At 40.1% G+C, this 72,089-nt stretch overlaps 1 protein-coding gene across 2 annotated transcripts; it reads right to left on the reverse strand.

Moving 5' to 3' along the window:
* Positions 1–2,006: 2,006 nt before the first annotated feature.
* MORC4 (MORC family CW-type zinc finger 4) lies at positions 2,007–51,893 on the reverse strand. 2 transcript variants are annotated; one of them, XM_061178644.1, is made up of 17 exons: positions 51,573–51,892; positions 51,382–51,454; positions 45,208–45,340; positions 39,433–39,650; positions 38,539–38,686; positions 36,135–36,267; positions 35,672–35,800; positions 32,834–32,953; positions 31,326–31,426; positions 22,446–22,544; positions 19,066–19,194; positions 17,293–17,361; positions 16,845–16,896; positions 15,287–15,462; positions 3,750–4,443; positions 3,161–3,444; positions 2,007–2,833 (listed from the first exon to the last, which is right to left on the reverse strand). In XM_061178644.1, exons 1-17 carry the CDS (start codon positions 51,672–51,674, stop codon positions 2,680–2,682), a joined length of 2,814 nt encoding a protein of 937 aa, XP_061034627.1. In that variant the 5' UTR covers positions 51,675–51,892; the 3' UTR covers positions 2,007–2,679. The 2 variants fall into 2 exon arrangements, with proteins under 2 accessions (XP_061034627.1, XP_061034628.1); XM_061178645.1 differs by having other exon boundaries at positions 2,667–2,833; positions 3,199–3,444; positions 51,573–51,893.
* Positions 51,894–72,089: the final 20,196 nt, after the last annotated feature.

Raw genomic sequence — 72,089 nt, forward strand, 5'->3', positions numbered from 1 at the left:
TTCAAAGAAAACGTCGTACCTGGCTAGGTTAATCGGAGGAATTTTCAGGAAAAAAAGGTGATTTTAGAGCCAAAGGAAGGATAATGAAGGAAAATATTCCAGGCAAAGGGGATGGAACACGGCAAAGATGGAAAAGGAGAAAATCTCAAGGCAGGTTCAGAAACCGAAAACTAGTTGAGTTCGGATGGAACACGGTTCGCATTTGGAATGTTGGAAGAGTCTAGAGAGCAGGGTTGAAGCCAGATGGGAATTGGTACCGCACTCGGCGGGCAACTGAAAGCGCTCGCAAGTCGTTGAGCAGAGGCCTGACTTGATGAGGTCATTAAAAGCAATTTAGTGACAGCGAGTAGAGCAGACTGAATGAACGAGATTTGGAGACAAGGGAGGCCAGCTAAGAATCTGTCAATTAGGAAGGCATGAGGTAGTAAGGACCTAAATGTTGACTGTGGAAATGAAAAACTGAAGGAGAATTATGATTATGTTAACCTAACAGGATAGCCGGGACGAGGCGCCCACTTTTTTTTTCTTTTGCCTCCATGCTAGGTCATAACCTCTGCTAAGGCTGGGTGACACTTTTCAATCGCTCCACTGCTGCATTTAACTTTGCTTAAAGGGACCTCACGCTGGTAAGGTTTCACTGTAAACAGGTAACAGAGAGGTAGCTCTGGTACTGCCGGGAATGAACTCGCACAGGTAACTCTCGCTGGAAGGAGCATTTTGAGGTTGAGGCCACAGACTAGGAAATGGGCTGAGAGTAAGCACAAGTGGAGTTGAGTTAAACTGTTTCCCCTTTGTTCATTTTAAAGCCCAACTGCCTGACCTCCTTCCTACTCTGCTCCACCGCTGACCCGGCGCCCGCCCCGCCCACATCATCTCTCTCAGGCTGACTCTCCAATGCTCTGAATTTCCCCCTGCACCACCCTCCCCTCCACGTTGTCCCTATCTGTGCAAAGTCCCACCGTTTCAAAGCCCTCATGTGGAGAACAAGTATCCCTGAGAGAATGGCTGAATGTGCTACCCGCCTTCTCAGTAAACTTATATTTAGACAACCAGGGCCTTCCATATCATGGTCCGTCTGACATGAGAGTTCAACACATGGCAGGCAAGAGCCAGCAGTGAGGTGAGGGAAGGGGGCGGGGCTATCTCTCAGCACTCATTCTACTGGTGAAGCGTGGCTCTAAGCCTCCCCCTACTCCCTTGCAGTCCCACTGGAATATCTATGATGGGCCTCCTTTTTAAAAAGTTCAAGTAAGTTTGGGAGAGTCTTCTGAAGTAACTCTGCAGAGGAGAAATAAAACGACCACCCAAAACATCCCTCCGGACTAGCTAATCCTTTTGCGACTGCTTGATCCCACCTCCCTTTTCTCCATTACTTCCTATTTTTCACTGACGGTATATTTTTATGTGTTCATTGGTCAAAGTCTTTCGAAGAATACCTTGAACTCTCCAGAGAGTATGCACTATATAAATATAATAAAGAAATGAATAAATAAAATGTCTACTTTTAAAAGAGTGTAAGTTTTACTATTTCTGATAATGTGAGATCTACCCCTCACTCAGCACTAGCCTGAAGAGTAGGTAGGAGGTGTATTCTGAGGGATATCAAATAGATCTCGCTGCTCTAAAATACCTCCCCCCCCCACTACCTTAAATCCCACAGTTGTGCTGATACACATTTTAAAAATTTGAGCCTTGAAGATTTCTTTTTCAAGAATTCCTTATTAAAATGCAAATACCACAGAGGGGGGTGGGTAGGTGGGTCATGATTTAACCTTAGTTCCCTTTACATTAACCCATCACTCCTACCAGACACATTTTTTACATTCCAGCTTTTTCCATGCTTTCTTTCATGTTATTCTTCCAGAGGTAATGCTAAATACAACATAAATTATAAATATAAAAATTACCTTATATTTTCACACAGTCTTTCATTTGATATCTAAATCCAAGCCTACTCATTTTTTTAAAAAATGATTTATTTTTCCAAAGTAAGAAGAATAACAGGTTTATTATAGAAAATTTGGAAAGGCAGGAAGATAGGAAGAAGAAAAAAATATCAACCATAGTCCTACCGTGTAAAGAACAACCGTTAACTGTGTTGTTATGCCCATTCTTTAAACAAACCTTAGTTTAGCTCCCATTACTGGTGTGGTGCCTTCCTTGACCTTCCTCCCCCAGAACTTCTCTATCATGTTTGTACCACTCACTGTACAAGTCAGTTAACCTGGTGTGTGTCTTTTGTTTCCAGCTAGATTGTTAGATCCTTGATGGCTGAAACCATGAGTTATACTTCTTCACTTGTCCCCAAACACCTGGTACATTGGACCCAATATTTGCTGACTGATTTAACCTAAATGAATACAAATCATTTCAGAAAGGATATGAAATAGGCCAAGTATCTGAGTCATGAAAGTTAAAGCTTTCTGGTCACCTGGTTTGGTGACTACTGCTTTTCCATTCCTGGAACTCTTGAAAGCCTATTTAACTAGCCTCTTTCTCCACACCAAGACTGAATAAGAAGCAGACTGATTAAGAGCCAGGATTTACTCAAAGATTCTCCACGTAAGGCAAAAGGGTGAGAGAGAGACTGAGAGAGAGAGAGAGAGAGAGAGAGAGAGAGGTGTTCAGAGGGAGGGAGGAAAGAAGAGGGTAGAGAAGGGGATATAGAGTATCTGGTGCTCAATCCAGTATGTGATTTGCCTCCAGCACCGTATACAGGATCCCATCCACTTGTTCTGAGTCAAACCCGATCTCACGAAGCTCCAAGTGAGGGAGGACAGAGGTAAGGAGATAGCTGACGTGGATACGCAGCCGCGTAAGCTTTGCCAAAGCCCTGTATGATGGAGTGAGGGACAGGAGAAGAGATGACATGAAGTCGTTAGCCAACAGAACAAAATGAAGCTCCTTCAAAACGGGCCTACATTTCTCAACAATTACGTTTCCATTAGCTAGAAAGAAAGAAGAAAGCACAATGCCACCAAGCACCGGGAGGTTGGCTGCAGCTCTCTAAGAAGCAATTGCTCAATCCTTGGTGGCCTAGGAATTAATTAAGGCTTCTTCCCTTCTCTATGACCAGTAATGGGGGCGGGGGGGGGGAGGGGTCCTAAGGGAGGCTTCCCATTAGCACTCACAAGCTGATTACTAAACCCTAGTAATTAACCTTTCTAGGTCATCTCCCTCTGGGGTCCGGTAGGAGACCTGAGCCTTCTGCAGCACTTCCAGGTGTGTCTCTGTCTCCTTCAGTTTCTCTTTTAGTTCCTGCTTTTCCTCTTTGGTTCTTTCCAGCTCAGCTTTCAGAATCTGGAACTCAGCTTGGCGATAGCCCATGTGTTTCTTGCTCCAGTACAAGCCTTCCGTCTCCTGGGTACTATAGGTCACCAATTCATGTTGGACTTTCTTGAATTCAGAATGCCAGTGATTCCTCTCCTGTTCCAGCTCCTCCACCTGCAGTCCAAGAAACAGAATTTCAATGACCCCACATACTGCTGAAAGCTAAAGAGAGTGCCCCAAATTTTCCTGAATATATTCACCCTGTGATTTCTCTAAACATATTCTACTTATGGACCTTTTCAAACCCCAAATATAGGAGGGAAGCCCATTAGGGTTCACTCAATCTGAGATACACCACAAGATCATTCAATGGCTTATTCTGTTTAAAGGCCACAGAACATGAGATCATTGGAGTTCCATCTCTCTGGTTCCTTGGTTACAATGGCCTCTCATTCCTAGTGGTAAGGTGTTACTCTAACCTTTTGCTGGAACATGTTCCTTTCTGCCAAAACACGTTCCAACTTTTCCGTGGTTCTCTTCAGTTCTTCTAGCTCTCTTTGGTTCTTCATCTTTGGTGTATGACGACCTCCACTCTCCTCAGAGCCTCTTCCTTTCTCCACAACAGCTGCAGCAGGAGTTGCAGCAGAGGCCACAGAAGAGTAAGGCACCGGGTTCCAGGATTCAACTGCTTTCCTCCTCTCAGCAAGCTCCTCTCTGTTAAAAGGGATCAGCTGAATGGGAGCTCCTGAATCTCTAACACCTTTTGCAACACCGACAACAGCTACAAAAGGTCCCTTGCTTACTTCCTCCTTGTTTAGGTGTGTGCTGCCTCTGTTAGATTCTTCTGCCACCAATCTTGGCATCTGATCTTCTAATTCTTCAGGGAGCAGGGAGCCCTGGTGTTGGTCTTGGGCCCCTGCATACAGAACTGAGACCTCCCTACTCTGACTGGTATTCTTGATTGCTTCTGGGTATTCTGGGGAAAGGTATGGTGGTGTGCTTCTCTCAGAACTCGATTTATCATGGCTGTTCTCCCCTTCTGGGTAGGCAACTGCTGCCTCTACCCTCCTGTAAGGGCCAGGCATGGAATAATCTAGAGGAGGTGTTGTCATCTCATTCTGGAGCCTTCTTCGTTTCTCCACAGGTTCCTCACCTAGGATCCATTTGTACTTACTGCAAGAAGAGAAAATTAAATTTTAAGCTGTCACAATACAAGCTAAGTATATTCTTATCCTATGGAGCCCCTCTTCAAATTTCCCATATTAAAACTGACTCTAGCTGTTATTCACAGATCATTTCAGATTAGGAATACATCTTTACCCCCAAACCCCAAACCCTTCACTTAGGCAATTTGCTGAGACAGCAATGTGTCTTAAGAGAGAGAGTAAATCGGAAGGTATGAAGAGTCAGCATCTGGATATAACAGCACCAGGCTGACCTTGGTAAGATTTCTGAAAATAGGATTGAAGCTAGCCTGACTTAGAAGCTTCCGAAAGGCAAGTAAAGGAAGAAAAACAAAAAAATACACATTCAAAATCCCCTAACACGAGAATGGAAAAAAAGGTCATAAAAAGCCTAATGGAGTAAGCGGAGGAGACCGAGCCAGCTCGTTAACTTTAAAGTGTCACAAAAATCTTCCAGTATCAATGACTTATGCACATTTTTTATACTGCTGTGGAACAACACACAATGCCTTTGCCAGCCAACTGGATTGTGGCTATTGCCCATTATCCACTTGTAAAAGTTAATTAAAACACAGGGCCCTAGTCAGAAACAAACTGAATCGGCCAATTCAAGTCATTCCCCACTTAGGGCAAAAGAATTCCCCTTTGTCAGGGCAAACAGGCACTCCCTCAGTTCTTCAGGAAAGCCCAGGACAGTGACCTCAAATCACCTTCCATTTGTGGCTGCTATATATACTAACGGTTGAAGGAACTAACAAGAAAACTGATGCCAACGAAATCCATATGCAAGTTTATATCATGCAGCACCATGGGACCCCCATTTTTATCCTTATAACTCTTGTGCTCTCTCTCCAGAAAACCAAGAAATTTCAAGGTGAAAATTAACTTTCAAATTCTCAGTGAGAGGGCTTCCCTGGTGGTGCAGTGGTTAAGAATCCGCCTGCCAATGCAGGGGACACGGGTTCGAGCCCTGGTCCGGGAAGATCCCACATGCCACGGAGCAACTAAGCCCATGCGCCACAGCTACTGAGCCTGCGCTCTAGAGCCTGCGTGCCACAACTACTGAGCCCACGCGCCTAGAGCCCGTGCTCCGCAACAAGAGAAGCCACCGCAATGAGAAGCCCGCGCACCACAATGAAGAGTAGCCTCCGCTCGCCACAACTAGAGAAAGCCCGCGCGCAGCAACGAAGACCCAACGCAGCCAAAAATAAATAAATTAATTAATTAAAAAAAAAATTTTTCCAATGAGAAAGAGCCAGGCATGTTACTGGCCACCATATCTCAAGGCTGCTTGTATTTCTCTGCAATTTCTGAGAACATCTGTTAAGACATCTCAAACCTTAGCTTCTTAGAATGCCCTGAATGTTCTTCAAAACTAGTGTTCACCCAGAAATAAAACTGGTCTGTCATCTTAATAGATCTTGTTGTGTCGGCCTTAGGGGGAAAGCAAAAGGACTTAGGGGCTATGTAAGAACGAATGTATCCATCTTTAAACATGCGTAGGGCCACTCTAGGCAGTCCATTTAGCGGTGGTAATGAGGATGATAGTAAAACAAGCAGTTTGCAGGTATAAGGGAAGGGTACATGATACTAGATAGCAACAACAAAGTTTTATGAAAGGCAATTAAAGTCAAATTATCTGCCTTCTCTTCATTTTCCCACCTCTAAGGATTCTGTCTTTAATTATCCTCTCTTCTCTCCCTGCATTTCTTTTCTTTTTATTTATTTAATTATTTAACTATTTAATTATTTAATCATTCATTCATTTGGCTGTGCCGGGTCTTCGTTGTGGCATGCGAACTCTTAGTTGCGGCATGCATGTGGGATCTAGTTCCCTGACCAGGGATCGAACCCGGGCCCCCTGCATTGGGAGCGTGGAGTCTTAACCGCTGGACCACCAGGGAAGTCCTCCTACATTTCTTTTCTTTGGTAATCTCATACAATCTTTTGGCTCTAACTTCTGGAAGATATCTTCCAAGTCATTTTCCCAGCCTTGATCTCCAGTACTGAATTTCAAACTGCCTGTTACACATTTCTTTCTGGAGGTCTCACTGGTATCTCACTCGGTATGTATAAAACTGACCTTTCACCTTCACCTTCAAACCTGCTCCCTCTCCCACATTTCCTATGGTGTTATGACACCACCAAACTCTCAGTAATTTTATATAGTTCTGCCACTATCAATACCCAAGTTCAAGTTCTCATTACCTCTCCTGGACTCTTGCAATGGCCTCCTCCAGTCTCCCCTTGTCACACCTCCAGATCACCCACTGCCAAGTTAATCTTCCTAAGGCGTTGCTCTGATTATGTCACCTCCCTATTTGCAATCTTTAGTTATTGTTCCCTACAACATAAAGGTTCAGATGTCTTAGCTTGGTATTCAAGCTTTTCCCTTCCAAAACACAGGAACCATTTACTGAGCACTTACTCTGTGCCAGACAGCTCTTAATGTGTATGGTCTCACCCAATTCTCCCAATAACCCTGAGGGAGGAGGTATTTTAATCTTCATTTTAAAAAGAGGATGCTCAGGCCTAGAGAGATTAAATAACTTTCCGAAGGTCATGTAGCTAGTGAGTGGCAGAGCTGGGATATAATTTGGCCCTAGCTTTATTTCTCACTACTTTCCTTCAAAGATACCAGCCAAACAGAATGCCCCACAAATTCTCAGGCTGCTTCTTTTGATCGGAATACACTTCTCCTCCTCAACACTGCAGGTCTTAAGTCCAGTTCAAATGCCACTTCTGAATTCCTATAGCACTTTAGCACTCTCTATATAATATATATTACTTTCTACTGTGTGTGTGTGTGTGTGTATTGCAGGTTTCCCACTAAAGTATAAACTCCTTAACAGAAGGTAGTTTAACTAACTTGCTACATGGAGATGAGGGAACAAAATTTTGCAAATAAGAGGCAATCAAAAAAGGAACTATTATGTTAATGAAAGACAATGTGTGGATTTTACTTACTGGTTCTGTAAATACTCCTGGTTCTTCCCTCTAGGAATCAAATCTTATTCCAGACCTGTATTCACTGATTCAGTAGAGATTAATTTAGGGTTTACATAGCAGGAATTATTTTCCAACTACATAGTTTCTTCTCATTTTCTTTTTTCTTTCAGTCATATTCCTCCATTGGCTGTCTGCAGAGAAGTCAGCTGATATTTTGATAGGGATTGCATTGAGTACTCAATTTGGGGAGTACTGCCATCTTAACAACATTAAATCTGCTGATACACAAACATGAAATGTCTTTCCATTTGTTTAGGTCTTCTTTAATCTCGTTTAACAATATTTTGTAGTTTTCAGTATACAAGTCTAGCTTTAATTTCTGTTAAATTTGTTCCCAAAGATTCTATTTTTGAACCTACTATAAATAGAATTATTTTATTAATTGTTTTAATTTTTGTTGTTCCTTTCAAAGAGCCAACTTTTGGTTTCACTGATTTTCCCTATTGTTTTTCTATTCTCTATTTCATTTCCATTCTGATCTTTATTTCCTTCTTTCTCCTTGATTTGGGTTTAGCTTGCTCTCATTTTTGTAGTTTCTTAAGGTGGAAGTTTGTTACCAATTTGAGATATTTCTTCAATTTTAATATAAGCATTTGCAAATATAATTTTCCCTCTGAATACCTCATTAGCTTCAATCCATAATTTTTTGTATATTTTATTTTCATTTTCATCTTAAGATATTTTCTAATTTCCCTTGTGACTTCTTCTTTTACTCATTTGTTATTTTGGAGTGTTATTTAATTTCTACGCATTTGTGAATTTCCCAAATTTCCTTCTGTTGTTGATTTCTAATTTAATTCCACTGTGGTTGGAGAACATCCTTTGTATGATGTCAATCCTTTTAAATTTGTTGTCTTGTTTTATGGTCTAACATATGGTCTATCTTGGAGAATATTCCATATGCACTTGAGAAGAATATGTTATCATGCTGTTTGGGGGTGAAGTGTTCTGCACATAACTGTCAGGTCCAGTTGGTTTATAGCATTCTTCAACTGTTTTACTTCCTTGTTGATCTTCTACCCATTACTGAAAGTGAGATTTTTTTTTTACATCTTTATTGGAGTATAATTGCTTTACAATGGCGTGTTAGTTTCTGCTGTACAACAAAGTGAATCAGCTATACATATACATATATCCCCATATCTCCTCCCTCTTGTGTCTCCCTCCCACCCTCCCTATCCCACCCCTCTAAGGTGGTCACAAAGCACCGAGCTGATCTCCCTGTGCTATGCAGCTGCTTCCCACTAGCTATCTATTTTACATTTGGTAGTGTATATATGTCAATGCTACTCTCACTTCGTCCCAGCTTCCCCTTCCCCTTTCCCCGTGTCCTCAAGTCCATTCTCTACGTCTGCGTCTTTATTCCTGTCCCACCCCTCAGTTCATCAGAACCTTTTTTTTTTTTTTAAGATTCCATACATATGTGTTAGCATATGGTATTTGTTTTTCTCTTTCTGACTTACTTCACTCTGTATGACAGACTCTAGGTCCATCCACCTCACTACAAATAGCTCAATTTCATTTCTTTTTATGGCTGAGTAATATTCCATTGTATATATGTGCCACATCTTCTTTATCCATTCATCTGTCGATGGACACTTAGGTTGCTTCCATGTCCTGGCTATTGTAAATAGTGCTGCAATGAACATTGTGGTACATGTCTCTTTTCGAATTATGGTGAAAGTGGGATATTAAAGTTTCCAACTCTTATTGTTAAATTATCTGTTTCTCCCTTCAATTCTGTCTGCTTTTGCTTCATGCATTTTGGGGGTTCTGTTGTTAGGTCCATATATGGGTATAATTTTTATATCTTCCTAATGGACTTTATCAATATGAAATGTCCCTCTTTATATCTAGTAACATTTTCTGTTTAAAGTCTATTATTCTTTCTGATATTAGTATAGCCACTCTAGCTCTCTTATGTTGCTATTTATATGGTACGTCTTTTTTCATCTTTTTATTTTCAACCTATTTGTATCTCTGAATATAAAGTGTATAGATATTATATTTGTATATGTTAAAAAAATCCAATTGGATAATCTCCATCTTTTGATTGGATTGTTTAATCTGGTCACATTTAATGTTATTACTGTTATGTCAGAATTGACGTCCACTATTTAGCTTTCTGTTTTCTGTATGTGTCATGCCTTCTTTGTTTCTTTCTTCCTCTACTTTTCCTCTTTTCATGTTATGTGGATATTTTCTAGTTTAACATTTATGAATCTAACAATACTACAATTATTACTTTATGTAATGTTATGCCTTTTGAGGAAGCTAAGAGAAGAAAGTGGAGCAAGGACATATTTATAATGTCTATAGAGTTTGTTAAATCAACCTTCTTTTTCCATTTTTAATTTTCTTCACTTCTTACTGTGGATCTGAGTTGCCATCTGGTGTTATTTCCTTACTCTAATACAGCTTTGCTCCCACCCACTTCTTTTATGCTGTTATTGGCAAATATTTTACATCTATAGACAAGCCCAACAATAAAATTATATTCATATATAAAATTTATACAAATATATACACATATATATGTATAATTAAATATATATATATAATTGTTTATGCAATTATTCTTTAAATCAGTTAAGAATAGAAAGAGGAAGAAATATGCCACTGTATTGTCTTTTATAATTAATTACAGTTACCACTGCCAGTACTCTGTTTTTTCATGCAAATTTGAATTACTATTTGGTGTCACTTGCTTTCAAGGTGAAGAACTCTTTTTAGTATTTCTTGTATGCAGCTTTGCTAGAAACACATTCCATCAGCTTTTGTTTACATAAGAATGTACTTATTTCACCTTCATTTTCTAAAAATAGTTTTACTGGATTTATGATTCCTGGTTAAAAGTCTTTCTTTAAGTACTATGAATATGTTATCCCACTGCCTCCTGGTTTCCATTGTTTCTGATGAGAAGCCAGATGTTAATCTTACTGGGGTTCTCTTTTACATGATGAATATTTTTCTCTTCCTGCTTTCAAGATATTCTCTTTGCCTTTGGCTTTCAATATTTTCACTGCATAGCTGTAAATCTCTTCGCATTTATCCTATTTTGAGTTACTTGAGCTTCTTGGATGTGTAAATTAATGTTTTTCATCAAATTTGGAAAGTTTTCAGCCATTATTTCTTTGAATATTTTTTATACCTCTTTTCCTCCCTCTCCTCTTCTTCTTGTACTCCTAATTTGCATATGTTGGTGTACTTAATGATGTCCTACATTTTTCTGAGGCTCTTTTCATTTTTCTTCATTCTTTTTTCTCCCTATTCTTCAGACAGCATAATCTATAATTGCTGTATCTTCAAGTTTGCTGATTCTCCTGACAACCCTAATGTGCTGCTGAGTCCCTTTAGTGAAATGTTCCTATTAGTTATTGCACGTTTCACCTCAAGAATTTCCATTTGGTTCTTTCAAAAAATAAATTCTGTCCCTTTATTAATATTCTGCACTTGATGAAACATGGTCTCCTTTAGTTCTCTGAACATATTTATAATGGCTGCTTTGAAGTCTTTGTTGGCTAAATCCAACATCTGGGTCTCTTTAGGAGTAGTTTCTATTACCTGCTTTCCCCCTACCCCTATGTACAGGTCACACTTTCCTGTTTCTTTGCATGTCTCATAATTTTTTGTTGACAATTGATATTTTAGATAATAACAGTATAGCAACTCCCACTTCCCTGAGTGGTTGTTGCCATTGTTTGCTGGGTTGTTTTTTTAGTGACTTGGCTGAAGTGACTCTATGAAATTTGTTTCCCCTGTAGTATGCTGAGTATTCTGCTCAGATTTATTCTTGATTTTTATCTTTTACCTGGCAATCTAGGAGTTACCCTGAGTCAGCATAGGCCAAAGCTTATAATTAAGCCCTCTTAGCCAGTTAGATTTTTACCCTTTACCACTGGATATATGTGTGGCTTGGAGGCTGCTATCACAGTTCAAGGAGTTCATGTTTCTACCCCACATTCAGCCAGGTAGCAGTAGCTTGGATTTTCGCTCTCCAGTCACCTCTGACCCCTGGGTCAGAGTAGCTTACTGTTCATCCAGTGGTTGATTAGAGGCTGTGCTTAAGTCCCTAGTACCAGTGAGGCTCCTGCTCTCTGTTGTTTGATCTGTGTGAGGCTTGGGGACTGCATTCAAGTCCACCTTGTGTCCTGAATGAGTGCGGTCTTGTGCTTATGCACAGCCTTCCTAAACGCCAGGGTTGACTATGGTCCCAGGAGTGCTCTTCTTGGCTATCTTTTTGCTTGGTTCTCTCTGTTACCAAACTTATGATTATGCAGCCATTTTGCTTGTTGTAACTTGCATCAAGGAGCTATGAGTGCCCTCTTAATTGTTCGCCACTAAGATTTCCATTGTTTGTGACAATGCCCTTAGGAATGGAATTCTTCATGATCTGTTCCACACAAAGTCAGTTCTCCCTAAGCAGAACCTCTGTGCCACTGTGAAAGAGCCAATGGCAGGGACATTGAGTGGTCCACTCTCTAAGAGGGAAACCTTTTCTTTACAAATGGGTGCTGGGATGGTTTTTGGCTTGCTCCTTCTGGCATGAACCTCTGCCCTATAAGTAAGCTAGGGCTGGAGCAATAGGAGTGCAGGATTGTCAGCATGCTGTCCCTAGGTGAGTGCTTCCACCCTTTGAGTGGGGGCTGGGTAGGGGAAGAGAGACCCAGTCCTCCTGAGTCTGCTTGGAATAGAGCTCCCGCAAGACAGACCTGGGGGATATGAGAAATGTCAGAGGCCTAACCTCCCAGGTGAAACCATAGCTCTAGACTAGGAGCTAGGAAGAGAGGGAGCCCCCAACTTCTTGACCACACCTACCTGGATTACAGCTTCTTGAGTAGTTACATAGCTTGGAGGGGGATGAGAGCAGGCGAATGCCAAAGACTCTTGCTGTTCTTTCTGAGATTTAATAGATTTTCTTGAATGAATGTTTCTGTACTTGCTGTATGCCCCTAGGACAATTTCTAGGAACTAGGAATGATTGCTTTGTTTTGTTTAATAATTTTTTCCAGTTAAATGGGTACTTGTTGGTGAAAGAGTTCATCACACTACTCATTTTGCCATTCTGGAAGTCCTTCTCAAAGATCATATTTTAAAATGTTAATACTGGCTCTTGAATCAATCTTATTCATTTGCAAAACTGTTTTTCTATTTCTACCTCATGTTTGTTGTTTCAAATATTCCTTTAACTATATTAGAATGTCTTCCTCCTCTCCTTCCACCATTACGATGTAATTTGGATTTTTTTTGGTTATCCTTTTAAAACATGAAATAATTAGCCTTTGACATATAGCTTACTCAAAGGTTCTCTAAATATCTAAATAAATTACAGCCACTAATTCTCACCTTTGTCTGTATGCTTATGGCTACTTTAGACCTTAGTTTATATCACTCATATGAAACCTAGCATGTACCAGGGATGCTTACATATATAACTCTGAGTACCATAAGCTCCTTCATCTTTGATTCCATCACTGCCTTAGAACACTGCTTTCATATAGTAAGCACTCAAATGTATGAAGAATAAATAAACAGAAAGGGGACTGTTTCCTTTAACAGATATAACCTGTCTTCCCCTCAAAGGTTATGCTTGCTTACATACTAGCTAAACTTACTCTTCATTGCAGGTCTTCCCCTCCCCTTGCTAGATTCGTGAGACTCACAGAGCTGTTTCCAATGACACCTCTGGAACACCTTCTAGGTCTTATAACCTACTCCACTAGAAATTTTTAAAACACACTTGGATAGTGTAGGCTTTATTTTATCTAGAGTTAAAGAGCTGTACTACATGACCCAAGGACCCTTATCAGCTTCAGGTTTTGATAATGAAGGAGACTTTTGCAACCCTTGACTAAACTTATTATTTCCTTAACATGGTTTTAACAGAAAACCTTGTACATTGTATTAAACTCTTGGGCACCTTAATTTTCCTCTATAAAATTTGAACCCCCCTATATGTGTAGCTTGAAATGACATATCATTTACTGACCTTACATAAAACATATGACATTAGCATGATCGATTATCACATATCTCTTGAAAGAACACTATTCTTGAATTAAAATTACACGTAAATAGTCAAAGTACTTTGCCTGTCCTCCAGAGCCAAAACCCAACTCTGGATACAGCAGTTCTATAAAGACCCATATAGAAATCCTAATTAAGACTGATGAAGTATGCCACCCAATGGATGTACTGCCATACTGCACTCATAAAATACACACATACATAGGTTAGCATTTGTTATCTCCTCCAGGTTACCAAAATTCACTAGACAGTGCCAAAAGAAACACTGAAGAGAAAGGAAAAGTGGTCACAGAAGGGAAAGGACAGCCTTCAAGAGCAATGACACCCTGATACTCCAGTGGCAATTCTGATACATGACCATCTCAAGGAGATCGAGGTAGAGAGGTAACAATGTGCTTCGAAAAAACACAGCACTTTACTGTACACCCCTCCCAACTGAAAAGGGGAGTTGGAAAACTGTGGATGGAAACAGTAGAATTAGACTCAAATCCCTGAGACCGACTAGGCTATATTTCTTACTCCCTTGCTGCATAGTTCTATCTCAGAAATAGCTCCTTCAATATGACTCGATTCAACCATTAGTTACTGAGTACCTACTCTCTTCCAAGGCACTATTCTTGATGCTTTCATACAGATTCTCACTTAATTCCTTTAGAGTTCTACTAGTTTTTCTCCTAACAGTTTACTTCTTCTTGAGACTTTTTGTTCATGCTCGGGGTGACATGGGGTTCTTTCAGTATCTACAGGGCTTAATTGTGGAAGAATCACTGAAGAGGGGACGTGCACACATAAAGAGATGTTTGTCTAGGTAAGAAGCTGAAAAGACCCACCTAAGAAGCAAGAAAGAAGGAAAGGAATCAGTAACATTGGCAGGGGTGGGGGCAGGAATCATTTTTACCCTATTATATATTCCATTGCTTTTTTCCTACAGTATGTTAAGAAAATATCCAAACTGAAAAGGGTTAATGAAAACTTCACAACCTACTATTTAACAGTCATATTATTGAGGACTATAGAAGTTTCTACTGTTAGAGAACAACTCTGTACCTTCCCTATGGCTTGGCCCTGCCCGAAGTGAGAAGCACAGTGACGAGGAGAAAGCAAGTCATAAATAGCAGTCCTGAGTTCCAGTCTCATGGCAGCATAGGGGCAGTCATACCTTTTAGTGCTTCAAATATTCCCGATATTTAAGAAAATTTCTGTTGTAAAGACTAACAAAATAATATTGATAAGGTGCTAGAAGATGAACAAGTAAATCCCAAGACTAAACTTATACTAAAAATTTACCCTAGGAAACAATGAACTAGAAGGCTTACCTAATGGCAGAAACTTCTAATACTTATTTTTATATGTGGCCAACATGTGCTAGGCCTATGGGGCTGCACAGGATTTCAATATTCCTAAACTTAAGGAAAGAAACAATGCTTATCTATGTAATGTTACCTTACATTTGTATAGTACATTATGCTTTTCGAAGAGTTTTCATGTCTGTTATTTCACTTACACAATTCCCAACATAATGTGAACATATAATCCATAAAAAAGCATTTGTCAGATGATCACCTCAAAAAAGTAAAAAAAAAAAAAGATCGACAGACTTGACATGGCAGTTATAATGCTGAAAAATGGGGGATACATGCAACATACAATTCTATCAACCCAAAATGGTGTTTCTCCTTCTGAATTCCATGCCAGGCCTTAGGAAAAACAAAAACATTATAACCATACTAATTTATTTTACAGGAAAACAAACCCTGAGGCTTATTACTGAAGAGAGTCTATGTTTTCTTACCCACCTGGAAAACTGAAAAACACTGGAATCCAGAGGCTTAAGTTGAAGAGAAGGTGTTCTGCTTTCTTCTCCAACAGATGAAAGCCGGCTAGGGCTATCAATTCCCTCATATTCAATCGTCTTATTATTCAAGTCATCCATATCTTGAATAGAAGGGATCTTGAGTGGATTAGTGAATACCTAGCAAAGAAAGAAATAACTCATAAAAAATCCCAACTTCAAACTAAATACCAAAGGATGAGTCAATCCTTCTGATGCTAGGAAAGAACACTTGGCCAAATAAAAACGAACTGTTTCCTACACAAAACAAACAGCGCGCAGTAATGTACACTAGAACACTGACCCTGGGCACGTTCAGTTATAACCTTATCAACTGGACACCAACAGACCTCCCCAACTCACTTATTGGCTCCTAGAGTCATCCCACCTGCAACACAAACCCAGGCCCCCTAGTCACTGTCTAATTCTCTCTTGTGACCCAGTTTAAGGCTGGGTTTTCACTCCTCTGAGCTCTGTGATGAGGGAAGGGATGGAGGGAATAAGCACTGCAGCAAGGGTCTGTGCTGGTCTTGGAGAAATGCATGCGAGAGACTAATATATATTCGTATTGCACACACACAGAGACATGCATCTGGGATCTTGTGGGAGAGCCAGCTTATGAAGATAGTATGAATGATGAAGGTGAAGGAGTATAAAGGGGAGGTAAACTGAATGAGGACAGGGCGGTCCCAGGAAATCTCCCAATCTCTAGATCAGACTATTAAGCCAAGACATGAGGGTATGCAACCTGTTTATCAATACACCTGGGTCTTGGTAGGATATCAGAGGAAGAATTAGTATTTAATTGCCTCTATCCTCACCAGTCTGACCTACCCTGACTGAGTGGGTGGAAGGTGAATCTAACATGCTACTAGCAGATATCTCTGGGAAAGAGGGTCAAGAGGAAAATCATGCAGAAAGGCAAGGTTGGGTGGGGAAGATATATGGGTGCTATGGTGGCTGTCAGGAAAGGAGTGTCCCTGAAAGGACGGCCAACCTTATTGCACCCTTCAGCGTCCGGAGCTGGGCAACCATGTCCGAGAGACAGTGCTCCTGAAAATTCAAAACAGCAGAGTCTTTATAAAGCCAGCCAGCCTGAAAGCAGGGATGGGGAGGGGCACAAAGAACCACCCCTTCTTCCCAAGAGGAAGGAGAAAGGAATCACCCCTGAATCCTGGAAGAAAGGAGACTGAGGAAAACCAGACACTCAACAGGAGCAGCCTGTATGAGGATGGAACATAACCCTGAATATTCTGTGACACCGAATGTGACATTCACACTGTCCAGAATCAGTACTGAATCCAAATCTGGGCAATAAATGATTTGGCTTTTCTATTTTTGGTGATCTGAACATCAGTAACAGCAGATCAAAGCAAAATCAAAAGATCCAGTGAAAAAAAGACCACCAGAACAACTGGCTTGTTATTTCTATGCAGCTTTCAAGAGTGCTGCTTCCTTCAACCTATGTCCTCTGTTGGGGAAAATTTTGTGTAAGAAAAGCAAGAGGGTGGACTGTCTCTCACCTGGTGGCTCTCACTTTCCACTGGTACCTTCTTCTTCTCAACAGTTTGATCTCTAGGAGAAGATAAAAGGGCTATTTAGTTCACTCATGAAATTTCTCAGTCTGAAATGGATTACCAATTATAGACTTAGGTTATAATGTTCCTTCTAAACTAGAAATAGTGTGAGCCTTGTTGAGTCACTAAGTGTTCCTTCCTGAACTCTGCTACTGAAGAGAGATTTCAAATGCCCTATCAAAAGGTGGGGGGAAGAGGGAGAGAGGTTAAAGTCAATCACTAGTTGAGACATTCAGGAGATGATTAGAAAGAATAAAGAACTGGAAGACCAGAGAGGTGAATAGGGAAATCATTTTAAAAAAATCATCTCTCTTCTCAAAATTCCCCTGTCCTATTAGGAAGGGTCAGGCTCCTCTACCGTATGATATAGAGCACCACCTCGGGTATACTCAACTGTTTCTTAGCTTTGCTCAAGTACAGGTCTTCATCAATGAGTTCTTGTTCCTCTGGAACAGAGCACCTCCTGCAGTACAGAGAAGAAATCATCTTTCAGAAACAAAACGTGCCCTTCACTGTTACCCTTTACTTTCCTCACGACTATGACAAGGCAGGTTAACCACCCTCTAACATTACAGAGTTCAGATTCCACCCACATTACAAAACCTGTGTGCAGGATAACATGTAGCGATTCTCTTTTCAAGGCATATCATATCATTATTTTTGGTGTATATATCACCATTCTCCCAAGACACTCAAAGTACTAAAGCATAATTCTCTAGTTTTACACAGTGAAGTTCAAGCACAAGAGAGACTTGCTTGAGGTTCCATACAAAGAGAATATTGCTGAGACTAGAACCGAGGTCTTTTGCCTCATGTACTAAGAAAGTAATTCCCAAGGTGCCGTCTAGAAGCAGGAGCATCCCTAGACTATGTGATGACGCCTGAAGAGGAAAATCAGAGGCTATGATAGAGAGCAGCAAGAAGAGATTAGGAGCTGACATTGTAAAAGGAACAGAACAGAGACTAGCAAAGAGGAGAAAAAGAATTCTATAAATGAAAAGACTAGATGTAAAGCACGAGGAAGAGAATTTTAGGAGTAAAAGCTGAAAGGAGTACTAGAAAATGTATTCAATGGACAAAAGCAATCCTAGAAATAGACAAAAATTAATAATAATTGGAAACCCTACGTTACACCCATTTTATTAGGGCACAAAGTGTCCTGGAAGGCTATGTCTCCTGGACTAAGTATAAACTGATAGCATATACAGGATTCAAAAATGAGACTTCTAAGCACTCAGTCCTACATTTTAATCACACAACCCTAAGAGATACTTAGGCACATCTGGAGACTACGGGGAAACGCTTGCTCATTACAGATCTGGACTTCATTTATTTAATTTCCTCCATTTTAAACATTTTTTTCTAAAAAGCATACTCTGTTTTAGTACCTTTTTTCAATCAGCATTTATTCTGCAGAAAAAAGTTAAGAAAGTCACAGCTGAATTGAAGCAAACTGAGTTATTATTATCAACCTATGTGACTAAGTCATATAAAAAATATCTGTTAAATTGAAATGAATACCCATGGATATGACAGGCACTATCTAGATGTTAGCTGCTTCAAGAAACACATGGTATATTAGAAAGACAAACGTGTAAACAACCTGCATTGAATGTACAATAGGTACTACAACAGATGCAAGTATAGGAAGCATATGAAGAAAACTGTCAACTCAACCTGAAATGTAAATCCCTTGTTCTCAAATAATTTATAATCTCTTGAAGAGCTCAAGTATATATATATGAAAAACATCCAAAAAATTCAAACAGTACGTGACCAAATGTGAAGAATTAAATACCACAGGAAGCCAGAGTAAAATAACTGTAAACTACTGTCAACTGGAGAAGTATCACACAAAATACTTAAGCTTACCAGACGGATATGATTTAGATAGGCAGATGGAATACAGAAAGTCACTGTAAGCAAGTGGAATGACAGTATCAAGTCATGGAGAAGGGAATACGTATGGCATGTGTGGGGAAGAGTGAAGCCACAGGCCTGCTAAAGCAGGTTTGTGTTAAGATACAATGAATAGGTAGGGTGGGACCAGTTAGCATAGGGGCTTGAATGCCAGGGTGAAGAGTGTGGACTTGAGATGAAAAGTGTTTTAGGACACAGAGACAATCAGGAGTGCTCTCTGACATAGTATACTGAGTCTTAACCTTACCTGTACTTTGGATGGGAATTATAGTAACAAAACCATCTTGCAGGTAATGTAGATGGATCAATCTTGCCAGGAAGCTTCCTCCATTTAAGACACTCATCACACTGTACCCATGTCTGGTCAGGAATCTTCCTGAATGAAGGAAAACAGAAGTATGACTGTGTATATCCTAGCTCTGTACTCTGTCTTACATTAGAAAGGCATACCCTAAAAGTGAAAGAGCATGATTTTATATATGAAATGTGTTAGAAATGTTATCGTCCAGGTGTCTAAAATGTATATATCTTAAACTTCACAGATAAAATAATGATAGGACTAGACCAGATATGGATATGAAAAATAGTAGCAAGTTTTAACATGGTGAGCTACCATATTACAGAGGTCAATAGTACTTACCTTGGAATCTTATCCTTAAGCAAACAAAAGGATAACTTTAAAATTTATTAATCAGCAAAAAGTTTAATATATATTACAATATTACTAAAAAATAAGACCGATAGAATCATTTTATTTGCTTCTATCCAATCCTGTGATAGACTTGAAATGCATTTGTGAGAGTCATTGAAGCACCGTCATTAAAATGACTCCCCCATTTCCCTGCAGGCTCCCTAGTCCTCCCTTTTTTTTTCCTTTCAAGAAGTCTTTGTTCATACTTAAATCAAAATCAATATTAGGTTGATATTCCCAAAGTTAACCTTAAAAAGTAACATAAATTTGATTAAATTTCATAACTAGAAATGGTGGCTCCAGTTCAACAACTGGGTTAAGTTATGAAGAGAAAATTCTTCCAGAGTTCTACTCTTAAAACACATGCCCATTCTCATCTCCTCTAGGAAGTGTAACCCAGTCACCTACACCTTAGAGTAAATTTGTTTCTCTGTAAGAGGAGATGATCATTATATAATAGAAGTAGTCAGCATCTAATATGTGAAAGTCAGACCAGAGTGGGAAGGGGGAAGGCTGGAGAAAAGACAGAAAGAGGGTAGAGACACCTAGGGCCAATTTGAAAAACATGTAATTTACGCTAAAAGATTTTGTGTATGTTACATTTACACTGCTCTTATACTAGACATTTCAATAGAGTGGTATGATTCTTTTATGTCTTAGTTCAATGTTTTTCTTATCTTTTTAAATGGTGCCTTTTTTCTAGTTATAAAAGCAATATAAGCTCATATAGAAAATACAGAAAGATATAAAAAAGAAAGTAAAAGGTGCCCATAAGTCTACCACTCAAATACAATGCCCTCTTCTTGTTCAAAACTCTGTTTTAACAAAGAGAATTCATACACATTCTTGGATATATAGCTTCCTATCTCCTAGCTACAGGCTGCTCCAGCCTTTCAACCTCTAAACTCTAAGCTCAGGCCTGACCTCTGGTGTCTAAATATTTCTGTACAGTCACTGTTTTATTTAGAGCCAGAGAAAGGAGTTTCAGCCGTAGTGGAAGGGGAGAGGAAAGGTCATATTAGCTTTGGTTTTACATGCACACACACAGAAGAGTCTCATGCAGAAGCGTGCCAATATTACTCTCTTGGGGACAAGCATTAGAGACAGTAACTCCCTGCCTCAGGTTACATGCAGACCATAGTAGATCCTCCCATCCAGGCAGATAGGAGAGACTTTTAGCTTGTGCTTGCAATAAGTAGGTAGTTGAAGGGGCTATGCCATATTCTCATTGCATCCTTCCAGAAGAGTGTCGTGGTTGAGAACCTGGGTTTGGGGGCCTGACTGCCTATATTTGAACATAAGTGGATCTACCACTTTCTACTTATCCAATCTTGAACAAGTTACTTAAGCTCTCAGTGTATCAGTGCCTACATTTGTAAAGAAGTAATAATATCATCTGTCTATCTCATAGGGTTGTTGTGATGATTAAATAAATACATGTAAAGAACTTAGACCAGTGTCCGGCATGTAAGTACTCAATAGATAATCATCATTCTGCCTCCAGAAAAGGTTGTATAACATACATAAACACACTCCAGCAATATATGAACATCTGTTTCATTGCATTAATCACTGCTTATTTAAAAGGCAAAAAAAGGCATCTCAATTTTCATTTCTCTGAAAACCATGGATGTTGGACAGGAGTAGAGATCTTTAGAATAAGATATAGTGATATTCATACAGCAATCATGTTGCATTTAAAACAAAATTTTATATCAAACATTTGTCTGATGATTTCCATTTTTAAAAAAACATGGGTGCCTACCCCAAAATGAACCTCTAATCTTTGTCTTGATGGTATAATTGACTGTATACATGTTGTTACACATCCTGTCCTCTATATTATGCTCCTTTCCTGGCCTACTAAGGCATTTCATCCTGATCCACCATTCTGTGTGTAATTTCCTGTCTTAGATTCAATAAATTCTACATTTTTTTCTGACATGCTGGGTTCTCTACTTCTAGTCTCAAATTTCTTGGTACAGTTCCAACAATGTTCGCTAGTAATAAAGAGAACGGAAGTTGGCTAATATTTCTGAATGCCTAAATGCCTACTATATGCCAGGTACCGTGCAAAAAAGGTTATGTCATCTAACTTAATATACTCAGAAAGGTGAAGTGACTTACTTAACCTAAGCTCAACCAACTATTAAGAAGAAGATCTAATAGACTTGTGGTTGCCAAGGGGGAGTGGGTAGGGGAGGGAAAGAATGGGAGTTTGGGATTATCAGAGGCAAACTACTATATATAGGATGGATAAACAACAAGGTCCTACTGAATCACAGGGAACTATATTCAATGTCTTGTGACAAACCATAATGGAAAAGAATATGAAAAAGAATATACATACGTATAACTCAGTCACTTTGCTGTACAGAAGAGATTAACACAACATTTTAAATCAACTATACTTCAATAAAATCTAAAAACAAACAAAGACTAATAGACATTTATCCATGATTTAATTTCATGATTTTTGCCTAATTATTTGAAAGTAGAGAATACACTAGTGATTTATTTAGGTTTTTAAGTAATATTCATAATTTTTATAGAACTTATGACCTGAAAGCAATTGTAATACATTAGATAGTATATTGATACAATAAAAGTTTCAAGTTGTTTATTAAAAAAAAAAGAAGAAGCAGATCTAGATTTTCAACCCAGGAGTGGCTGATTTAAATGGTCATCATCTTCTACTATATCATGCTGCCTACAGGATAAACTGACAGTACTAAACTCTTCATATTTATGATCCAAATCACAGAAGTGTTAAACCAGAATGAAGAGGTCTAGAGAATGATGAAATTAGTACCTGTGATTTCTTATTTTTAGTTAATCAAACTTCCTTATGTGAAAAGCACCATCTTATCCCATTCCTTCCATTTGCTCCATAGACATTACCCCTAATACTTTTATATTCTAAATTTACTACTCACGGTATTGGCCTGACTATGGCTGAGGTCTCAAAATTCTCTTGGGAGGTCTTTTCCTTCCAATAAGCATTGAGCTTCTGGGCAAGGGCATTTATTGTCAACCTGAAAGAAAAAGAAAGAAACATGTCAATGTTGAGAATTTGTTGAATAATTTTGCAATCTTTAAGATGCTCCCATTTAACAGAAACCAGCAATTTAGAATATTCAGCATAGGTCTGAACATCTACACTTTCAGAAACTAGGATGGGAATGTACTGCCTTTGTAACTTACATGTCAAAATGACAAAGTCAGTTGAAAAGGTAAGATGGTCACAAGTCCTAAAAAGTACTGTGTTCTCCAAATTTTAGAATCACGGCGAGGGGAGCTGACATTAGAGACAATGATAGAAGACTAAATTGCAGATAAGTTGTTGGGGAGTTATTCAATTGTCAGATGACTACAGGTAAACAATTGAGGACCAAGTTGAAAGGCAGAGGATCAAATACTGCACCCTATCTATTACAAATCAAACACTAACTTAAAAATGTCTATATAGTTCTTCTTTACCTAAATGCTGATCACAGCAGTTATAGCAGCAACAGGCAACAAAGTCCCCTTCAACCTTCTACTATATAGCTGTTAATGGAGGCTATGCCCCAATTATGGCTCTTGCCCTTTCTCCTTTATCTCTCTTCCCAAATGAACAACAGCAGACCCAGGGTTAAACAATATAATGTGTAGAAAACCTGAATTTTACTTTTAAAAACTGCCAATTTCTAGTGACTAATTCCTATTTAATTCTACAACCCAGGATTACAACTTAATGTAGAGCTGTATACACCTGAAACACTACAAATTTAGTTTTTAGATCTCTTGACTCCCCGGATAATTCCCCAAAGGTTTTGTAGACCTCTTCTCTCCTTAAGAGGAATTCTTCCTTAACTCCACCTTACTAATATTAAATTAGATTCTGACTACACAGAGAAGATTAAATCATATATGAGTTCCCCTATAAACTCTTATTCCCCTCCAACCTACCAATGTTCCTACCTCTATGTTTATATCCTTCCCTAAAGTCACAGATGAAGAACTATTTCTTGTTTTCTCTTAAAATTTTACTTCAAATCTACTTTTTAAAAAAGATTACATGGGATTCTGGAAAGGTGGTGGAGTAGGAAGCACCAGGAATCTGCCTCCCATCTAGACAACAATTACACTGGCAGAATCTGTCTAATGTAACTATTTGGAACTCTGGAGTCTACTGAAGACTTGTAATTTCCAGGGGAATGCTTGGATGATAGATTGGCAAATTTCAGCTCTTAGCTACCCATCTCCTACCCCAGCCCTGTGACAGGCAGCTGTGCACACATTTCAAGACCAGCTTGCAGGAGCCAGGGTAGGCAAAAAAGACCTTGTCCTCCAAATATTGGGGATCTGTGCTCTGATCTCTGTTTGCTGCTCCTGATCACAGGATAATGTAATCCCATGGTAACCACAAGGGAAAGAGCTATAAAATATACACAAAAGGAAATGAGAAGAATTTAAATGTTTCACTACAAAAAATCAGCTAAACATAAAAGACCACAGTAATACAGGAAATGAAGGACAAAATATCTATAAGGCATATAGAAAACAAATAGCAAAATGACAGTAGTCCTTTTTATCAGTAATTGCTTTAAATGTAAATGGATTAAACTCTCCAATCAAAAGACACAGAAAGATGGGTAAAATTAAAAAATGACCTAAATATATGCTGTCTACAGGAGACTAACTTTAGATACAAAGACACAAATAGGGTGAAAGTGAAAGGATGGAAAAGGATATTCCATGTAAACAGTAACCAAAAGAGAGCAAGGGTAGCTATACAAATATCAGACAAACTAGACTATAAATCACAGGAGCTAAAATGGTGAAGCAATCCAAGTGTTCACTGATAAATGAATGGATAAGCAAACTGTAGTATATACATACAATAGAATATTATTCAGCCTTAAAAAAGGAAGGATATTCTGACATATGTACATCATAGATGAAACTTGAGGACATTACATTAAGTGAAATAAGCCAGTCACAAAAAGACAAATACTGTATAATTTCACTTATATGAGGTACTTAGAGTAGTCAAATTCATATAGACAGAAAGTAGAATGGTGGTTCCCAGGGGCTAGGAGGAGGTGGGAATGAGGAGTTATTGTTTAATAGGTATAGAATTTCAGTTTTGCTAGATGAAAAGAGTTCTGGAGTTGGATGGTGGTGATGGTTGCGTAACAATATGAATGTACTTAGTATCACCAAACTGTACACTTAAAAATGGTTAAGATGGTAAATTTTATGTTATGTGTATTTTACCACAAAAAAAAAAATTGAAAAATAAAGGAAGCAGATTATGTGGTTACCAGGGGTTGGAGAGGAGGGGAAATGGGGAGTGACTTCTAAGGACAAGGTGTTTCTTTTTGAGGTGAAGAAAATGTTTTGGAATTAGATAGTGGTGATGGTTGTACAACTTTGTGAATATACTAAAATCACTAAAGTATTATACATTTTTAAATGGTGACATTTATGGCATGTGAATTATATCTCAATTTAAAAAATAAAAATAAACCTCTGTTCTCATGTACTCGGGCAACAAATATTGAGGTGAAATTTACATACAGTAAAATTTATCTTTTTAACATGTAGTTCTATCGGTTTTAACAAATGCATACAGTCATGTAACCACCACCTCTATCAAGACACCGTTCTCATGTATTTTGAAACCCCATTCCTTCTTGCAAAAACCTGGCTTGACTCCACTGTTCTAGTAATCTCTTTCCTTTTACTTCCCCAATCCTGGTATGTGGTCTATACCCACTATCTCCTCTTCATTCTCCTGTCTTAATCTCGTGCAATCTAGTTTCCACCATTGCCACTACACAAAACTGTTCCTTTCCCCAACCTCATTATTCTATCAACGATCCTGTCAATATGTCAGTCTACTAAATTTGAGGATTTGAAGTGATCTTTGATTCTTTCCTCTCCTTTATTTCCCTTATCCCATTATTAATTTAACACCAAATTTTTTAATCTTTTTTTCAGTATCTGTCACATACTTCCTTTCTCACAGCTACTCTTATTTCACACCTTCACCCCACACCTAGATTACTCAAATAGCATATAATCCTTCTTTCAATCTATCCTGCACCCTGTTTCCAGATTTATCAACTGGTATAATTCATATAGAGCACTTTATAAGCCATAAAGCAGTATATAAGTGTAATGTACTATATTCTTAAGATAGAATTGTTTCAAGTCACCCCTCTACTCAAGAATACACAACGAATTCTCATTGCCTAAAGCATCAATTACTCTATCCAATGTCCCTCTAAGACAGAAGTTCTCAAACTATCTCGGTTCATGGTACCTTTAGTGTCCCAAGTTTTTCATGGCACCCTTAGGTCTAAAGAAATATGTACTGGTTCCAGTTACTATTAAACGGTTATGTCCAAACAACTTAATAAGTATTTATGTACTAAAATTTAGTGTCCATTTGAAAAATATATATATATATATTTTAAAAATATTTGTTTCAATCTTAAATAGCCACAATTACTTATAATGGAATGGGTATGCCTGTTGGGTATTGTACAACTACTCAAACCTTGGAGTCAAACTGGACACAACTTCCCTCATTTCTTATTCAACATTGATTTTTGGTATTACTTGCTTTTTATCACAGCAATCACAAAAAACCCAGATTCACAAAGATATGATATAATCAAGAGGAATGTAAACATTTTTGTACCTGAAAGTGGGGTGCTACCATAACAAATATCTAAAAATGTGGAAGTGGCTTTAGAATTGGACAGTGGGCAGAGGGTGGAAGAATTGGAGGAGCATTACAGAAATTGCCTGGATTGCCTTGAATAGACTGTTAGCACAAATATGGATGTTAAACACCCCACTGGTGAGGGCTCAGAAGGGCAGAGCATGGTCGAGAAAACACAAATTTCCTCAGAGTATATCTAAATCATTGTGAATGGACTGTTAGTAGAATTATGGATGTTAAAATTGTTGCTGGTGAAGGCTCAGAAGGAAATGAGGAACATGTTATTGGAAAACTTGAGGGAAGGTGATCCCCGTCACATAGTGACAGAAAGCTTAGCAGAATTATGTCCCCCAGTTATGTGGAAAGCAGAACTTGTAAATGATAAAATTGGATGTTTAGCTGAGGAGACTTCCAAGCAGGCTGTTGAAAGTGTGGCCTGGTGGCTGCTTGCTGCTTATATAAAATGTGAGAGGAAAGAAATAAATTGAGGGAAGAACTGTTGAACAAAAAGGAACCAGGACTTAATGATTTTGGAAATTCTCAGTTTATCCAGACTGCAAAAGATGCTAAAATTTAGAAAGATGCTCTAGAGAAAAAGCCAAGGCAGTGGCTGGACAACCTTTTGCTAATATCTCAGGAAGATCAAAAGGTCAAAGTATTCAGTCACACAAAAAGCTCTCCGAAAAGATTAAACACGTGAATCAGATCTCCACCACCATCTCAGCAGAAGTCAAGAATAGAAATAGGATTATCTAGGAAAGACCTGTCAAGAGTCTCTTGTCTGACGGAGTGAATATCCATGATATATACTTGAGACCCACAAGGTTCTCGAGAATGGTATACAAGGACAAAACTGCTAGATTGGACTGAAAGGGACAGAGGGAGTATAAATGAAAGAAGGCAGTTAGACCCCCAAAACTCTACAGTTAAGAAACAGGCTGATGAAACTACTCAGCTACAAATACATGCTACCCTTCAAGAAAAAGGAAAAATGAGTCTGTGGGTGGAGCCATGAGGACAGAGAACAGAGCCTTAAATCCAGAGGGTGGAGCTGAAAGCCCCAGAAGAGTATTCCCAGGCCTTGAAATTTAGTGGAGTTAGCTTGGAAATTGCTTGGAATCTGTGATTCCTTTTTCCTTCATTTTTTCTCCCTGTTTGAACTGGAACATCTATAACTGGTATCCTATGCCTGTCCCACCATTATCTTTTGGGAGTAAATACAAAAAAATAAAAAAGACACACATCTGCAGATGGAGAGGAATTTTACCCCAAGATGCATCAGACTCAGAGTATCATCCATACCTGATTTAGATGAGGAGATTTGGGAATTTTGAGCTGATGACATTAAGAGTTTAGACTGAGCTGCTGTAAGAGTTGAGACTTTTGGGGATGTTGGGATGGGGTAAATGTATTTTGCATGTGTGATGTAAGTGGATCTTAAGGGGCCAGAGGGCAGACTGTAGTAGCAGAAAAATGGTCCTCCAAAGATGTCTATGTCCTAATCCCTGAAACCTGTGAATATATTAGATTACATGTTAAGGGGGAAATCAGGTTGCAGATGGAATTAAGGTCACTCATCAGCTGACCTTAAGATAGGGAGATTACCTTGAATTACCAACATAATCATTAAGGGTCCTTAAAAGTGGACGAGTGAGGCAGAAGAGTCAGAATCAGAGAAGGAGAGTGATGACAGAAGCAAGGTCATCAGAGTGTTATGATGTGATGACCCAACCCACCACTGATGGTTTTGAATACGGATGGAGGAAGAGGGCCATGGGCCAAGGAATACTGCCAGCCTCTAAAAGTTGGAAAAGCCAAGGAAACGGATTCTCCCTTAGAGCCTCCAGAAATAAATGCAGCCTTGCCAACACCTTGATCTTAGCCCAGTGAGATCTATGATGGACTTCTAACCTACAGAACTCTAAGACAATATACCAGTGTTGTCTTAAGGCACTAAGTTTGTGGTAATTTGTTACGAGAGCAACAGAAAACAATTTCTATTGCGTATAGGCAAGAGGCAATATCACTGTATTCCCTCGAAAACTGTAAACATCCTGTGGCTCCTCTGTGAGTTCATTATGTGCACCTTGGCACACAGTTTGGGAACTGTGGCTCCAGGACAGGGGTCAGCAAACTACAGCCTGTGGGGCAAATCTGGGCCACTGCCTGTTTTCGTAAACAAAATTGTATTGGACACAGACACCGTTCATTCCTTTACTTATTGTCTACAGCTGCTTTCCTACTACAGCAGAATTGATTAGTAGTGACAGAGACCATACGGCCCACAAAGCTTAAAATATTTATTTCCTGCCCCTTCACAGAAAAATTTGCCAACCCCTGCCCTAGGACAGGGCCATACTCTATCCATCTGACTTCACTCCCCTTCACTCTACTTACATCCCCTTATCCCCACTCCCCATATTCTTCCCACTCTGAGTTGCTGTCACTTAGCTCACGCTGTAATTCCATCCTGGAATTCCCTTCCCTCCCTTTTCTAAACCTGTATCCTTTAGGCAAATCTCAAGTCATACCTTCTACCTAAAACCTTCCCTATCTGTTCTATCAGGGAATGTTTCCTATACCATACCACTTAGTTTTGATTGATCAAACAGCAAGTTTATTGCTCTCTAAACTGTTTCGTGTCTGTGACGATCCGTCATTACAATTACACTGTGAGCTCCTCAAAGACAGCAAGCATGTCTCGAATCTCTCTGGAAAACTCCACAAAATCTAGCCACTGTGCCATGTACCAGTGAGGTGTTCACTTAGTAAGTGCTGACTGCATTTCTTTAGCTGAAATTCACTCTAAATATGTTATAAGTTTGATCCCTGATAGCTGTAGCTGAAATCTGATATCTACAACTATTAAAAGTGATATTACAAATGATTTATTTGTAGACATTCCAGTAGTATGATGGCTGGTATCTCTTATAGCGGTTTTGAAATGTATAATAAATACTCTTAGGATGAGTTTGTGATAGCAGACAACCTTCTCTAATCGCCCTCTCAAATTCCCTTATATTTTAACTAAAGACTTTTTTCATTTAACATAAAATAAATTGAGTAAAAAGGGAAATGATGCCAGAATTGGGATGAGTTATGCAAATTTATTACCCTCAGAAGACTCTGTATGCAGGATAGTATACTAGTTTTCTGTTTTTAATAAAATGTGTAGCAGATATTAAGCTACTTAAGCCAGAAGTCCCATATGTTTAGCTGAATAAACCTACTCTCTATAGAATACCTCCATTTGGTTTCCCCTGCCATTACCTCAAACCCATCATACTGAAATGAAACATCACAAACCAAGCGTCTAATACCTCTAAAATTTAAAAGCTAGATTGGGGGGTGGCAGAGATGGCTTAAGAGGATGTTACATAATTTTTAATATCTAACATTTGGATTTCACAAATCTTAACTATTTGGTTAATCACCAGAAATTCTCTATTCCTTTCACTCAAGAGAAACAGAATGACTTGGCTCTGAGACTTTTGCCAAACTGATGTCATTTCTAAACTTTCACTCTTGTGAGTCAAGTCCTAGTCAAAGATCTCCATTATGTGCCAGACTCATATTTAAAAGACCATTTTACTTAAACTAAGGGCAGGTAGTTATTATAATCATTGAGTAGCCCGAGTGACCAAGAACCAATTACCTTGAAATTAATCTGGGGTTGTCATCCAAATAGTTCTCTGTCAAATACTAAACCTAAAATTCTTATGGTTTCATATAAATTAAGGTACAACATTTAACTAATTTTATTACAGTTTTGGACACAAAACAAAAGAGATTTGGGGAAATACTTTTCCCCCACTCTAAGAAAAGATTTGCTACTGAGATTTCTAGAAAAATGACACCAAATGTCCTCATGCCTTCTTTCTCCATCCTCCCAGAACACCCTTTGCCCTTTCAAATACTTCCCTGTGCTTAGAATGTCCTCCCCCTCTTCATCCACCTAGCAAACTCCAATTTTTCCTTGAAGTTTAAGCTCAAACATATTCTGCTCTGTGAATTCCTTTAGGCGTATTTAAAGCTTCTTCCCATTTGGCATATATCCCCCATTAAAGCAATTATTCTATAGGTATTTAAGTTTCTTATTTACATATATCTCATCCCATTTGTTCATAGGCATCAAGGATTCTTTTTTATTTATTTATTTATTTTTGGCTGTGTTGGGTCTTCGTTTCTGTGCGAGGGCTTTCTCTAGTTGCGGCAAGCGGGGGCCACTCTTCATCGCGGTGCGCGGGTCTCTCACTGTTGCGGAGCACAGGCTCCAGACGCGCAGGCTCAGTAGTTGTGGCTCACGGTCCTAGTTGCTCCGCGGCATGTGCGATCCTCCCAGACCAGGGCTCGAACCCGTGTCCCCTGCATTAGCAGGCAGACTCTCAACCACTGCGCCACCAGGGAAGCCCAGCATCAAGGATTCTTAACTTTCATTCTTATGTCCCTAATACCTGGCACAGAGGAGATATCTCACAATACTCGATGAACGAAGGAATGTATGATCCATCCCTCCCCACAAGTTTTAAAACAAACTATTATATCCTGGCTTTAACAACTCCCTTCTTTGTCTCCTAAAAATATCCTTGCTGGTTCAGCCTCAATGTCAAGTTCCTTTCTGATTCTTTATTGGTCTTACCTATTAAATCTAGATGCTTTCGGGAAAACACACGTTTTTCCTGCTGCTCCAATACTTTCCTCTCAATCTGTTCACTGGCTTCAAGGAAATCTTTTGGAACAAACTTCAAACTGCTGCTTTCCCCACAACATATTCAATAACTTCAGATCCACTCATCTCCTTTCATTAAGATCAATTCCAAGGCTCTTTGTTTCACCAAAGTATTTTACTAAATAACCCCTATGCTCTTTCCCTAATTTTTAAAGTTAAGGTTTATTTCAGTTGGGCTCCATACATCATGTATCAGTAAGCTTTTAATTTAAAAATCAAATCCTTTTATCTCTAATCTTGGAAAATAGATTTGAAAGGATTCTCAGTTAACTTATCTGGCTGGTTTTTAGAGATGATTTTAGAGGTTTCAGAGAACAGAATCGTATCTGAACAAACCATCAGAAACACCTCAGGTTGGGAGTGACTCACCGGTACTCCTTGGTGTACTCAAAGTCTTGTTTGTTGTAGGCAGGTTTTAAGAAATTGCACTCAATGACTCCAATTACTCCCACACCTTCTCCATGAGTTGGCTTACAAGAAAAATATTAATTTCAACACTTACATTACTGTTGACTGCCTGGAGGCACTTCCTTTTGATTCTAAACAATAATAGAAAGGTTACATAACGTTCACGGGCAAGGAGAGGCCAGTAATATCTAGAGAAACACTGAGAATGTACTCCAATAGACTGCAAGTATTACAATGAACTGGAACCTCTGGCAAATTACAGGGCAGAGATTTTCAAACTGTGATCCATAGATTTCCTAGGATTTTCCAGGGATTAATAGCCATCTCTACTTCACCCACACTACCTCCACTTTCATCTGTTTTATATTATGGGACTGCCATAAGATTTCACTTGAACAAAGAATGACAATGCTAAAAAAAAAATCAAGGTTATATACTTCTGTTCTAGGGAACTAAAACCAAACTCCATCTGAAAAATTTAAGGATGCTATATAAATCACACTCCATTAAAATAAACCATTTTTATATATGTATGCCACCAAACAACTGCTAAAGAGAATCAGACTTGCAGTATTATTAATTACAAGTTGATACAAGAGATTTTTGGATTTAAAATCATTTTTGTATACTTTAATGGAAGGAACTGAGTCAGAGTGTAATTAGACTGGCAAACAAACAAGTTGTATAAAGATGATATAACAATGAAAAGCAATATAGGCTGAAAACTAGCTCTCCTGGGTCATATGTAACTTTGTCCTACTGTGTAATATAAAGCAGTTTATCATTCTTTGCGCTTTAGCAATCTTATCTGTAAAACAGGAATGAATGGGATACTTGCGGATATTACTACTTTAAGTTGTCATCAAAATTTTAAGATAATGGTAATATTTGTATAGTTCAGTTATAGAGTACTTTTGCATAATTTATCCCATTTAAATCTCTCAACCCTGCAAATTGTAAGGTAGGCAGAGCAAGTAAAATTACTATCGTTGTTTCCATTTTACAGGTAAGGAAATTGAGCCTCAGAGAAATTAAACAATGTAGCCAAGATTACATGGCTTTTAGGTGGAAAAGCCAGGCCTCAAAACCTGGTCATAAACCACTACATTTTATACATCTTCCACGATGCCTTACTGTCTCCCCAAGAAAATGGAAAGAGCTACCTCAAACATTAATAAACTTATACGCATGGCAGAGTTGCTGGTGCTCTAATTCTACCTCTTATTAACAGCTACCTAGAAAATGCATTCAGTAAAACTCCTGGGTTGATTGACATCTATGAAGAATGAGAAGTAGAAAGAGCTTTTGAACACAAGACAGCTCAGTGGTAACATAGAATTCCAGGATCAGATTTAACAACTATCTCAAGATGAGTAAAAAGCCATTCATTAGTCTATCCCTTTTGCAAAATTTAAATCCTCTTCCTACTCTTTTCAGCCTTCTATGACAAAGAAACATTAACTACTCACCTTCACCTGGCATCCCACCTTCTCAAAAGACTTTATGAGGCGGTTGTTATGATACATCATTACTCCAAACTGGTTATTATTCTTGCAAGAGAACCCAAAAGTTATTTTCACCTGCTTATTCTGAGAAGAAAATCATTAAGGAGACAAACACCAGGAGCTTTAGCACACAAAATTTTGCACTATATTACAGCAAAAAACATCAAACACCATTGTATGTAAACCGGTATAACCTTTCTAGAAGGTATTTAAAAAATCGGTAGCAATAGCTTTAAAAATATTCTTAACCTTTGAACAAGTAATTCTCTTTCAGGAATTTATCCCACACAAACAGTCAGAGAAGACCATAAAGGTTTATGAGTTACAGAAATTTATCAGTGATTTATAATGGCTAAAAAAACATAAATAATTTAGATGTTTGACAATAAGGGAATGACTAAATAAATGTTGGTGTATCCACATGGCCTGTTATGCAGCTCTTAAAATTATGTCTTTGAAAAGTATTTGGGAATATTAGGAAATGTTCAGAACAACAAGTCTCATCTAAAAATATATACTATAAATGTATACATAGAAAAGACTATAAGAAAATATATCAAAATACCATCAGTGATCTAAAAATTCATAAATCACAAAACGTTTCTTAACCCTTGCTAATTGCTTAATTTGCTGTTAGGTACGATACATGGTACAACACAAATTCACACAATTACATGCAATAAGGTAAGTCCAGCTAATCATACAAAACACAATGAAAGCAAAACCATGAAGAACAAAACCACTTCTAAAGGTAAAGGACAATAAATAGTCCTGTTGTAATATATTTCATGGGAAGAATTTAACAAGCTTGGATAAATGAAATAAAGAGAACTAAGTATTATACATAAAACATGAATAATTTATGAGTTTTTAGCTACTCCTATTTGATTTGAAAACCAAGGTAATAGAGTGAGAAAGATAAAGGAGATAGAGAAACTGAGATTTTCATTAAAACAAATACTAAGAAATCTTCATGTCCAAATGAGTTAAATGAAAACTTATTTTTGTTACTTTTTAAAAAACTGATCTCCATTACCCCCTCTAAGTAACAAGCTACTTGCATCAAATCCGTGTGACAAGTGGGTCAGGTATGATATGAAGACATGATACGAGTGGGTACATAACACAGTAATGCTTGGCTCAGAACATATAATGTTCTGGGCTCCAGTAGCTCAAATCAAATCTCAAATAAGACCCTATTCCAATGAAAAAACAAAACAGGGCAAAACTGCCCCAAACAAAAAACCAAAATTCTACACCATAAAATTAACATTTTAAAGATAAAGATAGTCAAATTCTTTCTGTTGTGTACTTTTAAATTCTAAATTATGGGGTGGAAGTACACTGGGGTAGGAGATTCCCCAAATTAGTATAAGGAGAAAGGACAAGGGGAGAGAAGAAGCCTTTGATAACTGAACTGAGGAATAAATAAGTCAGCATCAGTAATCTTTCCCCTCAGTGACTTTAGGGGAAACTTTATTAGAAGTTTCATTTTACTCATGCCTATAGTGAATTCATTTAGCCCAAATTCTAATAGGGAAAGGTAACCAGTTTAATGGGAAGGGAGGTTGAGAAGAGCTCAGGTACATACAGAATGCATGCATAGGAGGTACCTTGATAGAAACCCACAGAAGAAAGAAGCTGGAGGTAGAAATGTGGTATATCCTGAAACAGTAGTTGAAAGGCACTTCTTTAGACTGGCTCTGTTAAACCTATGGCACTAAGATCCTAGCTACATACAGTGATATTATAACTAATTTACCTACAGATGCTAACAATGTTAGCTCTGGCTTTGTTAAGTTGGGTTTGTTTAGGGCTTTAAAAAAAACTTTCACAGTAGACAAGGGTTGTGTTCTTCAAAAGGAGAAAATCAATCTGCATATGAGTAACAACCATATGGCTATTTAAAAAGGGAACGGCATTTTCTAATTTTTGGTCAGGGGAATAAAGACAAAGTAAGCTAGATAATGACTTTGATAAAGCAAATAGAGTGTGAACATGTTTCTTGGGCCAAGAGCTGAGCTTATTACTAGAAAATAAATTACAAGAGCAATTCTTCATAACTGCTTATGAACTCTCACCCTTTCAAAGACTTTTTTGACCCCAAAATCCATCAACAAAGATGGACCTAATTTCCAAAGCTCATCTTAAGATTTCCTCAAGTGTCTGAAATCCATTCCCAGGGCAATGGGGCAGGGTGGAGGGTAGAAGTGAAAATGAGTAATTACTTCTCTGAGTGGCTGCCAATATGAGAAGTACCAAGAAATCCATGTCAAATCTATTGAAGATTTATCTCACCCTAGAAAATCAACTTTTAATTTCCAATCTCCTAACTTTTATCAGCATAAGTCTGGACTTGTTACAGCAAAAATCGTAGTATGTCCAAAAGATGAACAAGTTCTAGTCAACATTTTGCTTATTTCAATCAATGTAATATATATATAACAAAATTCCAGTACAAACCAAACAGTGTGAATCATTCCTTATAGCAGAGATTCTCAAACCTGGCTACTCATTTAAATAAATAAATATTTCTTATTAAAAAAAGAGATTTCAGAATCTACTGAACTGGAATCTCTAAAGTCTCAGGATGCTGTATTATTTTAATAATTTCCAGTTGATTTCTGATTAAATTGGCACACAGATTGGCATTCAAGAAATACTTCCTTAGATACCTAAAATAGGGTTTGTACTATAACACGCATTTTTGAATTGGAAAAGGAAAGGTTTCTGTTTTTCTGTGCCAACTTGGAAATCTAATCCTGAAACAAAGAGGTCAGCTTCATGTAGTTGTAAGGATACTGTGAAGGTAGGTTTATATATATCATATCCTACATTGGCCAGGCTCTTGGCAATCATCTGGGTAGTCACCTTCTTTTGACGCAGAAAAATTTTCATTCGTGGCTTCATATATAGAATGCCACAAAATGCCTATGGAACAGTGAAGGGAAAGTTATTACACAATATTGCCAATTCTACTGACATCCCTGTTGCTACCATCTACTGACTCTGCTAGCAACTGAGATCTAATCTGGGCAAATATTTGACTCAGTTTCTATACCTTGTTATTCTAAATCAACTACCACACTAAGTGCTGCTGACTATATTAGCTACATTGTTTCAGTGGAGACAGTGAAAAGGAATCCTAGCATAGGGTCAAAAGGTTGTCAACTTTATATAACTAAAGTGAGATCTTGTTTTATAATATTTTCATGTTACAGGATATCTTACCTCTCATTGTTGAAGAAAAACCACTCTTACTCACCCGTAAAGAATACTCTGTTTCTGGCAGCTCAGAGGTAATGCCACCAGTCTCTTTTTCTTCTGTGCCAAAGTCTGATACCAGGATATCATACTGATCTGTATCAAAGTCCAACTCAGACTTTCCATCTTTATTTCTGGGTAAAAGAGACAAGTACCAATCTAACAAAAACTGGCTCCAAAGGACAAAAATGCACTAGGAACCCAAGAGAAAAGAAACAACATGAGCCAAAACTCAGATACCTATTTCTTTCCCTGACTACCAATTCAAAGGAACTACACATTACTTGCTTTGAAGATCACACAATATTTAAGGGCCTTTCCAGCCTAAACAAATCTACTAAGTTTCATAGAGGTGTGATACCAAGCACAGAAGGAAAGAAAAACAAGGAAGGTGGGAATGTCTGTGATCTGATAAATCAAATGGATGCCAGCTATCCTCGAGGCAGGATCTTAAAACAGATCCCAACTTTCTGGGTATTGTTGGGTAGGTCATTCAACATCATTTCCCCCAAATGAATAGATAGATGAATCAAAACCTACTCTTTCTAACTTTAGCAATAGTATAAGGACTACTAAGATTTCCCCAGATCTAATTCTATTTCTTAGAAGGAAAAAAAAAGGTTGTGACAGAAACAGCATATACTTGTTAGTCTTCTAGAATTATCATTTAAATATAATAGTACTCATATTGTTTTCCTTAGGACCATTTCTTCTTCTCATAATCCCTTTGGGTCACTTAAATATGGTCCATTCCAAGACCCTGGGCTACATCCCTAACAACTGCCAGGGAAAAAAGGCAAGACCCATCTTTGTTACTGGAAAAAATGCAAAACAAATGATGGGTTACAGAGAAAAAATACGTATCAGAACCAATGGTCCCCCAAATTTGTTCTGTGGAACAGCAGTCCCCCAAGATACTCTTAAATAAGAAATAAAGAGATAAATAAAGCCTGTATAATCAAATAAAATTGAGAAACAATTCCTGGCTCCCAGAGCCACCTCAAGCTCTAGGGATACCTCCCTCATACTGCAGGTTTCAGAAGCTCAGAGCTGCTGTGTTGAAAATGTAGCTCCTTCTTCAGGGCTGAACCAGAGCCACTATGATACGTATCCTGTATAAAGCTCATGTCACTATAATAGTATATCCTGTACTTTGCAGGATAATCCTGACTCTTGCTACCCCACCCCACTCTAACGCATGTACTCTGAGGAGGTTCCCTGTCCTCTCTGGTGCTCACCATTCACCATCCAAGGAAAGGAGGTCTGGAGAAACATTTTTTTTGAAATTGGGAAACACTGCATTCTACATTGCTCTCTTAAACGTTTTCAATGTATTTTGAAATAACATTAGCATATTAAAGCCTCTGAGAAGTCCTGCAATAAAGCAACATGGTAAGCTTTGTTTAAGCCAGCTTTTTCCAAAGTTATTGGACCATAGAATCCTTTATTTATATAACACCTAGTACCATATAACTGAGAAACAATATACAAAGAAAAAGTCTGCTTATTGTGTTTAAATCACTGGAAATGGCTCATGAAAATGATCCTTTATAATATAAATTATATTACTTGAGGTTTTCGCAGTAGGACCCAGGAAGATGTAAATTACCTTACTTTTTTTTCTTTTTAATTGAAAGTACTTTCTATATAAACCAGCATGGTTTTTATCTAAGTTTTACCCAACTAAGAAATGAGGCAAAATACTTGACCTATGGAGAAAAAAGAAGAATGAATATATCTGATACTCTGTTCTATTAAACATAAGAGTAACACCTCTATTTTATATTAAAGATTTTTAGGTTTCAGTGGATACTGTGTTCCATTTAACATGACAAAGTTAAACAAATGACATATCCCAAAGTATTTCTAGGTTATTTTATTAGCTCTAAATACATGACCTGAAGCCAGCTTCATTATAGTTCAAATGTATCTGCTTCGAAGATTTTTCCACTTCTAATCCAGCTACTCTGAAAACAGTAATACAGAGGTCCTTATTATTTAAAGATCGTGTTGTGCTTTGTTACCCTAATTTCTTTCTCTTACTTCATTTTCACTGTCAAATAGGTAAAATAACTATCATTGACCTATCTCAAAACAGTGTCCGTGAATATAAAATAGATATTTATAATGGATTCTGAAGATTTTAGAATAATGTTGAACTGTCTTGATGGTAATAGCTTCAGGATATGTATGTAGGTCTCCACCTTATCAAGCTCCACGTTTTACCAATAAGAAGCACTGTCTCAAACAGAGCTGTGGTTCTAAGAAAGTTAAGGATAGGTGTGCAATGATATACAAACATGTATCAAAATTTATCTACTCTGCTTCTCTAGAGCGATTTATTAAAATATGCTTCGTCATACTGCTTTTGCTTATTAGAATCTATCACTCTTGGAATACTATACCTGCGGATGTTCCAAATGAGAACACGAGTGCCTTTTTTGCCTGGGATGGCATCAAACTGGGACAGCAGGTCATTTTCACTGTTGAAAATTGAATAGTTCAAGATGGCTTCTAGGCTGGGCAAGGAATCCTCAGTAATAATCATTTTTTGTAAAACCAAGTATAGTCAAAGAAAAATTAATATCTTAAGAGGATGCTATCAGTCAGGAAGATCTGTCTTTTGGGTTGCCCGTTTAGACAAAATATAGACATATAAAGCATGGGCATTACTGCTACAGAAGAAAGGAAAGGGGGGAAATGGGAAAGGTTGTAGAGACAAAAACCAAAATCAGTTACGCTTGCAGAATATAGCTTCAAAGATATAATGTAAATTAAGACAGTCCTATACTTAAGAAATAGTTCAAAGGCTGAATTTTTCTACTCTTTGGAAGCAATGAGTTCAAACTTTATTGCTATACTGCCTGCATAAAGACACCTGGTGTCTAACAGAAATAATAGCTTGTCCAGGTATAGAAAAGTGAGCTATTCAGCTGTCAGATAAGCTGATAAATAGTATGTTTCTAGGAGAGTGACGCAAATGTAACTACCCTTAGGGGAAAAAAAAAGAGAAGGCCCTAGGGAACTTTACCACAGGAGTGGTGGGAGTGGGGAGATAGTATACAGATCCAATCGCCTAACAGTGAAAACTGCAATATAATTCTAAGATTCTGTCAATGATCCATTTATTTTAAAAATATTTAATAGGGTGAAATTCCAGTTAAATTTAAGACACCTGAATGCCTCTTTAAATATGAAAACTTTTGATAGCTGGATTCGACCTGAAGAAAGAGGTTTCTATCAGAATAGTCAGATTAGACTAATTTTTAACTAACATTTTCCATTTCCAGAAAGGATATTGTTTTGCTGGTTGAATGGAACAATTGGTACAATAACTGCTTGGGCCTGGACACATTCCAGATAGGTCTGTGATAGGAGTCCAACAGTGAGAGTACCCCCATTCTTGGTGAAGACAAGAGCGTCCTTTCCTAGTCGCATGGAGCCTGACTTGAAACCATTACCAAAGACCCCGATGGGACACTGGCTCTTCTTTATTACTTTATCCGTAAAGCCAAAGCTGTAATTACACAAGAAAAAAGAAATCAGAAAGGTAAAAAGCATCCTAAGATAGGTAGGCAGAATGTCTGGCTTTCACATGAAGAACACTTATAAAAAGTCCTTCCTTTTTTCTTCCTTTTGGTATTTCTGGGCAAAATTATTAAGTTAAAAACATAGGAAATAACTACGGGGTAATGGGACTGATCTTCCTGTATGGTCTGTGTGTACATAAACGCTTCCGCTACATTAGAGTCACACTTTATAAATGTAAAGGCGGCCTCTTTTCACTCACAGAGAGAGCTAGAGGAGGCCATGGGGCAGCTGCCTTTCTTGTCTAGATAAAATAGCTGTGATTGCTAATAGTAAAGTTAGGGGGAGATGAAAAGGGTGGTTATCTCAGAGTACACCCTAGAGAGGGTAACAAGAGTACCAGATAACTGGCACTAGCACTAGTCAGAGGTACTAGGCTAGGCATCCCTAACCTGGTCATATCACTCTCTAGAAGTCTGAAAGTCAGAGGTTATATATCTTGACAATTTCAACTATTCACTCGAAGGATAACACTTCCAGTTCTTACCCTCTGCTCCATCTGCTGGGACAGTTCATTGGAATGTGGCCAAGGGATAAAAATAGGTAGTTCTGCCTCTGAATATCAGCAAACAGCTGCAGTATAAAGTCTCCCTTGTTTTATTAAGGGCCTTTCACCGAGCCACCTCAACAATCTCTGTAGCCCCTTATGATCAGCTTAATCTGGGAGCCAGATCCTTTCCCTTTCTTATATTTTCCATTCAAACACACAACAAAATGACCGAACCAAAAAAAAAATTAAAGATATGAAATCTAGAAAATGATTATTATCTTCATGTATCTTCTCTCATTACAAATGAAACTAATTTTTTAAGGATTAGTTCTCTCTAGATGGACTAAGTTTACAATGTTGTACACTACCGTTCATTCAATAAATATTTACTGAGTACCTACTATGTGCTGTGCATCATGCTAAGCACTGGAGACACAACTGTTAGTAAAAGAGACATGGTTCTTGCCCTCATGGTTTACAGTCTAAGGAAGGATTTCGTATATTACAGATTAGATGCTTCTCCAACATCAATAAAATGGATGTTCTACCTGCCATGGCTGAGCAGCTTGGCCTTGGCTCTTATTCTTTTAATTGGGTTGAGGTGCCTGATTTCTACTTCCTGGAGGCCGGGGTTTGTGTTCACTTCCTGAGGAAGGGGGACCACCTTTTAATTTTCTATTTCAAAGTGTTAAACGATAATACCATTGTGTCCCTCTAGAGTAGACACTTTATAGGAGCTTTGTGTATCCAACAAATAAATCCAACCACATAAAAAGGTAATTTCTAGGACAGTAGAGTAGTTCCTTTGAAAATACCAAAAGAGCATTGAGCTTCTGCAGCCTATATGGGTCTTAGCATTCCAGGAAGTAAACTTAAAGAAGTTGGTAAGATTCAGGCATTCTTTTTCCTCCTGTGGAAGAATTACCTAAAAACGATAGGGTCGTTAGGAGGGTTAAATGATACACTGTATGTAAAATATATTATAACTTATAAAGTAGTATTCAAACTTTAATTTTAAACTAACTCTAGAAGTCATTCTGAGAATTGTCATGTGCTATCCTCTACCTCTACTTGAGATCTAATGTCATATCTAAAACTCAGGGCTCTTTATAAACAGTAATGTTACCTACCATGTGAAATGGATCTATAAGGTTATTTGGACTTAAACCTACCCTAATGCCACCAAAGCTTCAATTAGGTGCTCAAGGGAAAGTGGTGAAAACAGGGAGACTATATTACTCCTTTAATTTCCTTACCTTTCCTGCCTGTTCTGCCATCTAGCGTCTCTTTTTTCCTTTGTAACTATAAACTTTCATTGTGTTATGGTTTGGGGAGACTAAATGACTATATAAGGTTGAGAAGGTAAGTAGTGGGGCAGGGCCAGAACCAGAAATGGAAAAGGATGAGAATAATGAGATGAGAGGAGCTGGAAGCTCAGTATGTTGGTGTTGTTATGTTACCCTTAACTCTTCCCGTGTGTTCTTTTTTATTCCACTTGCATTCCCATATTAGGTATTCTATTTAACTGAAAATCGCAGAATAGATGCCAGATACCAATCAAATAACTACCTAATATAAAAGCCTTCACAATAAATAACAGAATTGTAGGAATGTATCTTATATAGTTTGGTTAGACAGGTGGTTTCTCTTCATTAAGTAAGTCCTATTCTATCCTCTCGTGTAATAGACAACGGTGTTTACACACCAAGGGGGCTCTTTGACTGGAATCCAGGAAAATAGCAGCTTGCTCCCGAGTTCCTTAAAATGTCAAGATTCTAGAATCTAGAGGGGTAAATTTAAATTGGGACTCTGATCAATGAAAAAAAAACCTTAGCAAATTCATGGACATACAAGGGCAGGTACTGCTGTTCCCTATAAATATACTGGTGATGTAATATGTCGTATAAAATAATGAAAGAATGCTAAGCACACTGTTATTCTCTGGCTGTTGTTTTAGAAGAACAGACCTACTAGGAAATGCACTTCTGATCAGAGGTAGCAAATACCTTCAATCCATGGGTCTGTGGCTGCTTTTAATCCTTGACCTTTAAGAGAGGTTTTCCAACTTGCTGAAAAAGGCAGCTGAATATATAGACTAGTTGGTTCACACACTATCCCCATAAGTGAAAGAGAATTAATTGTGGACCTTAAAGGAATTTAATGATAGGGTTTTTCTTTTTAACTTGATTTTCATGGGATTCTGCATTTATGGGAGAAACTGTTGTTTCAGTTACATAACTATTTTATTAGCCTGAAAATATAAGAGTAGCATAAAAGTCAGAAAATGTGAATAAGATTATAACAAATGTTACAGGTCAAAGAGAATTTCTGTAGGCTTAATAATTTTGCATAGTTACCTTTTATTTTTTCCAAATACAAAAATAATATGCCTCCAAACCACAAACAGAAAAATTAATATACTTAATAATAATTTTCAAAGTTACCTCTAAAGTTCAACTATTTTAAAACGAATTGTGGTAAGTGGAATCCCTGGCTGGAAGTTAGAATTGGACTAAATAATCTCTTTTAAATAAATGGGACCTTCTAACAGATTCAAGTTTATTTTAAGATATGATCAGAAATAAAATCCAATACATATAACTATACATAATCCAGGACTCATTTAAAAAATTCTCTAAAATTGAACAGACTTGTGGCTGCCAAGGGGGAGAGGGGTAGGGAAGTATTGGGAGTTTGGGATTAGCAGATGCAAACTATTATATATAGAATGGATGGACAACAAGGTCCTACTGTATAGCACAGGGAACTATATTCAATATCCTGTGATAAACCATCATAGAAAAGAATATGAAAAAGAATATATATATATGTATAACTGAGTCACTTTGCTGTACAGCAGAAATTAACACATTATAAATCAACTATACTTCAACAAAATTTTTAAAAATTCTCCGAAATTAATTTTCAAATATGAGGAACAACTGCCCAGCTTAAATTAGTGGGAAACATATTTGGCATGATAATGCCAAAAAATCCTATGGCTACTGTAGTTCCTGCCTGATTTTTGGGAACAAAACATCCTTCATATCTGAACTCAAATGTCATTTCTTCATGATAGCCTTTTTTTTTTAAACATCTTTATTGGAGTATAATTGCTTTACAGTGGTGTGTTAGTTTCTGCTTTATAACGAAGTGGATCAGCTATACATATACCTATATCCCCATATCTTCTCCCTCTTGCGTCTCCCTCCCACCCCTCTAGGTGGTCACAAAGCACCGAGCTGCATGGTAGCCTTTTTTGATTCCACAGACTAGATTAGATCCCTCCGCTATATACCCTCATAGAAACTATACTCTTCCTTCATAGCACTTACCACTAGTGGAATAACCTATGTAGTTGTATTACTAGTCAATTATTTTATATCTTTCTCATTAAACTGCCAGCCCCTTGGCAATAAGGATCATGCCTGTCTGGTTCACCACTTTATCTCCAGTGACTCTCACAAAAGTGCTCAGTAAAAATTTGTTGAAAGAATCTGGAACAAAAGTTGCTGCAATTATTTCAAAACCATCCTCCTCCTTCCTCCTGCCTTGTAATTGTAAGCACCAAGTCTCACAGATGTAGTTCCACAGACAAAATAGAAGGTAGTAAGATTTGTCGGGCCCACTATTTGACACCCATGTCACCGGGATAAGGTGTGGGGGGAAGGAACCAATAAGAGGATAAGTGATTTTAGAAAAAAAACTAGTACATACAGAATTAGACACATAAATATTTTGGTTCCATCCCATCTAAAATCCTCTTTTTCTTTATATAAAATATTAATTTTAGGAGATAAAAGTGAGGCTATAAGTTTAAAAATAGGGCCAACTCCATACCTTCATCAACATACTGGCAACATTCTTATCTCACTTCTAGAAGCTTTCCTCAGATATTCTTCTAATTATAAGGATCTGAGACATAAGGTACACAGATTGCTGAGTGGTGAAACATAACCAAATTTATAATTGGTTATGTCCAAATTTCACTTCTTTTCTTTGATGGATCAAAGGGATTTCCCTACAAACAGGGTTATAGAATTAGAATACCTTCAAAGAGAACTACAACCAAATGAATTTTTTCCGTTTTTATAGTTCGGAGCCCTTTCCCTCCTCCACAGAACCCCTCCACTGGTACTCATGCTTCACACGCTAGTTCAGGAAGCCTCATGGAGAGTAATCAACCTCATCTGCTAAAAAAAAGGAAGAGAGAAGGAAGGAGTTGAGGAAACACTCATCTTTTACTGAGTGATATGTGAAGATGATAAAGTACACACTTACATTCTTAACTACAAACCTTTTAAAGTAATTAAATGAACTAACAGTGGCAAGAGAAATCTGTTATCACCAGCTTCAGCAGTTAGAAAAGAGAATTTCCTAACCTTGTAATTCTACTGCAAAACTTTCAAAGATTATGTGTATGATGTCCTCTATTTATCTTTCGTGGGGCTTGATTATACCCAGGCATGTTCATGGTTCAATCCATAAATTGTTCCAACGCCAATACTCCTGACCTAAGAGTGAATTTAAGTTAATATAAGTTTGCGAAGGTCTCAGACCAGTGAAGACCTCCAGGTTTTTACCCATGCTGTTCTTTTTGCCTGGACTCTCATCCCTTGCCCCCTGCTTCTTTACCTCATTGAATTCTACTACTCACCCCTTAGATCTCAGCTTAAATATCACTTCATCTAAGAGGCTTTGCCTGACCTCCTGGATCAGGTTGGGCTCCCCTGATGAGTTATCTCATTGCATCCTATACTTTTCTATCATTATACCTATCATTTTTTGTTATGATTATTGCTTGACTGTCTGAATTGCCAGCTAGACTCTGAGTTCTGTGAGGGCAAGAAGAGTGACTATTTCATAACCTGTGTCCTGGCACATAACAGCTGCTCAATAAATACTTGTTGAATGAATAAAGGGAAAGGAAAATTATTAAGCTTTAAATAGAGTTCATGAACTCAAGACAAGAGAAAAAGAATGAAGACATCTTTACCTGAGCATTCGGTGTAGTTTATGAGGTGTCATCCCACATCCATCATCAGTAAAGGTCAAACAAGATTTATTCTTGACCTCCTCAACATCTATAAAGACCGTCCTGGCAGATACATCTGGATCTACAGCATTATCTGCAAAAGGTAGAAATCTGTGATATTAGATCTCTTTTTCTAATATTCTATTAAAATCTCTAGTTCAGTGCCCCTAAGGCATAGAAACTGTCCTTTATTCCCTTCACGTGAATGTCCCAGAAGGGAGCAGGGAGCATTAATAGTATAGGGAAAAATAGGTATGATGGCAGATAGGTTTATGAAGCTGATTTCTAGATTTCATATGATGACTGATGTGCAATCTGCTTTCTCTCTTCAAACTTCAGAGACTGTGGGAAAAACAACTCCTCCATATACCAAGCATTTTGCTCCATTTTCGTCTTATCACGTCTTGCCTTTTTAGCCACTTTACTGCTCACAAACGTATACAGTAAAGGGTGATTATGGAGAAGAGTTGAATCTGCAACTTTGGTACAAATAGATACATACCACACGCATTAGAGTTTATTGTGAAGATTTTATTTTTTACTTTTTTTTTTACATCACCTCCTCCATTGAAGAACACAGATATTATCACCATCCTTGTCTATAGCCTAAGAGGCACTGAAAGAGTTACAGGTTAAAAACCAAAACACTAACTGCCTGCCTAAATCCCAATGATTGTAGTAAGCATGCTTAGAGGAGTGATTCTGCTTAGGCACCCTGTAATAGTCTTGAAGGTGAGGCTGTTTAACCCTCATTAAATGGAGAACATAGAATTAAAGTAGGAAATATATATACAGAAAGTTTCACGATTCTTTCTGAGTTAGGTCTTCACAATGGGTTAATTATTTAAGACTCCAAAGACATCCAATATAGCCATATTCTAACATATGTGCCATGTCTACAATCCCAGGGGGTGCCATTGTCTAATAGCCACATCTTTTTGCCACAGGTGCCAGTTTACATAATTGTCAGTCACTAACACATGTGGTACAAAAGTCTCATTAGGGCTCACTGGCCCAAGTGGGAGGGCAGTTTGTGCAATCTCTTGGATAGGTTCCTTAAGCACTCCTGTCTTTACTAGCTGTTTAATCAAGACAAAGACCTTCCCTTCCACCTGTTTCCCTTTCCCTGGGATCCTACACTGATTTACTGATACCATGTGGCTGGGCTGAGAGATCCAGGTAGGGTTCTGGTTGTATACTCGTCCCACTACCAACGTTCAGATCATGGCATTTCTCTACTGGGAACATCCCTTACAAGCAAGAGAAGTATCGCACATATTCAAAATATCAGTTTTTATAACACGATTAACAGTATCAGTTACAACCACTTAAATGTGTGGAATGTTCATCAAATAAAACAAGACAGATTAATTTCAAGGGCCACAATGGTGTTGCCAGAGTCACCGATAAAGCTGTCACTGATTGTAACCCAAAAAGTCTTAACAGCAGAAAGGCATCACCGATAGTCCCAGAAGGGGGTTAAAAGGTCTGATACAGTCAATCTTTAAGGACTAGGTGGTGCCAAGCCTTGTGTCACGTGGTAAATCGAGTGGGTCAACTTTTGGCAAGAATTTTAAGTCTGACATGCGATAGTGGCTTTATCAGAAATACAGTGTTTTACTTTGTAATAAGAGGCAGCAGGTTTTTTTCTTTAACTGACAGAAGGATTCAGCATTGTGAAGCTGCCTACATTGTTCCAAGAAACTACTTGGCAAGCAGGCCCTGAATTGTTTTAGAACCTATCAATCACTCCTACTGGAAGACAGCCAAGGCCATTGGGACTGATACCTTTAACTTGTCAACCAACAGGACATCATTTCTACTTTGAAAACTTTGGACACAGAGGAATTTTTTTCTAACACTTTATGAACATTCACAATTCAAACATATAATACGTATCAATTCCAATTCTGCATTTATAAAACTGTACATTCAATGAACCAGCTTGCAGGCCTCTCACAAAAGAATCACTTTTATTTTTTCCCTTTTTACTGTAAATTTCACCCAAACTTTACTAGGTACTTTTTTACAGAAACATACCAAAGAGTTTTAATACAGGCATTTCAGGAGTTACAAGGTAACTGCCAGGAGCAGCTAGACATTTTATCTCCTTGGCTGGAAGCGGGTGGAGCACGGGGGTGTCATGCCAGAGGCCAGGGTCAGCTGAAGCAGCAGGGAAAGAGAGATCAGCAGACAGGCCAGCAGCAGTAAGCACAGCTTTGCACTTACTTTCAGTTTTAAGTGGCCTTTCACTTGGCCTCAACAAATGAAATTATAATAATAACAGATTGGCCTCAATAAATGAACTTATAATAATACGGCACCCATCTGGTGGCTGGCTCCAATCTTACCTCTTGCTGCTTAACCTTCCAAAAATTTATCAACACGTAGCATATGCTATCAAATCCTACGGAATCTATCTTCTCCCATGGCCCAGCCCACCTAGCCTGTGAACAGGTAGGGCAGTGAGAGAACCCCTATTCCTCTCCCTTGGCCCACCACTTAGGTGAGAGGGTAACAGGGAAGACCCAAATCTGACTACATGTTGGATCTGTTTCTTGTACTTTAACCTTTGCTTTCCGCTGCTTTTGTTCACTAAAAGGATACTGTCTATACACAATGGCCTGCCTGGGGAACCCTGCCTCTCTGCCTGAATGTTAAACCAAAGTGCCTTTGTTCAGGGAAGCATCCTGACCCAGTCCACCTGTGGATGGCTGCAAGAAAGAAGAAATTAACACATCCCTTGCCCGAGGCTGGCCGTTCCAGGAGATATTTGCAAAACCTATGGCCTTTTTACTTTACCTCCTCATCTCTTCCTCCCTTCTGTGCTATAAAAGATACTGGCATCCAAACCCCGATAAGATGGTTCTTTTGACACCCTAGTCCGCCATCTTCTCGGTCTGCCGGCTTTCCGAATAAAGTCATATTCCTTGTCTCAACACCTCGTCTCCTGATTCACTGGCCTGTTGTGCGGCGAGCAGAGCGAGCTTGGACTTGGTAACAAGAGCTACACTACCAGATCCTGGGATGTCTTTATTCCCTAACCTGACCCACACAATCTCATGTGCTACCAGATCCCAGTAGTCTTATCTCTCGTAACCTGGCCCATGCTACCCTCAGTGGGAGGACTCTATCTCTAACTTCCCTCACCCACCACTTAGGCAAGAGCATGAGAAACCAGACCCCAGGGACTCTATCTTATCCCCTAACCATCTAACCCCTGATCTTCTAAAAGAGCATTGTAACTGAAGCTTCATAGCTCATCATAACCCGGGAAGCAATGAGAAAGTGTCCCATGACAGAATCCTTGGAGAGACAGGATGGCGAGTGGGAGATGGCTTTGACGCAGCGCTTCCTCCCATGCCCTCCTGTTCCAGGGGAATGGCCTATGAGGATCCTGCAAGGTTGTCAGGGCCAAGCTGCAGCCCTGCAGACATCCTGCAAGTATCTAAAACTGTTCTTGTCTAAAATTAAGGTCATCATCTTCTGATACAAGGCTATTCTTCTTCCTCTGTTTTCTCTCTCTCTCTCTTTCTTTCTCTCTTTCACACACACACACACACACACAAACACACACACACACACAGTGTCAGCATTCAAATGACCACAAGTTTGAAATTTCAAAGTCATTTTTTGTCCTCCCTCTCTCTCACCCTATACATCCTTAGGTTCTCTTACACCTTGCTATTGAATATTACTATTCCCATCGACACTTTCTTAGTTTACAGAGTTTATTCCCTCTCATCCGGATTATTTTGATAACCTCCTACCTCGCCTTTCAAAGCCATGTCTCTTTTTTCTCCAATTCATTTTATACAATGTTGCAAGATTAACTTTCCTGAAGCACAGCTCTGATCATGACATTCCCTTGCTCAGAAAACTTCAGATTAAAAACTCAAATACCCAAGCCTCCCAGTCACATTTCGGTCCCAGCCCACCTTCCTAACTTCATTCCCCGCTTGGTACTTGGAGTAAAAAAATCTGTGTTTGAGTCCTGGGTCTGCCACTTACTAAACACATAATCTTGGAAAAGTCAATTAAATTCTCTGAGCCTCTGTATTCTTATCTGCAGGATGATAATAATAATGATGATGATGATGCCGTCTACCCCAAAAGGTATAGTTAAAAATGTATTTATGAAAGCTCTATGTAAACTCTCTAAGGACCTATAGCTTTGACTATTCATGAACTCCATGCTCCAATTAAACTCAACTACTCAGTATTCTTCATGCCTTTGTTCATGCAGTTGTTCCTTTTGCCTGGAATGCCCTCCCCTCCCCACACCCATATCCACATGTCCCAATCCTTCAAATCTCAGCTCAAATGTCACCTCTTCTCCAAAGCCTTTCCTAAACCTCCTCTTCCTGGTAAGCTGGAAGTCATCCCTCCTTCCTCTGAACTCCCACAGCACCCAATGTGTATATCTTTGCTGATATATCACTTTCTATCTTGCAGTTATACAAAGAATAAACCTTCTGTACATGTTTTGTCTCCCCTACTAGAAGATGAACCTATGTTGTATTCATTTTTGTACCCACCACAGTGGCCTTGCCCACAGTGAGTGCTCAATAAATATTTATCGAATGAATGGTTCACTAGAAAATTAATGCATAAGTGGAGGAGAAAACTATGAAGGAAAACCTGAAATGAAAGCTTCGGATTACCTATTAACACTTTGCTCTCCCTTTTCCCTATTATTAATATGACCACAAATAGTTGTGATTTGGTTTTAAAATCTGTGTGTTTGTATGTATGTGTGCAGGGATGTGTGCGTATGTATTGATATATAATACACATGTATACTTGCACTTATACGGGTCAGCTTGGGCTAGAATTAGGTTAATACTTAAGGCAAAAATCATATATATTCAAAATTACAAATGGAACACTTTTTAAATCACCCATAAAGTTCAGTACACAGTACAGCATAGGTGCATATGGTTTTGCACAGTGCCACTGTGAGGGAACAACACATTTCTGTCTCTCATTTCCCACTAAGCAAATTGTTACTTTTTCCTCTCTTTTTTTCTTTTTTGTAAGTTACATGCACTTAGATCTCATTCCACTGTGAGTTTCCCTCAAGGCATGGTGCAAAACCTTAAAAATATAGTCCCTGTTCTCTAGGATTCAAAACGTGCCCATGTCACTTTTCTCCCTTCACCTTCTAATGAACATACATATTGTGAGCATTCTGTGTTATGGTCAAACTAATCATCAAAGCTCCCCATCACCCTTCCAAATAACTCTCCTGACCATCTCCTCCTGCTGCCCACTGACTTCTCGCCCAAGGCAATCCACACTGCATGGCCACAGCGATTGCTTAGGTTGTAACTGGGGCTCATCTGGGGAGCTTTGAAACCATTTTCAAGATTTTGTTCTGTGCTACCTTGCCCCATAAACATCTCTCCCTAATTTCAGCTTTTGAAACATTTGCAATGTGCTGCATTTTGTCCAGGAATGTTTTTCTTCTTTGCTTTCCACACAGTATTTAGCACACTGCTGCAAAAGCTGGTGTACTTGGCTTCAAGGGATCAACTGAAAACGCTTTAAAAGCAAACATCGGTGGAGCGAGAGGTTAAGTGCTCAGTATTCATTCCAGCGGTGTGAGGGCGCTCGTGGACCGCGGACCCAGCCCTCTGCAGTCGCAGGGAGCCAAATGCACTCGTGTCATCTCTTAAGAGATGTCCCATCATTCCCAGACTCTCTGGTCCCAAAAGTTAAATAACTCCGTCTTCCAGACCTTTCTTCATGCCCCTTTGCTAGCTTGGCGCCCTCCTTCTGTCGCCGGCCCCCGTGGAGCCCAGCTGCCTCAGGGCCCGATATTTTTATGCATCTCCTTTTGATTATTAACTAAGCTATCCTAAAGTGCCCGGAACATCACGAGCCAGAGAGAAAAACCACACGGGAGTCCTAACTCTTAGGACACACCTTGTTTCTTCAGCTTAATCCGCGGAACCTCGTCCCTGGCGACAGAGCCGACCCCCTCCTCCGCCTGCGGAGCCGGGACCGGTCCCGACGCCCCCACCCCAGCCCCGGCCCGCCCCGCGCGGCTCCGCACATTCCTCTCGCGTCCGCGGCACCACGTTGGCACCGCTGCCTCGGGCGATCGCGGCCAGGCCCGCCCTCGCCACTCACCTAGCAGCTCCGCGATGGCACTGAAGGGTCGCGTGTGGCTGCTGGAGTTGCTCTGTAGGTAGCGGGGGCTCATCTGGGGGCGAGAGAAGGTCCCGTCCCGCGTGAGGCCTCGGCCCGCCGGGCCCTCCCCGCGCGCCCCCCGCAGCCCCGGGACCCGCGCGCGCGTCCGCCCCCTCGGGCCCCCGACCTACCGTGCTCAGGCGGATCCCAAAGGCCTGCGGGCCGCCGCCCGGCCGGGCCAGCGCGCTGCCCGGCGCGCCAGGGCCCGCGGGGGCCCCTCGGTACAGGAGCATTTTTTTGGCCGCCACGATACTCGTTTGCCGCCGCCGGACTCCTCGCCCGGCCGTCCCGGACTGGCCCTCGCTCGCTCCCGCTCGCAGCTGGCGGCGGCCGTCCGGGACTGGCCCTCGCTCGCTCCCACCCGCAGCTGGCGGAGGCGGGGCGCGCTCCAGCCACCTGTCCGGGGCGGGAGGGGTGAGGCCGGCAGCGCCGCGCGGTGGCCCCGCCCTGTCAGCACCTCTCCCGACCCGCCGACTGCCGGGCCGGCCGCGGGGCCGTACAGAAATATGGCGACCTCCTGACAGCCGCTCCTTGATCCCCGCCCCTAATTAATTCTTGGCGTTTGCCATAGGCCAGGCCGCCGAGCGGGAAAGCGCGGGGGGAGGGGGCGGACGCGTGGGGAGGGGCGGGAATGAGGCGAGGGGAGGGAGAGGGTGTAGGGATTTCTGGAACAGAGTCCCAGTTAGGCGGTATGACTAACGGGCAGGATAAGACAAGTCTTACAAGTTCTAAAGACTATAGTTTTGCTATCTGGGGAGATAGCAGGCTCGCGTGATGGGAAAGCATTCGGACTATTTTGCCTCAAATGCCTCCAGAAACAGCCAGAACTTTCCAGAAGGCAATTGGCAAATCAACTTCAAAGCTTTGCAAGCGCGCAGGGAGGCTGTTTATAAAAGGAGAAATTGGAATGCACTTAAATACCCCAAAGTAGGGAATGGGTTAGGTTATGCAGTATCCATAAAATGGAATACTATGCAGTTCTTAAAGGCCGTATTTGTGGATGAAAATTTATTCATGTGGAAAATATTCATGAGGGAATTAAGGAAACAGGAGGTCACCACATATTGTGTAACGTGATACCTTTTTTTATTGGAAAAACAAGTACATTTATACATACATATGCATACACACACACACACACACACACACACACACACACACACACTCTACAATGAGAAACACCTGAAATGATATATTTCAAGATGATATCTCCAGGTCTGGAATTATGAATTTTTTCCCTTTTTTTTCCTTGTTTGTATTTTCTAGTTTTTGTACTATTAAACATACACTTTGATTACAGAGAAGAGATTTTTATTTTTTTAGAAAAATATAACGTTCCCTGGTACAGATGAACCATTATTTGACCATTCCTCTATGATATTTCATGTTGTTTTCCATTTATTTATTTTTGGCCAATGAAAAAAGTGCTGCCTCAGACATCCTCATGTACAGATCATGAATTTCTGGTGCAATTATTTCTACAGAATATTGTTGTGTCTAATAGCATGTGTGTGATTTACTCTTAACGAATACTGTAAGATGGAGGCAACTTGCCCTCCCAGAAGCAGTTAGCGATTTTACCTGTTCATAGCACTACATGGCTTTGATCTTTTAACTTTCTGTCAATCTTTTGAATAAAAAATACTATCTCCTTATTGTTCTAATTTGCATTTCCCTTTCAGTGTAGTTGAATATCTTCTCAAATGTTTATTGTATATTTATATCCTTTGAGCATTATTTCCCCCATTGGGTCCTTTGAATTTGTCTTTTTTTTTTTTGGCACCTTAAAAATTTTTTTAAATACACAAAAGTACAAAGAATGACAAAATGAATTCCCAGGTACTTATTACTCAGATTCAAAAACTGAATCACTTTGCTGTACAACTGAAACTAACACAACATTGTAAATCAACTATATTTCAATAAAAAAATTTAAAAAAATTATCAGGGCTTTTCTATATCTGCTTTATATATTCTTTTATTTTTTTATTTCTGTATTTTAGAGCAAATTTCAAACAGCATGTCATTTTACCCCATATACTTCATTGTCCTCTAAAAATATGGACATTTCTAAGATATACAGCCACAATGCCACTTTTGCACTAAACAAAATTCATAACAGTTCTTTGATGTTCTCTAATACCCAGCCATTGGTCTGATTTCCTCAATTATCTCAAAAAATGTCTTTTTACATTTGGTTTGTTTAAATCTAGATCCAAACAAGAGGCACACATTGTACTTGGTTATGTGTCTTAAATCTACTTTAATCTAAAACAGTCTTCCCTCTTTTTTTTCCTTCATTCTATTGAGTTGTTGAAGAAACCAAGTCCCTTGTACTGTTGAATGTCCTACATTCTCATTTGTCTGTTTACTTATTTTTGTTGTTACTTAGGTTGCTCCTCTCATTAGAGGAATAAAGTTGACATAACTATAAACCAGAAGTTGGCTCTAAAGGCTTCAGTAGATTCCACTACAAAGTTTTTTAAAACAGGAATGCTCAGAGATGGTGCTGTGTACTTCCTATTGCAACACATCAGAAAGTACAGACTGTCTAACAGTCAGTGGTGTTCAGATTGATCAGTGGGTTCAAGCACAGGCAGCTTGAACGTTCCATTATAAAGTTTCCCATCGATCTTTTACTTTGTAGTTTCATCAATTGATGTTCATTGCCTGAAAAAAATATTTTATTAGGGCTGCAAAACAATGATAAACTAATCTCATCATTTCTTGTAATTTATTAACTGGATCCCTCTGTACAGAATTTCTCCTCATCAACCATGGCTATTTGGTTACTCTGAAATATAATTCACATAGAAAGGACAGGATAAATGCTTAATTCTTTACTTTTAATTGACAATTCTTAAAGAGTTGGTGCCTGTGTTGGATACTGTGATGTGCCAGCCCACCTCCCATTTCAATAAAGGACTTTTTGCCTGAGGTGCAGAGAGCACTGTTGGAAAGCTGCCTCTGTTAGCCCCTTCAGGGATTGTCTCAGGTACAGAGAGTTGCCTCACTCAAGGTCACAAAGTTTTCTGGGGCAGCGCACAGTGACTGACCAAAGAAAGGCTATAGAGGCTTGACCATCTCAGCTCAACTTGGGATAATTCGGAAGGGTCATTGTAACTCCAGATCTCTCTGTGGGGTTGGCAGAGGCTGCTGTTAGGTCTACAGTGCAGCTCAACGTTCCCCTCTGCCCAGGACTGCTCCTTCCACAGGTGTTATTCCGAAAGACATCTCTTAATAAGCATCTTGCATGCTACATTCTGTCATAGAGTTGGCTTCCTGGGGAACTCAAATTACGACACTTGAAACTGATTGTTATCCGGGAAAGTCAGCACTTAGATGGGATTTGGGAGCTAGATCACTCACTGCCCAGTTGGCAAGGAGGACCACATCACAGAGGGGTAGGTGGATCACAGAGAGCCCCCTGCCACAAGGTGGCAGTCCTATTATTGTTAAGACTTTCACCGGGTGGTGAATTGGGATGGTATGCTGGTAGAAGGGGAACATATGATCTGGTATGATATATCAAGTATTTGAGAGACAGGGTGAAAGAGTAGCTATAAGACCAATAGAATTTGGTGGTTATTGAGCTCCAAAGAAGATTAAATTCCCAATGGAGACAGGTTTGCTGTGCCAAAATCAGGATGCTTCCTGGGAAAGAATAGGACCCTGACATACAGTTTGGGGATATCTAGATGGATGCCACCAAAATCTTGAATCCCCAGATTTCCCTGAACCCTCTGAGTCTGTAGAATTGGCCTGACTTCCCTACTAATAGTCTCCCCACCCCTTACTTGGAGATGATGCAGAGCTTCTCCTCCACAAGACAAAATGTACCTTCACTTCCCCTCCTGGCCACTAGGCCTATAACAAGGGTTAAGGCACAGCATGAACATGCTAGGCTTGATAAGGGAGGAAAGTAACTATGCCCCAAGGAGCTGCATGGCCTAGCCTGCATAGATCGGCAGGAGCTAGAAGAGTGCACATAAAATTGGATTCTGAGGTGGCTTGAACAAGGGAGCTAGACTATAAAGTTGGAAAAGGAGAGTTTATCAATGTAGGAACACTCCCCTGGAAAATAGGATTTAATACCCTGGCAAGGACCACAAGAGTTGGTGCAAACTCACTACTAGGACAGCTCCTAGAGGTATAGAAAACATGATGATCCACACTAAGTGAGGTCGAAATGCCAACATTGCTATGGAAATAGTGGAATAAGGAATGAAAAGATTCAGAAGTGAGCATATTGGAGTGGACATACTGAAAAGACTGGAAAACTCAAACAGAAAGGCACAGGATACACCATTTACCACGGCTCTGAGAAACATGCTGCTGAGAGGGCTACCGGCACCACTAAGAAATTCAGTGGTGGTTCTCCTCTGTAGGTTCGGCCTGTCCAGAGGAGAGCCCATTACAGTAGGCTCACTATGGCAGTGGACATTGTAGGGCTCTGAAAAGACAGAGACCCTGTGGCTGAGTGTAACCATCAGAAGTCAGGTGGGTGCAATTATCATAATGAGTGCAAGGTTGGCGGAGAGGTTGGTGGAGAAGTTGGTGCAGAAGCCCGAGGAGCCTGAAGGGCAGCTATGGAAACCGTAAATAGGACGTGGCATCCTAGGGGAAGGGTAAATGAGCAGGGACAATAAATGTCCATTCTGTGGGCATCATCAAAAAATCTACAAACAATAATTGCTGGAGAGGGTGTGGAGAAAAGGGAACCCTCTTGCACTGTTGGTGGGAATGTAAATTGATACAGCCACTATGGAGAACAGTATGGAGATTCCTTAAAAAACTAAAAATAAAACTACCATATGACCCAGCAATCCCACTACTGGGCATATACCCCGAGAAAGCCATAATTCAAAAAAAGTCATGTACCACAATGTTCATTGCAGCTCTATTTACAGTAGCCAGGACATGAAAGCCACCTAAGTGTCCATCGACAGATGAATGGATAAAGAAGATGTGGCACAGATATACAATGGAATATTACTCAGCCATAAAACGAAACGATATTGAGTTATTTGTAGTGAGGTGGATGGACCTAGAGTCTGTCATACAGAGTGAAGTAAGTCAGAAAGAGAAAAACCAATACCGTATGCTAACACATATATATGGAATCTAAGAAAAAAATGGTTATGAAGAACCTAGGGGCAGGACAGGAATAAAGACGCATACCTACTAGAGAATGGACTTGAGGACACAGGGAGGGGGAAGGGTAAGCTGTGACAAAGTGAGAGAGTGACATGGACATATATACACTACCAAACGTAAAACAGATAGCTAGTGGGAAGCAGCTGCACAGCACAGGGAGATCAGCTCGGTGCTTTGTGACCACCTAGAGGGGTGGGATAGGGAGGGTCGGAGGGAGACACAAGAGGGAGGGGATATGGGGATATATGTATATGTATAGCTGATTCACTTTGTTATAAAGCAGAAACTAACACACCATTGTAAAGCAATTATACTCCAATAAAGATGTTAAAAATAAATAAATAAATGTCCATTCTGGTGAGGTTTTAACCAGCACCCTTCTGTCCGGACCGAGCATCCATAATCTTCCTTGCACAGTGACCCACTGCCATTTCTCCCTCTCAGCCCAGCACAACACTTTTGAAAGCCTTGTTTGGCCCTCACTCTTATTTGGCTCAAGTCTTGGAACTTCTAAAAATGCCCATTTCCTGGCCTTCTTCTAAGGCCTGTGGTCCGTCTGTCTCACTTGCTGTGGGGCATTGTGAACGCTGCACTAAGTATTGGCCTGTTTACTACTTGGGGGATTTGATACTTAAACAAAAGCTTTGTGTCTTCCCAAGTACTTGGCCTCCTGATTGTTAACTGGGGTCAGAGGCCTCCTCTCAGCCCCTCTCCAGCTCCCCAAGACAGAGGGGCGATCCGGAGGGGCCCAGGGAACTGTTGAAAGTCTAGGGTTTGGTCTCCTTTGGGCCTCGCTGCCACTGTACAGCGATAAACAGAAGCAGCAAAGGAATCCCTACAAATTCCATCACTGTGGCTCCACCGGGCTGTAAACAGGCCATAATGCAAGGTTCCACATACTTCACCACCAAACAGGCTGCAGTGGCAGCCGACACATGGTGAGGGAGGACTCCAGTGAGCAGATCCTGCCGGTGGGCACAGCCTAGGTGCCAGTTGTGAACCCCTGGGTCTTGCTGCAAAATGAGGAGCAGGAAATGCATTAGCAGGGCGTGGTGGGCCCTCTGACAATCCCTAGCACGCCTCTCTCTGTCTTGGGGCAGAGCTTTAGTCCTCAAGGCCAGCCTCACCTGGTCCAGGGCCTTGGGTTCCAAGCCCTGAGCCATTGACATGATCTCTTTTATTTCAGCCTGGTCCAGGCTGAGTTCCCCTAGCCACTGTCCCAGGCAAGCGGAGGAGCCTGGAGGAGCCAGGAAGGCACCTCGCATTTCCTCCTGGCGGATGAACCTGTAACAGCTCTAATTGTCCGACGCACGCATGTACTCATTACCGTGCAGGGCGCTCCTGGCACACGAGGGGCATTTCTCCTAGCACCCTTTGACCCAGTCTCTAAGGTCACTTGTCCCAAATCCCTGGATGGATGTTATCTAGAGAGAGAGCCTAAGAGGAATCAGTGTGGGAGGTCAGCCAGGTGTGGTAGAAATGTCGAAAGTCAGAAGACATGGGCTCCTGTCCCGAATCCACTGAATTGGCCTGTGACCTTGGGGAAGCATCACGGGCTGTGTTCCCAGGGAAATAGAGTGTGACACAGAGCTTCGCAGGCAGGAGGATTCTTGGGGAGCAGGAGCGGGCAGAGGAGGAAGTTGAACTGTGATGCAGACACAACATGGGGAGCTCTGGAGCCGGCAGGACCCCTCAGAGATGTCCTAAGTTGTGGTAAAGGAGCCAGGGCTTCATGTCCCTGCGTTGACCAGATGCAGGCTGCCACCTGGGGTGGGTGCACAGCCTTGGGCATGGTGGCTCTCTTCAGCTGAGGGTCATGCCCGGTGAGGGGCTGGGCTGTGTGCTGTCCATCACCAGCAGGCCCTTCAGCTGGGGAATGAGGGCTCCAGCACGAAAGGGTAGGGGTGGAGCTGGGTGGTGCCCCACAGCATCCTTCCAGCAAGTTACTTCCCTGCTCTGGGCCCCAGTTTTCTCATCTGTCACATTCCAGCTCCAGGGCTCTGTGATTCCACCCCCTCTGCTCTGACCCCCAGGACTCCCCCTCACCGGGCCTCTTAGGCTACACCCAATTTAGCATCCCACCCCTGCTACAATGTTTGCAGCAGTTCCTCATTGACTATGATAAAGTACAAATTCCTCGGGTGACTTTCAAGGCCCTTCACAATCTAGTCTTGACCTATCCCTTCAGCCTCCGTCCTCATTACTTACTCTCCATGGCAGATATTTTGTTTCTATCATGATTTCCCTGAAAACACTCTCCCTCCTTCCTCTGCTCTTTCAATAAGGATGCATTCGTGAGCAGGGTATAGTGGAAAGGGCTTTGGAGCCAGACCTCGACTCAGGTCCAGCTCTTATCAGCTGTGTGACCTTAGGCAGGTCACTCAAGCTCTCTGAGGCTCAGTTTCTTCATCTGGAAAAATGAAGACTTTTTTTTTTTTATTGATGTCTTTTTCCATTTGTTTGTTGTGAGAAGCAAATGAGGTAACATATGTAAAGGGCCTACTGCAAAGCCTCTTCCCTTTGTTGAAACAGCTGAACGTAAATAAGATCATCCAATGATTAGTTTCAAATATATTTAGAATGAGTAAATGCTGTATATAATTTGGTGCTTTTCTCACTAATCCTTAACAAAAATCTAGTCACTCAGAATTTTTAGTCTGGTGCCAAGTAAATACCCAGTCTCTGCTCAGGCTGCTCCTGGTCTGCATCTTTCTCAGCAGCCTCTCTGCCTCAGTCATAAGAACACAGAAGCCTTTTTATTCTCTTGGCCAAGAGGCATCAGTCAGCATCACCTGGGAACTTGCTGGAAACTCACATTCTCAGCCACCACCACCCTAGACCTAACATTCAGAAGCTCTGCGGGTGGGACCCGCAATCTGGCTTTTCCCAAGCACTCCTGCCCGAGGAGACTCTAATGCATGCTCAGTTTGAGAACCACGCCTGCCCTGCAGCCTGGGGCTCATCCTAGGCCACGTTCCCTCGGGCTTATCAGCGCTGCAGATCCGTCTTCCACCCAGAAAGAGGGAGGCATGACTTGGCAGGAGTTAGACGACTCCAGAAAAGACCAGGCCTTTGACAGGTCCCGGGCGTAACCTGTGCTCTCTGGCCACTGTAGGCTCCCTAGGAGCGGGTTGCTGAGCTCTGCCCGCTGAGCTAGAGCCTCCTGCAGGGCACACGGGGCAGTCCCTGCCACTGGGCAAGTCTTCCCAGGACCAGAGACTCCTGACCTTCAAGCCTACTCAGCACAGCCCCTAAAGCAGTGGTTCTCAAAGTGTGGTCCCCAGACCAACAGCATTAGTACCACCTGGGAACATGTTAGCATGAAAATTCTCAGGCCCTGCTCCAGACCCATAGGTGATTTTGATTCAGGTTCAAGTTTGAGAACCACTGGCCTAGACTTTGCAAACTAGTTTGACTTCATTTGCTTTTTCAGCTGCCCCATTCTCTGGCTACTTCTTTCTTCCTTACTACACGGAAGATAAAAAGGGAGACAAAAACATATTGATAGAGAGGATATACAAAACCCTGTTTCCTAATTAGAAGGAATTCCCTTTCCACTTTACTCTTTGAATTTATCTGTTCTGACCAGTCGTTTCAAATAGGACCCATGGCTGGTCTAACTCGATTTACATTTAGTACTTATTTCTCCAATGGCTTGTTGCTAGTGGTAAAAGCTTTGGCACATGAAATAGAACATTTGGAATACAATATGAATAAGCATTTTTGAACAGAGATTTAGTTTCATTGCAGCCACTGGCATGATGTGCTTTACAGCTCTAATTTCAGTTCCAGTTGTGAAGACTTGAGAAAGGCAAAGAGATTTCAGAAAATAAATAAAGAAAATAAAGGGCAGAGGCGGGGGAGATATACGCTCCAACTGTCATATCAATTAGAGATCTAAATAGATCTAGAGAGCTAAATTAGGCAGTTTTATAGCCAGGGGAACAGGGAAAGACAGTGCTGGAGCATAATTAAACTGTGGAGCCCTCACCGTGGAAGGAGGAGGCTGGAGGACAGCAGGGTTGACTGAGGGCCTGGATAGGAGAGACCAGGGACGGGAAGGGGCTCTGAGGGAGAAGCCCAGAGGGCAAATCAGGGGCTCAGACCTACAGGCAAGTGGCACAGAGGACTAAAGGACTTCCCTTCCCACAGTGATGGCTCCACAGACTTCTTGCTGGGAGAGGAATCGGCACTCCCCCAATGTACCTGCCAGTCCGAGGGAGGTGGCAGGAGCAAAGTGCTAAATGGGCCTCCTGATCTCCCTCCCAGCGCCCCCAGGACTCCCCCTCACCAGGCCTGTGCAGCTCCATCCCTTTTCCCAGTTATGGGGAGCGTGGCCGCTTTCCTCCAGCTCAATGCCAGGCATCAGCCCTTCCTACAGGAAGGCACTCTCCTTTCTGGGCTTCGTTGGCTTCTAAGTGAAATCTTTCTCCTTCTTTCTCTTCCCAGGGTCTTATCAGAGGCCTGAGCGGACCTGCCCCAGGACTGGTACCTCGGTCAGCACAGAGCACACGTGTGTCTGTGATTGTGATTTCCATGATTTCCATTTTCCCATCGTGACAAACCTGGGCCGCACGCCCCCTGGCTCCGACCTGACAAGAATCCCAGAGCATCTCAGGGGAAAGGAGAGGGAAGCTGCAGCTACCTGGAGGGGCAGGAAGGGGGCACATATGGCGGGGGTCCGGCTCTCCAGACCAGGCAGGAGTGTGCCGTTAGCATCCGAAGCTGGCTCTGCCTGGAGAGCTCACGGTGCCAGCTGGCCACCGTGCCAGTTGGTCAGCTGTGAATCAAGGAGATGTGGTCCCTGGGTACGTGGGGTTCAGAGGGCAGAAGGCCCTTGTCTAACCTATGGGCAAAGGACTAGATGAGTAGCTTGTTAGCTCACCCAGGTGGGGCTAGTCCCAGGTGTGTGTGTATGTGTTGCGGATGGAAGGTACTTAAATGGTATGATACACAGGGTTATATGCATTTGTCAAAGTCATCAAATGGTACACTTAAGATTTGTACATTTCGCTGTATGAAAATGTTACCTAAAACAGGAACTGTAAACAGTGATCTTTAATGCTATGCATGCTGAATTTTTTCAGCAGATGTGTCCTGATGTTTGCAGCTTACTTTGAAATGCATCCAAAAATTAAATGGCTTGATACATGGATAGAAGAACGGATAAATATGCAACAAAGCAAATAAAATAAAATGTAAAATTTAGAATCTAGTTGGTGTCCACGTGAGTGTTAACTGTATCATACTTTAAACTTTTTGTAAGTTTGAAATATTTTCCATAATGGAACAGTGGGAAAAATAATGTTGTATTTGGCATGGAAGTGTGAAAGTTAGTGTCATACTTAACGATCTAAGCATGCAGAGGTGTTAGACTCTGTCACGTCTATATTTAATTCACCGATCTGACCCTTAGGGAAAAAGAGCTAGATCTTGGAAAACGACAGGCTATTGTAAATTCAACCAAGTAGTGGTCCTAACCTCTGCCACTGTGCTAGATGTAGGATATTCGGTAGAGCAGATTAGCACAGCCTCAGGCACATGCCATTAATTTTCTGAATGTGTTCTTTTCTACACTATTCAGAAAAGAGGATCAAAAAATGCTCAGATTCACATGGGACAGACCACAATGTACATTTGTGATTTTGTTACAGGGCTACGTTGACTCTCTTGCCCTTTGTCATAAAATAGTCTGAAGGGATCTGGATACCCCACAGGACATCACACTGATCCATAAAGAAATCATGCTAACCAGTCTGGATGAGCAAAAAGTGGCTTGCACATTGGTGGCCTTGGTGATAGACAGTCACAACACGGGAGATAAATGCTATGATGATTCAGGGGCTTGTCACATCAATACATTTCTTAGGTGTCCACTAAGGTTAGGGGCCCACTGAGTAATCCCATCCAAGGTAAAGGACAAATTACGACACTTTGCACCTCTCACCACAAAGAAGAAAAGTGCACTATCTGCTTGGCCTTTTCAGGTTCTGGAGGCAGTATATTTCTCACTTGGGAATACTGCTCTGCCACATGTGCTGGATGATGTGAAGACTGGCAACTTTGAGTGGAGGTCAAAGCAGGAAGTGCTCTGCAGCAGTCTACACTACAGTGCAAGCAGCCCTTTTACTTGGCCCTGTGACCAGAGTACCCTATGGTATTAAAGGTCGTAATGGTGGGAAAAGCTGCTATGTGGGATTTATGGCAAATCTCATGGGACAATCACAGTGCAGACTCCTGGAGTTTTGGAGAAAGGCCATGCCATCTTCAGAGAATTATATGCCTTTGAAAAACAACTCCCAGTGTGCTGCTGGGTCCTGGTAGAAACAGAGCAAGCTGATCATAGGACACCAGGAGAGTATGTGGCCACAGCCACTCATCTTGAGCTGGGTTCTGTCTGACCCACCAAATCCTGAGGGCAAATGGGCCTAACAGGAAGCTCTTATAAGGAAGTGATAAATCCAGCACAAGTAGGACCAGAGGAGTCAAGTAGCTCTATGAGAAGGTGGCCCAGACTCCCATGTCATCCACCACTCTTTCACTAGCATCTCTTCCTACGCTCACACTTATGGCATATGGGAATATCCCTTGTGACCAGCTGACAGAAAAGGAAAAAGCCTGAACTTGGTTCATGGATGGATTGCTATGGCGCGTGGGTGTAAGCTGAAAATGAATGACAGCCACACTCCAGCCCCACTCATGACGGCTTTGAAAGAAGGTATTGAGGAATAGCTCTGAAGGGCCATTCTAGTGGAGCCTATCTTTGGGCCTGCAACTCAGCTCTACTCCTCGCTCTGCTCACTCCTGCTTCTTGCTTCGCCCTTCCATAGGTGTTGATCCAAAGGTTACTTAACTAACACGCTGCTTACCAACACCATCTCAGAGTCCACCTCCTACCACAACAGTGCCCTTCTTTTCAAACTTCTTTACTTCTCAGTGTGTAAGACCTCTTCGTATATTAGGAATATTAACCCTCTGTTACATGTGTTGCAGATATTTTCTCCTAGTCTGTCTTTTGCCTTTTAACTTTGCTTACAGTGTCTTTGGCAAAACCAATAATTTAGTTCCATTTTGTAATTGAATCTGTTAATCTGTCCCTACACCTACCAAAAGGTAATGACTTTGATGTATAGCCATTAACCTGAAAGGGTAACCATGGTGTATTGTTAAGAGATAAAAGCAAGTTGCAGAATAATATATAGAGTAGCATTTATCAAACTCTTCTGATTATAGAACTCATTAAACTTCTTTGAAAGCTCAGATTCGATAAGCTTAGGGTGGGGCCCAGGAATCTGTATTTTAAAGACAAACACTCAAAGCGAGTCTATGATCAGATTCATTTATTTTTTTTTTAATTTTTTTGAGACTTTATTTTTTAGAGCAGTTTTAACTTCACAGCAAATTGAGAAGAAGGTAAAAACTTTTCTCATATACTGCCTTCTTCCCACATATGCACAATCTCCCCCATTATCAACATCCCCACCAGGGTAGTGCATTTGTTATAGTTGATGAACCTATGTTGATATGTCATCATCACCCAAAGTCCGTGGTTTACATTAGGGTTCACTCTTGGTTCTGTACTCTCACACGTAACCATCTTTGTGGTATATCATACAGAGTACTTTCCCTGCCTTAAAGATTCATTTGGATGTAAAATATCACTCCATGTTTGTAAAGAAAATAAGGGGAGAAGTAAGTCTCTATTTGTGTGTGCGTACATACTATATGAGCATAGAGAAAAGTGTATAAGGATACACCTCAGATTAATGTCATTTTTCAGTGGAAGGAACTAGAAGAAATAAGGAAATTATGTCTTTATATACTTTTTCATTCTTATTGCAATGGGTATTAACTAATTATAACGTTTTAAGAAATCCAGTAAATATTAAAGCCATTTCAAATTGCCTTGTTATCTTTTGAGAGAATACTGTGAAGAAGAAAAAGAAGCATTCAGAAGAGTTGTCTTAATTCTTAGCTAAGCATTCTCTGCACGCTCCACCACAATATCAGGAATTTCCCCTCTATTAGGGCAGCTAAACCTGGCCAGTGGTGGATGAGGTTTACACCTAGGTGATCATGAAATGGTTAACAGAGTTTCTATGTTGTTAAAATTTTGGTTCACACCAAAAATAGTTTATACAGGTTGTGTAACAGCTGCTGTTGCAATTATGTCTAATGGAAGGTTTTGATTCACACCAAAAACACTTACATGTGTTTTGAGTGGCTAAAACTTCTGGTTTCCAAGGAACTAACTACACAAGTCTCCCCCCTGGGGACTCTGAAATCATCCTTCTTACTTTTGCCTGGTTCACTGCCTTGGAAACATTCAAAACAGATTGCTGATCTGCTTCTAGGCACTGAGATTTTGAGACTTGCTTGTCCTTTTTATTCAGAAAAAACGTTTTTCTGATTATACAAGTAATTACATGCTCACTGTAGAAAATTTGAAAAAGACAGAAAAGTATAAAAAGAAACAAGAATCACTCATAACCCTACCACCCAGAGGCAACCACTGTTAATCTTTTGGCCTATTACCTTCCAATTTTGTTTCCGTGAATTTTTCATGTATCTGAGCCCATCCTGGGCATATAATTTCATATACTGCTTTTATCATATAATGTGATAAAATAAGCAATTTCCAACAAACCATACTTTTACAAGATTCCATTTATATAAATGTGCTCTAATCTACTTTGCTATTCCCCTTTTATTCAACATTTAAGTTGTTTTTATTATTTTGCTATCTTAAGTAACATTGAAGCTTTTACCTTTAGGTATGTCTGAATTTGAAGCCATTGCCCATTTCTAATGCTGATGAAGGTGTTGCCTAACTGCTATACTCCAGTAAGGTACTTAGAACTTCTCACCTTGCAATCATCACAGAGACTTCCAGTATATCTTAAGCCCATCAGCTGAGAGGCAGCTCTGCTGAAAATACGGGACAAGGAAATAAATGAAATCATAGTTCCAATGACAGAAAGGACAAATGTGTTATCTTAAAACCCAAATATACTGAAATTCCCTAACAGTGACAACAGTGGCATCCTTTGGATTCAGCCACAACTCCTATGTATCTATTTCTGCGCCGTGCTTTGTTCTTATCTGAAGTGTTCAGTCAAAAAAACAAAAAAACAAAAAACAACAAACTTTTCCATTCTGTTTGTTCTGGCAGAACCCTTTCAAAGGGAGGAGGGCCAAAAGACACCTTGTCCAGTTGAGCCGTGTGTTGCTAGCTGAGCTAATGCCATAAAAGAGATTTCGCTAAAACAGTTTTTAAAAAATCATGCTGGCAATTTAATTAGGACTAAAGACCCATGAGGTTTGGAAGAACATAGATTTTCTCATTCTAATTTCACACCTCTTCAAGTTCTTCTCAAAAATAAGACCATAGTTGCTTTAAAATACTCCAGAAAAAGATGTTTGGCTGTGTGAAAAAATAGATGAAACAGGATTAGTGAAATGTTGATAATTCTTGAAACTAGATGACGGGTACGGGTTATATTATTCTCTCTATTCTTGGGTATGTTTGAAAATTTCCGTAATAAAGGAGAGAAGACAGAGAGAGAGACAGAGAGACAGAAATGGAGAGATAGAGAATATTAAAAGACATCTAATAATTAAAAGTAAAAAACAAAAAGAAAAACCATAAGACCCCTATGCAAAAGGTAACATTTAATCTTGTTTAATTTGGAATTTTCTCATCTGTAACTCACTTTCTACAATAGCTAGGAAACGACACAAGCAGTTTGAAGGGGGCACATTTTGATTATGTAGTTTCTCACCTATAATAACCTAGCTATTTGTGATAAACAGGAATCCTTTTGGTCCCTATATAATTGATGAATTGATATTGCATTGGCTTAGAAAGTGTACTTTGATTAATTACTACTGCCTTTCACACCTTGCAGAAGGGAAAGGTAGATGAATGTGACTGACTTAATTTTTCAAAGGCCAACTAGCCTCACTATCATCTGCTGAACACACAAAGCAGCTGTTCCAGAAGCACGGACAAAGCATGGCCTTTGAGTTGTCTGTGACACGTGGCCTCCTTTCGATGCTGGCTCCCTCAGTAGAACCAGTTATTCTACCCAGTTTGTCCAAGTATCTATCCCAGCATCCGGCATCTGACATCATGGTATATCCCTCTACTGGTTTTTCTTCCCCTCTAGAATGCCAGCTATTTCGAAGTCAAGACTGTGTCTTATTCAGTTTTTGTTTTCATAGTACCTGGTACAGTCTCTGGAAATGGGTAGGGAGCATAAATGTATGCTAAATAAAGGAATAAATATACAAAACGACTGGAACAGATGGAGGATTAGGATCTAGCTTATATATATTAGTTGTTACAATCTTCAGAAAGTTCCTTAACCTATATGAGTCTCAGCTGCAAAATGGGAATGACAATGCCAAGCTTTCGTACTTCACAGTGTTATTGCTAGACTCAAAATCAACTTAAAGTAATGCATATGAAAGTGTTTTAGAAACCAAAAGGAGGGAAGGCCACCTGTGTTGTGTTAAGGAGCGAGGCTGTATAGCATGGTGTTTATGGCTGCTATCATTGGGTTACTGTGAGAATAAAACGAGGTGATATAGGTAAAATACTTGGCAAGGTACCTGGGACAAAGTAACCTTTCCAGAAATGGAAACAGGGAAGATGAAAAGGTCCATGCAGTGAGGGTGGTAGAACTATATGGGAGCTGGCAGAATGGACCAGACGTCCTTTAAAATGACCACTTGACCTCTCTGATGCTAAGGAGAGCAACTTAGAATCCTCTAATGTCTCAATAACATCAAACCCACACACAATCTCTGTGGCTAGCTGGTGCCCTCACTGGGCCTGACAGTGGCCCCTCCAGGTGTGCATATATATGTATGTGTGTATACGTTTGTGTGTGTGTATCTGTATATATATGTGTATTTTTAGGAATGTATGTGTGCTGGGCCTGAGGACAGCACCAAATGAAGCGCACGTCTCTGTGTTTGCCTGTGTGTGTATTTGTGTGTGTGTGTGCCCCTGTATGTGCATGCCTGTATGTGTCTATGTATACATGTGCTATGCATGTGTGCTAGTATTTGTGTATATGTTTGTATGGTGTGTATTTGTATATGTCAGTGTGTATATTTGTGTATGTATGTGTATCTTGATCAGAGCTGGTCACCTCGGCTGATCTGAGTGGAAGGGTGACGAGAGGCTGCAGGCCCTGCGGATCCCGGGCTGGATTAGGCTGCAGCCCTGTCAGCGGGGCTGCAGAGTGGGTGGTGAAGCGCTGGCGTGGAGGCTGGGGGAGGATTCTCAGCGTGGCAGGCAGGCCTAGCTGAGGCAGTGCTGAGCGGGAGGCAGAAGACAAGGAACAGAACATTTGGAGGTCAGGAGCTGTGGACAGAAAAAGGGGAAGTCACAGGCTGGTGAGAGCCTTTTGTGCAGGAACAGGTCTTGTCCTGGGACCTTCCACTGATGGACATGGGGGGGAAGGGGAGAAACAGCAGAGTGCCCAGGGCCCAGAGGGGTCAAGAGTCACATCTGCAGCACTTTCCAAGGTCTACAGAGCTCTCACAGAATAGCACCCTGGGAATTGGAACCTAATGCTAATGAAACTGGATATGACACTGAGGGCTCAAACCACATTTCACTTCAGTGGGACGCTGAGCAGGGGTGCAAAGTCACGCTCTCTGGAAAACAACTTCAACCTGAGGATAATTGTAGCTCCAAGAGCTATACATTCGAATAGCCCAATGAGCCCTTTCCCTCAATTCATCTGTGGATGATTTCACTGTGTTCACTTTATTTCAGAGACCTGAAAACCTTATTTAAAAGCTGAAAACATTATTGAACTTCCAAGTCAGAGATTTCTGCCTGCCTTATCTTAGATTATATATGACACCCAAGAGAAAAAGTAGCAAAGGACTCAAGGAACATTAAGTTCTAACTTTAGTTGGAAGGTGAGGAAAGTTGTTGGTGATAAGGGGCCCTTTATAAAAAGATTTTTTTAAAAGTCCATAATGTCACCTCCCAGATAATTCGTATGGGGGGGGGGGAAAGTAACTCATATACAAAATTAGAAAGTTCAAACACAGTAAGGTAGGTTATGAAAACTGGAAGCCTTCCCTTCCCTTCCACCAGCACCTCTTCCTGGGGATGACTACTTTTTATGAGTTTCTTATAGTTCTTCCCAGAAAAACAATACTCATTTTACTCAACTCCCTAGCACCGTTTGTCTTATAGGTGATCGCCCCCTCCTCCCGAAAACATTTATTCACTTAGCTTCCAGGCCTCCACACCCCTTTGTTCTCTTCTTACCTCCTGGGAGGCACCTTCTCAGTCTCTTTTGTTGGCTCTTTCATCTTTCCCACACACCCTTGCCCAAAGCAAACCTGATGATATTCTGCTTCTTTGTAACCTGGGACTAGTAAATGCAGACATAGCCATATCCGGCTCTAATGAAGACAATTGCATTCTGAGTCCAAAGGCTCACAAGCTATCTATGGTACATTGTTTTCAAAGATGACCATGATAATCTCTCCAGTCCTGCAGGCGCATTTCTGAATTTGCTGCTCCTCCCACCAAACAAGAGTCTATTTTCTTTGTCCTTGAATCTAGGCTGGCTCTGTGACTGGATCTGACAAATAGAATGCGGCAGAAGTCATGTACAATTTCTGAGACTAGGCCTGAAAAAGGCAGTAGTAATTTCCATTGTTGCCCTTTGGGGAGCTATCCTACTGGAAAGAGAAGCTACATGAAAGAAAACCAAGACATGCCACCCAAGAGTCAGAACCAAGATCCCAGGCGTGTGAGTGGGGCCATCTTGTGTCCTCCAGCCTCAGTTGAGCTGCCCCAGCTGACACCATGTGGAGTAGAGGCAGCCTCCTGAGCCCTGCCTGAATTTCTGAGCCTCAACATGGTGAGCAAATAAATGATCATTCTGTCGCTACATTTTGGGGTTGTTTGTTATGTAGCAATTGATAACTGAAACAACAGTGCAAAGAATCCATATTCAACCAACTGAACACTACTCTGACTCCTACAAGCTATGGCCCATAGGTGCACGTCCACCCATTTTATCACAGCTAGCCAGACGAGCCTTGAAAAAAGGAGGAATCATTTTCAATTAGTGCAGACAGCAAACAGGATGACTTTTCAGTCAATCTGCGCTCTTCAAAGTAATCAAAGACAAGTTCTTAAAAGTCAAAGATCTCAAAAATACTTTTTGATGAGTTCATTATACTCTGTTTAGTCCAAGTTAGAGGTAAAAATAGCATATTAACCAGGGGCTGTGCTGGGCATATTACCGGTCCCAACACATCCAATCCCACAACAACTCACTTTAAATAATTAATGTTATTCCCATTTTACAGATGAGAAAACTGAGACCTAAGTTAACTAAGTTGTGCTTGAGGTCACACACACAGCTGGAAAAAGTTGGAGGAGAGAATTGTATTCAAGTTTTCTAACTTCAGCTATTCCACACTCTTAACCAGTATGCATTTTACTTCTCATTCATTAAGAAGGTCCTTAGGGTGTCAAGACTGTGCTATAGTGAAAGGTAGGTCAGGGTGGAGGGAAAGGAAGAATCATAGCAGCCTCACCTTGCCCCTCCCCACCGTTGTCCTCACTGCCCACTCCCATCCCTAATGTCAGATGGAAAATTCACTATCTCACCTTCTGTATACAAACTAAAACCCACAGTTACATTGGCCCCAGGAAACCATTGATCTACCAGTCCTGTAATCAATCAGACAGAATTCAAGTGCTTATGTATACTTAGGAGACGTGTATAAGAATATTCACGGTAGCACTGTTTTGTGACAGCCAAAAACCAGAAACAGCCAGAATGTCCATCAAGTTAGAATGGACAAATTGTGATATATTCATATGATGATATACTATACAACAATAAAAGTGTACCAACTGCAGCTATCTGCAACAACATGGTTGAATCTCACAAACAATGTGAAGTAAAAAAGATAGTCGCAAAATAATACAGACAATTGCAAGTATATAATGTTCAAACATCTGTAAAACAAAACTGTGCTGTTTAGAAATGCTTATATGTAAGATAAGCATATAAAAAAAGCAAAGAAATGATGATCACAATGGTCAGAATAGGAGTTACCTCTAGGATGGGTGGAAGAATGGCATCAGTGGGGTGGGGGGCAGGGAGGCAGGAGAAGCGAGGGAGTCGGGGTTACCAAGGTGTTCTATTTCTTGTCCAGGATGGTCCTTATATGGGTGATAGCTTCATAAATGTTCTTTTAAATAGCAGTTCTCTTCTTAATGTTTCTGTTTTATTAATGAAGTAGAAAGCAAGGTCACCAGCTGGGATTGAGGATGAGAGAGGAGGTATTGAAGATTTGAGAAGAAGAAAACGGTATGAAAGAAACAAAGACATTGAAGAGTGAACAGAATTGGGAAATATAGTAGTATTTTTCTTATTCTTTTAAGAAATCTTTTCAATTTCTCCTGATTTATTATGCTTTTTCTCTCATATGTAATATTATTTTATTAGCTTCAATATACTATACTATCAATATATGTAGTTAATCCAACACTTAAATTATGTTATTTAATGTATAAAAATTAATTTGAAAAGCATTACTGTCATTAAAATATAACATTAAGATAATAGTCAAAATACATAAGTTATTTATTATTTCACTTTGAGCTTTAGAAAAGCTGAAGTAGTTTATATTTAGGCAAAAATACATAGAATTCACACAGGGCTTGTATGGTGGCTTTTTATTCTTTTTCTTTCAACTTTTTACACCAAGCATCTTTAGTATTACATCCTACAATTCATAATTATTTAAACAGATATAGGTATTATTACCTCTCTATTTTATTAAGTCTTAAAATCATTTTTTAGATTCAGAAAATATATTCACATTGAGGATCACAACACAAAATATTAATGTTGAATTTTTAAAGTATTAGAGAATAATTACATTCTTAAACATGACTCAGAAAATTTACATGGAAATAGTAGCTCTATATAATTCTACAATACTGCATGCGTTTTTATATGAACCAATTTATAAATCAATTATTTAAATTACAATACATTTTAGTTGTAAACCAATCTTTATATTATAATACATAGTTTCAACTACCAACTTACATAATGTAAATGTAGTAAATTTAAACATTTACCAATTGCTGCAGCTCAGCTTGCACTATCTGTCATACCAGTTGTGGGCTTGCTGCTAAGTCGTAATTATAAAAGTAACTGAATGGTGACCTGAGCAGAAATGGCAGAGTAAGGACCTCTGAAAATTCTCTCCTCCATAAAACCAATGAGAATGCTATAAAAAATGGTCAAGGTAAACTTTCTTATAACTCTGGAAATTAGTTAAATGCTTGAAACAATCCAGGGAGCATTTATTCATGAAAAATGGCTGAATTTCATTAAGAACAATGAGCTTTGTGGCATTTTATCCTGCCCCATTGCCAACCCTCTTTCCTCATTACCATGGTAGCCTTCAAAACCAACAGTCTC

This window comes from Eubalaena glacialis, chromosome X (assembly GCF_028564815.1).
Source record: "Eubalaena glacialis isolate mEubGla1 chromosome X, mEubGla1.1.hap2.+ XY, whole genome shotgun sequence".
Classification (NCBI taxonomy): Eukaryota; Metazoa; Chordata; class Mammalia; order Artiodactyla; family Balaenidae; genus Eubalaena; species Eubalaena glacialis.

Bases quoted from the DNA above. Each gene is read 5' to 3' on its own strand.
- MORC4 (XM_061178644.1), bottom strand. From the start codon at position 51,674: ATGCTCCTGTACCGAGGGGCCCCCGCGGGCCCTGGCGCGCCGGGCAGC. The intron at 32,954-35,671 runs GTATCCTTACAA...TTTTCTTCTCAG, and splicing joins TATATAAACCTACCTTCACA to AATAAGCAGGTGAAAATAAC. The intron at 15,463-16,844 runs GTGAGAGACAGT...TTTCTTTGCTAG, and splicing joins TGGAAAGTGAGAGCCACCAG to GTATTCACTAATCCACTCAA.